The sequence below is a fragment of the Lactuca sativa genome, chromosome 2 (assembly GCF_002870075.4).
Source record: "Lactuca sativa cultivar Salinas chromosome 2, Lsat_Salinas_v11, whole genome shotgun sequence".
Lineage (NCBI taxonomy): Eukaryota > Viridiplantae > Streptophyta > Magnoliopsida > Asterales > Asteraceae > Lactuca > Lactuca sativa.
The window spans coordinates 141,349,763-141,421,851 of NC_056624.2; the positions used below are offsets into that span (position 1 = coordinate 141,349,763).

The 72,089-nt window shown below is 34.0% G+C and overlaps 1 protein-coding gene across 1 annotated transcript; it reads left to right on the forward strand.

Annotated features, from left to right (window-relative positions):
• The first annotated feature begins 1,776 nt into the window (after positions 1–1,776).
• LOC111917478 (uncharacterized) lies at positions 1,777–31,827 on the forward strand. Its single transcript, XM_052768947.1, has 6 exons — positions 1,777–2,079; positions 29,463–30,408; positions 30,488–31,012; positions 31,131–31,202; positions 31,290–31,494; positions 31,572–31,827. The coding sequence occupies exons 1-6, from the start codon at positions 1,777–1,779 to the stop codon at positions 31,825–31,827; spliced, it is 2,307 nt and encodes a 768-aa protein (XP_052624907.1).
• The last annotated feature ends 40,262 nt before the right edge of the window (positions 31,828–72,089 follow it).

A 72,089-nucleotide genomic window follows, 5' to 3' on the forward strand; every position in this document is an offset into this window, starting at 1 on the left:
TTGATGTTGTTGCTAAATGTAACTTATGAAAAATTATTACTATTAATGCAATGGTTGTTGTACTTTGATTACTATACTACATATGTTGTGATTGTTGACATGACGTCCTCCACCCCAGAACGTATTCCGCCGTTCTCGTTTTTGGGTGTGACAGATTGGTATCAGAGCGTTGTTTATAGTGAGCTCAGTATATCTAATCATAAAAGATATACAACCTATAAATACATTGGGATAAAACACTCTGACCAAGAATTATACTTTAAAATATAACCATATTTTACAAAAGTATAGGAACATCCAGAATCTAAACACCCGAATAAAGTATCACAAGAAGAACAAGAATAAAAGTCTTTGGATGTTGACCATTACCGTCAAACATGGGCAGTTATGTAATCGTAAGATGGAATAAATGTAACCTGATCAACTACATTTATTCGAGATGCGACTAATGTGTGCATGGGAGTGATGGTGATGTTGCAACAAATCTGAAACTTACCGAATAGGAATGCTAGGGCCAAACATAAAGTTTAAAATACTATGGGAGTATTTTAGGATACTAAAAGACTCATAATAAACCCAGAATCATGCTCAGAAGTTAAGAATCAAACAAGTAATTAAAATACCATAGGGGTATTTTAGGAACCATAAATAACATTGTGTGAAAAAACTAAAAAGATCCTTACTGATATACCTACGATTACAAAGTGTATACTCCCAAGGTTATATATAGTGAGGATCTCATAGGCTAAGAATGTGTGGTTTCGCTCTACTTCCTTTTCCTTGTGTGGATGTGGATATAGAGTAGTATCACATAGTCGAAGGCCTATCAGATCTAAGTTATATATGATTTGTATACACTATGGAATTGTAGCAGGACTCGATATGGATCACCTAGAGAAATGTTTTAACAATCTCTTAGGATTTTTTAGACATTTCCATTCTTGCACGAAACCCTTTAGAGAACCTTATCCACTTCAGTGATCGGCGAGAGAGTCGACTCAGACCTAGAAGAGGTTCATTGAGAAGGTTTCCAATTTGGAAATAAATGAACAGGGTTGAGACTATTGAAGCCCCCATGTGCCTATACCTTTTAGGGACATCGGTGGGGAATTCGCCTGAATTTATGAGATTCCAGTCATCCATCATGAAGTGATGATGATCAGGGTCAAAATCAGAAGTAAGGCGAAGTAGAGATTCAGTATGTCTATAAGAGAAGAGAACCCTAGGTAAGTACCCGAAGAAAACCAGCGCCTATGCAAGTCAGGGATAAGAGGTGGACAGAGGGAGCCAATGCATGGAACCCGAGAATTGTCTTTTCCTCTTTATCATCACGCTAATAAATCCATAAAATAATACAATTTAGTGAGTCAGTGATTACACTGCTCACACTATGTGCTAGGAAAATCGTCCTTCCCGTCGCAAGTAATATGAATAGATCGGATCTCAAAACCTTGATTGAGAGTGTTTAGCTATAAGTTTTCATGAGCCTTTTCTTCCGTGGTCTTCGTTCCGAACTTCTCTCAGGTCTTTTCAAAACCGGAGAGTGAACTTCTCCAGTTTAAAGATAATTTAGTAGGAACAACACCCATTTTATGGCTTTTCGATACACTCACTCCTACCTTGTTACTCAGACTACATCATAGGGATGTAGGTCGACGCTCAGATAACCATCAATCAAAGCGCAGGAAAATTATGCCTATCATAATAATGAAAGTTACGCTTAGGGTTAACTATCGTCTCTCGTCAACTTGTGTTCCTTTTCGTGTAGGAAAAACCATGCCCCCTAAGAAATGTAACCAACCTGGTACTAAAATACCAGTCCTTCAATTCGATGAAGATACGTTTCGAGCTGCAGTTTCAGCAGACGTAGCAGCTATCATGGCTCATCTGAATGCTAACAATGCCAATGTTAGCAGGAGCCCTATCAAGAATCCCGATCAAAGCAATGGACAGCAGCAATCATCACCGGTGTGCAAAGCCACCCAAGAACCCCAACCAAATCTACTAAAGAGAAAGTTTAAAAACAAGGAGGAAAGTACCTCGACTCAAGGACCTTCCGAAGAGCAACGAGCTGAAGTGGTCAATGCCCCTGTCAACCCTTCCGTCTCGACTCCAAGAAGACCATACCTAGGAAACCTCCCCCACTGCAACAAGTGTAACTACCATCATCTTGGTATCTGTCGGGAACTCTTTTGCGTTAGGCGCAACATGAAGTGGCATACCGCTCGCTTTTGTAGAGCTCCGGTAGAGTTCATTACATCAACCACCAATGTGGGGACCAGTCCAGTATGCCACCTATGTGGTGAAATTGGGCACTTCAAGAGGGACTGTCCAACGGAAAGAAATGACAAAGACGCAGGAGGAGTGTAACCCTAATGCCTAGGGAAGCATCAATGAACCCGGTAGAATTTTGGTATGTCTCTCAATCCTAAGTAACTAACCGACAACATTAAATGATTAATCCTAATTGTAATTACTCTCTCGTTAAGGCAAAAGTCGCAGCACTGTCGTAAAATTTAAAAATCCATCAGGTAAAGCTATGATGGCTTGGTATATTCGTTAAGGCCATTTATAATTAAGATTGATAGACCTCGAGTGAGTGATGCTGCCTTATCTCCTGTTCTTTGTTTGGTTGTGGATTTAGGGCGGAGTCGCTCAGTCAACAGTCCTTGTAATCTTAATTATGCATGACTAGTGTATACTAGGCGGTTATAGAGAAGCCTCGTGAGAAATCCATTCATGAAAAGTACACTATTCCAAAACATCAAGACCCTCTATAGTTCCGCGTTGATTCTATCGGTCCAAGTATCCGCGATAGAGATACCATGGACGAAACCCGAGACACTGAGAACTTGTGTGCCCTGTTCAGCACATGGTCCTATCGATCTTCATTCCATATCATGTCGACGTTGGTTAATTTCGACACTGTCGTCGATCATGGTTCGACTTGGTGCGACCATGTGAAAATTCCTAGTGCTGCGTAAAGAGGACTTTCACCATAGCCTATGCGTCAAATAGAGATTCTTCCGAACCTAATAAGAAAACCTAATGCGAACCGTCGGTCGTCACTCTTATCCAAACCTTCCGAAGTACCCAGGAGAAGGGTACCACACACTGTTAACCAACCCCTCCTTAGACAGATAGAACCTGAAGTGAAAGGCACCTCATGTATCCCAGAAGGAAGTAACCGCCCGAGGCCTACTTAGAAGATCCCCCAGAAAGACCCTTAACACCTCACAATCAGGTTCATGAATCAAGAGAAAGAACTCATGGGATTAACTTACTACTACTAAGTATATGCATTAGAGTGGTATATAATTTAGATCAATGAGATTTAAAATGTGTGCTTCCTCCCTACTCCCTGTTCCTCGTTGGGTTGTGGGTCTGGGGTGGGGCCACACAACTGAATATCCCGTCGAACTCAATTATATACAACTTATACACCGAGTATTAGTGATTAAGCCGAGTATGAGCTCTACCACGAACCGTATAATAAGACCCTTCATCCTATTCCTTAGAAAAAGGAACTGGAGCCATGAAAACCACTGTGGGTTGAGCTACTAAAATGACTACAAATTCTAAATTTGTTGTTATCCCAGTTAAGCCAACATAGTAGCTAACACCCTCGGTTAAAAAAAGTAACTCAAGTTGTAAGAGTCAAACATTGACTACGACTATCCAGTCGCGCTTCACCCCACATGTTAAGAATCTCTGCGGTAGTCCTAAAAACCTGAAAGCTATGGCAGGTGAAACTCTGAGAGAAATGAATGAGAAGAAAATCAGAGGTTCCGAGTGACGGAACCCTATGCTCTTTAGATTTAATCTAGATCAAGAAAACTCAGAAACACCGGAAGAGTAGTTGCAAAGTAATACTCGGACTACTCAGGCACTTCGTCCATCCAGTTACAGACGAGTAGTGCTTAGGACTCGCCGCATCCTCACGCGAGAGAAGTCATTGTCTCCTTATGGATGATAGGTTTCACTCTCCAAAGTTAAATACTAGAATGCCAAGAACCACATGACCACCTCCGCAACCAATAATACTTGAGTAAAGTAGAATGGTATGTTGCGTTAAGCCTTATAACCCAAATCATGAAGAGATTGTAGATTTGACACTAGTCTAGGTGTTAGTCGATGGGTTATACAAGAACATGCGCTTCCTACGACCTGGAGGGCGCCGACCCATCGGAGAATGGGACGTATCTTAGAGATTCGTTGGACTACTAGGTGTTCCAAAGAATACTATCTCAAAACGAAATGGTAGAACCACCTCCTGAAATAGTCCGCCACTTAAGAAAACCTTTAAGGGCTAAGTTAACCCTGATCAGACACTGCTATCCATGAAACAATGAAGTGAGTAAGAGCATGATTCTTTCCGTTTAGGGATCGTACTGTGAAAGCAGCTATATGATGATAATGAAAATTTAAAATTTTCTAAGCATCGTCTGGTAAAGCCCCCTATCTCACCGACCTCGAGGGTTTCCGAGTAGAGACACCTCAAGGGTTAGAAGTGCAGGTCCATTTTACACTAGGTCGAGATAGATGTCACGTAACCAATAGAGGCCAGAACATAGCCGATAGATCCGATGATCCAGAAAACCTCCGAAAGCCAACCATTAATAAGTACGAATCCGAAGACGATCCGAGCCTTCTAAGAACCAAACCGGAGAATACACCCCCCCCCAGTGTGAAGGAACTTTTGGAACTTCAAAATGGCGATCATGTCGAGTGATGATCTAACCATGTAAGTACATTATGTTCTAAGTACTGAAAAGCTCTATCTTCCTAAGAGTTTAGGACCATCCGAGATTCTTGAGAAGAATTGGTCCAACCCCCGTCGCACTTCAACTACTTTTGGAATTATGTGAAATCCATCCAAACCTATCCACGTCTTAGACTTGAAAAAGTGCTCGTCCAACGCGACTCTCGAAATCCCAATCGTCAAGATCGAAATCAATGAGAGCCCAACTTCGTGTAAGAACCCATAAAAATCACGGACCGAGAGGTCAAGCGAACGAATCAAATCCGCATTCCAATCGTGAAGGTTCGCTAGTATGCTGAGCGAAGACCTCAAATCATCTAAGAGCAAGAAGGCCTGTTGAGTCTAAAGCATCTTTATCTTTAGCTTCGCTTAATTTCATCTGTGTGTGTGCTTAAACACTAATTTCGGGACGAAATTCCCTCTAACGGGGGGATGATGTGACAACCCGAAATTTCCATTTGTTTTAACTCCGCAATCAAGCACTTCAAAAATTAGCCAAATTCATCTCAAAACATTTTTGGCCGGATCTAAGCCCGTTCGAGTATTTTATTTTTATATTCATCAAGCGCACAAAAAATAAGAAGATATACTTTAGAGTTTGCCCTATATCACGTAAGTCGCGAAACTTCAAAAGTTGGAGTTTATGGACGTAAACATGGAGTTTACGGCCGTAAACCCCCAAAGGGTATAAATATGACACTTAGTCATTTTATGCTCATTTTTCACTCCCCACCTCAAGAACACTCAAGATTTTCTCTCAACTATCATAAAATCATTTCCGTCAAATCCGCCAAAATGTAAGTGTTTTCTTCCTAGATTTGTAAGTGTTTTCTTCCTAGATTTGTTCATATAACACTTAATCTAGTGTTTTTACACGATTTCATCCATGAAATCTTGTCTTTTTCATAGATCTTCAAGTGTTCATCAAGAACACCAAGAACAAAAGAGCATACACTAGTGTTCTTGGCCAAAATCGATCATTCAAGCTCCTAGATCGTAAGTACACTCCTCCCATCAAGTTATTTGCTTAGAATACATGTTAAACCATGGGTTGAACACCAAAACCCCACAAGAATATGTGTTTACGGTTTAGGGACCTCCCAAAACCATAAATGCCCCCAAAAAGGTGTTTTGATGCCCTTAACACCTTCTATGACTTGTATAAGTGACTAGAACTTTGCATGCTTAACCTAGATATACCAAATTACAAAAGGAAGGGCCAGACATGAGTTTACGACAATAAACTCAAGTGTTTACTGCCGTAAACTACCCAAGGAGTGGTTCAAAAACCGTAAACTCCAAAGAAGGGTCATCTTGATCCCCAATCACTTCCTAAGCCCTTGATTCGAGTCTAGTGTAATTCCTTGAGTAGTTTAAGACCTTTGAGCAACCAATGACACCATTGCCATGAGTTTACGGTCGTAAACTCATGGTGGAAATGGTCCTAGAACCGTAAACACCCCTAAAGGCCACCATTTGAGGAGTAAACTCCAATGTGAGGCCATACACCTTTTATATGCAACCTTTAGTACTCCTAGCACTTGTGGTAAAGTGTTTTCATGTATTAGGATGTCTTTACTTGCATAATTAGTTATTAAATGACTAATTTCATACTTAAATGTATCATTACATGTTATATAGGATTCGCGTGTGTGGTCAAGTCCTCAGTTGACACTTCGCATCCTATACCGTCCGTTCATCCGAATCACCCATGTCAGGGGAGTTCATACCCCTGAATTAACCTTTTAAATGATTTTAACTGCTTTTACGGGGAGGGAGGAATACATGTTGAACTATAGAGTTATTTTATCAATCATATGTGATTAATAACTGTCTAGCAAAATAGATTTTTGCATGTTAAACTACTTTATCCAGCTAAAGGTTTTCAAATCTTTTTTTCAAATCTCGTTAAAGTAGGAATATCCCTTTTTAGATTATTAAAGATTTTCTAAAGGTTTTCAAAGCTTGTTTTATATACTGACATCAAGTCATAAATTCTTATTTATAAGTTTTCCTAAGGTTTTTACCAAACTTTCTTTTATGCTTTTATATTATAAAATGCATGTCTGTATATGTATAGTTATATAAGTAATGTTTAAAGGACTTAGGAAGGCTGGCTCGCCCTAACTCCTTTTCCTTGTTTGGATGTGGCTTTAAGGTATCGTTTATCCATCCGAAGGTCGTTTAAATATTAGTTATATATCATGTATACATATATAGTCATAAAAGTTCTCTCAGCCAGTTCATTTCCTTTGGGTGGCAAAGGCTTCCTTCCATTATTCATATACCTAAAACACTAGTAACTATTATAGGAATAGTTAGGAGATTTTATTTACTCTCTCTCTCTCTCTCTAGTACAAAGAATTACTTAGGAGTCAGTTCATTCGTGAGTCTATACTATTATTTTAATACTTTAAATAGAATGTGACACACTATTTCCCAATACGACGCTTCATAGCGCCATCGCCGTGTAACCAGAGTCTCCTGGAGGGAGAGCGGACATCATGTGTATGGATCTATACGGGACAAACACTCCCGCATCCTGACTGCTAGCTACAGTCCGAGCCGGTAAGGCCCATGGGTGACATAATGTCACCAACTCTACGCGTGACCTGGAGGGTCATCAGTTATTTGATCGTCAATGAGCATGGTTACATACGAGTTCACATTCAACCCTTTTATTCACCTTTAGACTGAGCCAGGCGTATTGTCCATTCGATACCCTCCTGGAGTCTATGTTTTATACACCTTTAGACTGAGTCAGGCGTATTGTCCATTCGACACCCTCCTAGAGTCTATGTTTTATTCACCTTTAGACTGAGCCAGGCGTATTGTCCATTCAATACCCTCCTGGAGTCTATGTTTTATACACCTTTAGACTGAGCCAGGCGTATTGTCCATTCGATACCCTCCTGGAGTCTATATTTTATACACCTTTAGACTGAGCCAGGCGTATTGTCCATTCGATACCCTCCTGGAGTCTATGTTTTATTCACCTTTAGACTGAGTCAGGCGTATTGTCCATTCGATACCCTCATGGAGTTTATGTTTTATACACCTTTAGTCTGAGCCAGGCGTATTGTCCATTCGATACCCTCTAGAAGTCTGTGTTTTATTTACTTTAGCCAGCAGCATTACTGCTGAGGTATAATATTATTTTCCCCTATTACTTTTACTTGTGATTTTTCCCACAATTCCTTTAAAGTAAAAACTATATTTTGATAATGATAGTACTTTTTGGGGAAATTACTCCTTAAAACACAAAACAGTCGGGTCTTGGTAGAAGACTGCTTTAATAAAGATACTCCTTGGTTTAAACATATAACAATTGGGTCTTGGTAGAAGACTGCTTTTATTTAGAATATATAGGATTCTCTGGAAAGAATTCTAACACTCTGTAGATTCTAAACCACCATCTTTTATGAGTTTATTTTGAAGAAAAACATGTACTTATACCAATGTCATTAAATACTTATGAACTCACCAGCATTAAAAATGTTGATACTCGCTTTCAAAATAACTTGTATTCTCATGTCATCGGTTGGCAGGTACACTCCGGGAGCTTTTGTGAAGATAACCTTGTACCGAGCTGCTCTATATTTTATTCTCTGTATTTTACTCTTGATGTTGTTGCTAAATGTAACTTATGAAAAATTATCACTATTAATGCAATGGTTGTTGTACTTTGATTACTATACTGCATATGTTGTGATACTTGACATGATGTCCTCCACCCCAGAACATATTCCGCCGTTCTCGGTTTTGGGATGTGACAATTTTGAGTGTTATACACCCCCGAAGGGTACGTAATAGTGTTTTATAGAATTGTTATTTCCCTCAAACTGATTAGGGTTTAGAATTTTTGAACATTTTAAACTTTCAAGTGTTACTTTGCATTAAGATTTCGAGTCATACATTGATAAACATAAAGAAGTCCTTACATATTAGCACTAGTTGAGTTGACCAGTTTGACTTGCATTGACTTTCTTTGACTTTTACATGACCAAAAGGTGACGGTTGTCATATATCCCATTTTCCAACTCCATATCCAGAGTCCAAGCTCACACGACGGTCCAAAATCAAGATAGTGTAGTTTACAAGTTACATTATCATACCTCAAACTAGGCATCTTGTGAACCACCACACATGACCGATACAAGGGGTATATAGCCTCACTTTTTCATAGTGATGATTATCTAGAAATATAGTCACTCAAAATTGTCTAAATCTCGTGTGTGTGTGTGTGTGTATATATATATATATATATATATATATATATATATATATATATATATATCTTGAGCAAAACATACAATCTCCTATCCTAAATGAATGCACATAAGGGTGCCAAAACTTTTACCAAAAAAAAAAACAAATTTCTAAATAAACAAAATCCTTTTGAAAACAAATTACATGCAATGCACAAACAATGATTAGTGTAGGTATTTAGAACATTAGGAAACTTATATATATATATATATATATATATATATATATATATATATATATATATATATATATATATATATATATATATATATATATATATATATATATAAATTCAATTATACAAACAACACATATCTATATAGGGACATGAACTCGCAATAAGCTCACGTTAATATATTTTGATGTGAATTTTTGTTGCTTCAGTCCTCAAATTACATCCTAGTCACCACCTAATGATATATTCAAAATATTACAAAATGACCAAAAGGCCCTTCAGAGGGCCCTAACTTTTTTAGTCTTGTTTTTCTTGTTATAACCCTATATTGATGTTTAGGTATAACTAGAGGTCAAAGGATAAGAGATCAACCTTAAAAGGAATTTATGAACATAAGAAATTGTTACACTGTTGTCTGAATATTTCCTTAGCAATTAGATGACTGTGTAACTTTACACATCATATCCAAATTTCAAATTTTTACTTTTAGTGAAGTGTACTTTGCTCCTCTTGCTCCCAAACTTCACCATACTTTACCAATGGATCTTAATAAATTAAATCGGTCCTAATATCAGTATTTCATCACTGTTAAATTCTACCTTATTCATGGCTTAATAATTGAGAAATTTAGACATCACAAGACCAATAAGGAATCTTATGAAGACATCACAACATCAATAATGGTCTATGTTAAATGTTTTAACTTGAGAATTAAATACTTGAAATGAGAGTTTGAGCATTTGACTATTCAATGGAGCATTATAATGGAATATTTGGAAGCACATGGAGCATCATGAATTAATGAAGCATTTAGACGCACAACAAAGCATTAAGAATCATGATTGAGCACTTGGAGTTGGGATGGAGCATCAATAGATGCGTCATTCAACAAGATGTGCTACCAGTGTTCAAGATGCGTCATTGATGTCATAAGATGCACCTTTGTTGGATAAAGTGTGCCACCTTAGGGTCATGATGCACCATCTAGGTGGTTTTGATTAGATACAAAGTGTTGATGTGATGTTTATGTGCTACTAGAAGGAAGATACGCCACCAAGGGACATGACACACCATTATTATGCATAATACGCCACCTCTGTAGATGGTGCACAATTAGCTAAGATGATGCACATCTACAGTTGTGAGGTACACTAGGGTGTTCAAGGAAGTCTCGATTACTCGAAAGTTGAAGGTGCTCAAGATGGATTCCCCCTATGGAACATGATGCGCCCTCAGAAATCATGATGTGCTCCATTGGCATGGATGGTGCTCATGTAGTATCTCTCAAGGTTAAAGATTCTAGAAGCAGTTGCATGGATGATTGTTATTGGTTGACATCTTTCACAGACTTATGAATTGTTGAGCTTTCCCCATTGGGGTTTTAGGCCTGATCCCTAGTCGATAAATAGGGATGCCTATTAAGTCATTCATGGGTATCTTTATATCTTGAAATCTATTGAGTAGACCAACCTTTGTTGAATTGTATATGTAGTCTCTGTTTGAAAACTTTTGAATTAGAATACTCCCCTGCTACCCATAGACGTAGGTCGCCTTGACCAAACCATATAAATAATATGTCTTTATGTATGTCTAACTTTTTTAGTTGTTGGCTTTATTTCTGAATAATTGGTATCATATATGTTCTTATTCTTAAAAAGTGATGTTTAATTTCATAACAAGTGATATCATAGTTGTTGTTTGTTTTTTCTATTTATTAAATATGGCATCTCATAAGTTTGATTTGGAGAAGTTTAATGGTTCTAATGATTTAACTTTGTGAAAGGTAAAGATGAGGGTACTTCTAAATCAACAACGTTTTATGGAAACATTGGAAGGAGAAGCAAAACCACCAAAAGACATTGGTGACACGATGAAGACAAATATTCTGGCAAAGGCACATAGTGCCATTTTCTTGAAGTACAACGAGAAGTTATGAGTCAAAAAAGTATTATTTTCCTTTGGGAGAAACTTTGTGACAAGTATGAGAACAATTTAATCATGAATAGGTTATATCAGAAGCAATATTTGTATACTTTTAGGATGGACGAAAGTAACCAAGTGAATGATCAGTGGATAAATTCAATAGCATAATCTTGGATTTATAAGGTGTGAATGTAAAGATTGAAGATGAAGATCAAGCACTTATCCTCTTATATTCGTTGTTGAATTCTTTTGAGAATTTTTTTGATACCATGTTGTATGGTAGGACAAAAATTACTATGAATGATGTGAAAGGTTATTTTATGTACAAAGAACTGAAACTAAAGGTGTAAGTTATTGAAGATGTTTTTTTATTCATAAGCAAACGAAGAACGTCATATAGAGGTTGAAGTAACAGAGGTAAGTCATGTTATAGATTTAAACATTCGGCTAATATTGGGTGATATAACTGAAAGCAAAATGGGCACTTCAAAAGAGATTGTCTACATATAAGGAAATGGAATCATAGAGGTGAATCAAGAAACAATAACACTACTGATGTGATTCAAGAGATTTCTAATGAAGGGGGTGATGGTGAAGTTTTGACTGCATGTAAAACTAGTTTTTATAGATACTTGGATCTTAGACTTAGGAGTGTCTCATCATAGGACTTACAATTGTGACTGGTCTAAAGAATTTAAAGAATGTAATGGCTTGGTGAATATGGTTGATAATGGTATGTATGGTATCAAGGGAAGTGGTATTGTACATATCGAAATGTATGTTGATATCGTCAGGAAATTGGATTGTTGGTTTGTCCTATATCTTTGAAAGAACTTGATTTCTTTTGGAACTTTGGAAAAGGATGTGTTGAAGTATTCTAATGAAAGAGATTGTGTATAGGTCTCTAAAGGTGCCCTAGTAGTTATGAAGGCTAAGCTGCAACATGTAATTTATTTTCTAGAGGGTTGCATAATCTGAGGAGTGGTGATTATATCCCAATCTTTGGATTGATATAACGATAAAACAAAACTGTGGCATCATGGGTTGGGACATATGAGCGAGAAGGAAATGACAATATTGAGTAACAAGGATTGTTTGGTGGAGAATTTACTGGAAAGGTTAAACCTTGTGAAGCTTGTGTTTAAGAGATGGAATGCAGGGTGAAGTTCAGTTTGGTTCAAAACACAAGCAAAGCGATCCTCGAGTATGTTCGCTCATATTTATGGGATCACTCTCTAGTGAAGTCTCATGGTGGGTGTCAATATTTTTGTTTCTTTTATCAATAACTACTCAAGGAAGGCTTGGTGTACTTTATGAGGACAAAAGATGAATATGAAGTGTTTAGATAATTAAAGGAGTGGAATATTATGGTTGAAAATAGACTGGGAACCAATTCAGTATTAGGGTTTCTATGCATCTAAACACAAGATCATGAAAGTGGAAACAAAACATAATCCAATATATTTATGCAACCTAAAGATTTAAGTTTCATGTTATTACTGCTACCCTATTAAAACATAAAGAAGGAAGAACTACATACCTTTTTGCAGCTAGTGACCTTCGTGATTGAGACCTTGTGTGTGCCATCTTATTTGGATGAAGGATCGAAACCAGAATCCCTTTCTTGGTCCACATCCAATGAACTCCAAAGAGCATATTAAGATTAACTAGGAGTATGGTCAAATTCACAAACCCTGGAAATGAGAGGAGTTCATCCACTATAGAGGGAGGAAGAGAGTTGACGAATTTATCAAACCAAGGTGCAAGGAATTATGAGATCCCTAGAGCCCTATTTATAGCCTTGGATCCATTCCTTGTATTTCTCTCCCATCCCATGTTGGATAGAAGCCAAATTTGAAAATTACCTCTTATCCCATGTGGATGAGGTGATTTTCGTCTAACCCTAAACCTTAAAGGATTTCTAGAATATTCCAAGTAACTAAGTATTTATTAAGTAGTATTCAATCCTATTAATTATTTAAAACTATTTAATTAATTCCCAAAATATTTTTATAATTAGTTTCTAATTAATTATTGAACCACAATAATTAATAAACTAATTTCTGCTCGGTGCATGTAGCTCTTTGCTTATTTACTGGAGTAATTATGGGTGGAAGCAGTCAACATTGATTGCTATCTAATACATAGATCTCCATCAACTGCAACTGATTGTAAGATTTTTGAAGAGGCATGGTCTTGGAAACCCTCTAAATTTTTTGGTATATGAATGTTTGGATGGTCTGCTTGCACTGGTGTGAATGATGGTAAACTGGATCCAATGGCAATGAAGTGCATATTTCTAAGATATGCATCTAAAGGGAAATTTCATCATTTGTGGTGTATAGAGGAAGAAAACACCCAAAATTTCATTATTATCATAGACGTTGAAGGGTTTTCTATGCATCTTTACACTAAATTTAAATAATGCAATCATTCAAAAATAATCCTAAGTGTACATGCACCCTAGATTTAGGTTTTACTATGATGACAAGCTAGTTTCGAAACCATGAATATAAACTAACAAGAAGGATATAATTACTAAGCTTTCAATTATAATTGTATATATTTGTGATTCCTTGAAGATCTTGGATTCCTTGTAATCACTTAGAAGGACTAGCACCCAAAGTAGAATGTATCTAATGATTCACATCCAAAAGTCTAAAACCTTAAAAATTTGAGGAGAGAGGATAGAAGACTATGAAAATGAAATTCTCACTCTATGAAGAGTTAGGAAAAAAATTATAAAAGCCAAATGGTCTATTTATAGCCGAGGTAACTTACAAATAAAGCCGATTTGAATCAATTAAATAATTAGAAGCCTTCTAGCACTCCCAAAACCTCCCATCCCCTTAAGGAGTTCTAGAATGTTCCTCTTGCTAAACTAGTGAACAATTAAAATTCAATCCCTGAACCTTTAATCAATTCCTGATTAATTCCTAATAATTCAAATTTGGTTTAAAATAATTTTAACAGGTTTCTAATTAATTTGGCAAGCTATGAAAAATTTATACTATTTATCTCACTCTCTTAAATTCTTTTCTAGCTATTTTACCTCTTGCGTACAACCCAAAAATGACTTTATTATTATTCCCAAAGTTATATCAATTAGTTAAGACATTGGACACATATTTCAAATCGTCACCCGCTTGGACAATTCATTAACTACTATCGGTCAAATAATCTTCAAATGACCAACAAAGTGTGCCTTCTATAGCAACTAACGAACTCTGATTTAATCAAGTATCAACCCTTCGATAAGTGATCAATTATTACTCTATTTGTATAAGATATCATTAAAAACTAAGTCATTGATTATGAATCAACCTAACAGTTCGACATATTTCTCGATTTTTTATTTTCTAATTATCAAATCTGACTTCCAATTGAATACATCAATATAGTATGTACTTGACCAGGTACACTAGATATCAGTGCGAAATCATTGAAGTGCCAAATGACATCGCTTCTCATGTTAAAGAAGGAACATATAAACTTTGGCAACAATATGTGTACATATTCTAGAATGTTTAAACATATTGTAGAATATTTACACTTGTTCTCTCTATTTTACATATTTTAACATCATTACTGGTGTTTTTGTTAATTTTTTTTCTTATTTTTAATCATTTAAAAAAAACGTATCGAAATATATAAATAAATATGTTTTTTTTTTCATTTATATATATATATATATATATATATATATATATATATATATATGGGGATAGGGAATATACATTACAGCCCCACCTAAGCTTAGGTACTAAACTTCTAAAATATGTCGTTTTAACATGCTAGATATACCAGGTTTGGTTTCACTTGGTAAATATATCATCCTCCACAACATTTCTTTCTTTCATTATCATTTTATCATCCCAGTTTTCTTTCCGCAATTATCGTTTACTACTTCACCCAAGTGAACATTACTAAACCCTAAACCCTAAATTTAAACCCTAAACCCTAAACCTAAACCCTAAATCTAAACCCTAAACCCTAAACCCTAAATCTAAACCCGAAGCCCTAAACCCTAAACCTAAACCTAAACCTAAACCCTAAACCCTAAATCTAAACCCTAAACCCTATTGTGTCGATCTTGAATTTACATCTTGAAGTATTAATTGTGAATCCATTAACCGTAATCTTTATATAGTAAAACAATGTATTTTCAAAATGTTTAGCACCTAAGCTTAGGTGGGTCTGTAATGCATATTCCCTTTTCCATATATATATATATATATATATATATATATATATATATATATATATATATATATATATATATATATATATATATATATATATATATATATATATATATATATATATATCATGACTAGAAATGTCTTCCCTTGTCTAATAAAATTTACCATGTCTTATATATATATATATATATATATATATATATATATATATATATATATATATATGTATATATATATATATATATATATATAAAAGTTTGTTAAAAAGATACGTAGTTTTTTGAGACTTTAGGACCAATTTCGTCTAGTGACATATTTTAATATTATATAGAGTTCATAAAAATAAAACATGTATAATATTCTAACATTATATATTGTAGAATATTTCAATATATAATGTGTTAACAATATTGTTTAGATTATTAGAATATTACACATATTATATTTTTATATTGTTGACAACAAGTATTGTATGGTAGAATTGATCAATGAGAATTCAGTATAAACAAATTCGGACCTATCATTAAATTGGAATTTTCATAATTATTTTAAAATTAATTAATCAGACCATAAAGCATAAACGATAACATTACAAGTCATTCAACAAATATATAAATATACAGACTTGTAAACAAAACAACTCGATGATTCATCCATCTTATGCCCTTGCGCCACTTCCTGTAATACAAATAAAACTGAGTGGGTCAAGCTTGGGAGCCTGGTGAGCATAAACAGTTTTCAACCCACAATAAATACATTATATTTAATTTCACCAACCAATCACTATCCCGATTACCCATTCCCGTTATCCTCACTTTACGTCCCTAAAACAACATCTATCTCAAGGGACCTAATCTAGGATTTTCTTCGGGACGGACATTATTGGTAAGGGGTTTCCTCAACAATAGATATCCTAAAGGCAACCATGAGGGGGATAGAGTACACCGGTGAACACATCGTTCACAACACCTACAGGTTATAAACCTGCTAGCGTTCCACTGGACTGTCTAGAAAGAGTCTGTGGTCGTTATCCATACTCCGCTGAATAACTAGATCAACAACAACAACATCGAGGCCTCTCATCTGTTTATCACACATCAACTATCTACCCATGTTCTACCCAACATATCAGTAGATAAAAATATATATTTTTATACATAGTTTAAAACCTGTATAGCATTTTCATGCAATACATATTCCACATAACAGATGAGGCACACCCACATAACACGTATTTCATAGAAAATAAATCAAATCTATGAGATAGAAGAGAGTGAATATACATTCACGCACATAACAACAAAATTATACACATAACACGTATTTCGTATAAAATACTTCATAATTATGCGTTAGAAGAAAGTAACTACACACTCACTTGATCAAAACATGATCGGACAGCACTACGACTTGCAGAAGTAGTAATCCTCAGTAGATCTGGAAGATCTACACCAAAAATCGAACTTTTCGCGGGCAGATCTTCGGCTCGGGAATTGCACTTCTCGGGATCTTCGGGAGCGTAAAACTTCCTTCTTAACTTAAATATGAGATCCGGGGTGTCGGGATGGCTTTGGGGGTTTATACGCAGAGCTTCGGCACAAAAAGGAGGAGAAATGAGCAAATAAGTCCGGAACCCTCGCATCTTATTTATAGGAGGCTGAGGTCTCGCAGTACGCTGGGCGTACAGCCGTACGCGGGGCGTACGCCTCCGAAATCGTCACTGCGTGCGTCATCCGAAGAACTCGAGTGCGAGGCGCGTCATGCTTCGCTGTACACTGGGCGTACTTTGGATAAGTCCGATGACTCCCCTTCAGATAATGTCGGATTTAGTAATTAAATTTAAATATTAATTATTTAATAAACTTTGAAAATTCATATCTTCTTCATACGAACTCCGTTTTCGACGTTCTTTATATCCACGCGTAGGTGAGACTACGCTCTACAAATTTCGTTTAGACTCCGTCAGCTAATTTTGATTTTATTTTTATTATTTATTTTTAGTAGGCCGGGACAGAAAAACTTCGTTATAAATTCATAACTTCTTCGTTTGACGTCCGTTCTCGCCTAACTTTTCATCGCTTCGATACCAACAACGAGATCTTCGATTCTCGTTTAGATTGTTTCGGCTAAAAACCGCTCGATCTCAAATCGAGTATTTCGGGCTGCATACCGCTAAGTCGAAACTTCAGTAAATCATAACTTTCTCATACGAAGTTAGATTTGGGCGTTCTATATATATATATATATATATATATATATATATATATATATATATATATATATATATATATATATATATATATATATATATATATATATATATATATATATTCGGAAACCTCGTTTCAACTACTACAACATTATCCAAAGATAACGAGTTTATTTTAAACTTAAATTTTGACGCTCATTTTATTCTTAATTAATCCAATCCCATAATTAAGCAATTAAGCAATTAAGCATAAAACACATAATACACAAATAATACACTTCTATTATTTCAAAATGGGTTACAAAGGTTAACCTAGACTATTACATTGCTAAAAATGGCAAGCCCAGAAACACAGGCGTTACATTGAAAGAATTAGACAATAAACCTAAACACATCCAAAATTTCTTTATAGATATAGTAAGAAAATTACTAATTTTTTAAATTGAACTTGGATGTGCAACCTGAATCTTCTTCTTGCTTCAAGATTCTTGGGGACATTAGCAGCTGTGACATCCCCTAATTTCTCTGCCAGAAAAGACCGATTTAATTTATGCTTTTTAAAATAAAATCAGAGAAATCTTTTTAAAAGATGTTGCGGAATTGGTCCCCAAACAACATATGATAAAAGTTTATCAAAACCCTTCATTAAGAAGGTATACATTTTCCATATATATCTAAAACCTCGGGATGTCATGTTCTGATACAGATCAAAAGCATAAACAAGACAGGTGAAGCCTTTCAACAGTTATTTACAACTACTGGCCTATAATCCAAAATCTCTCTTTGTCCTCCGACTATGCTCGGGGTCCACCACCTGTAATCATAAAAACTGAGTGGGTCAGGCTTGGGAGCCTGGTGAGCATAAAGGGTTTTCAACCCACAATAATAATACACTTATTAAGCTCACCAATCAACAATAACCCTGATTACCCATTCCCGTTGTCCTCACTTTACGTCCTTAAACACCTATCACAAGGGACCTAGCCTAAGGATTATCATCGGGATGGACACTACTGCTAAGGGGTTTCCTCGGCCATACATGTCCTTAAGGCAACCATGAGGGGGATGGAGTACGACAATGAACATTTAATTCATCAACACCTACAAGTTGCGAACCTGCTAGTGTTCCATTGGACTGTCTAGAAAGTCTGTGGTCGTCATCTATACTCCGCTAGATGACTGCAACGACAACAACAACAACAACAACAACATCGAGGCCTCTCACCATTTTAACACACATCAACTATTTCATCTACCCATGTTCTACCCAACATATTTTGTAGATAAAAAGCATATACAGTTTAAAACTTGTATAAAACATCAATTCAACAGTCACCTCAAATAAACAATTAACATATTTACACATAACACGTATTTCAAGGTAAATACTTCATATCTATGTGTAAATTGAAAGTAACTACCCACTCACATATTTTGATGAAAATCGGGCAGCAATTCGTTTCCTAAAACGATTGTTTCTAATAAAACCAGGAGTTTTATTGAGAAACCGGGCTCTGCAAAAGTCGGGCTTCGAAACCGAAAAGATAAATTTTCTGGGCTTCACGGGCACTTCGTGGAGTATTCCGGGCTTTACAATCGATATCGGGGCTTCGCGGGATATTAAGATGAAAGAAATATGGGTTTAGGGGTTAAAGATGACAATTTTCCAAAGTATACCTGGGAGGTCACGCACCCTTCTATTTATAGGGGCGAGGCTTCTGATCGGATGGTCAGGAGGAAGACACGCGTCTCAGATCCGAAGCTCGCAGAGGGGGATAGCTCGCACGATGTTGCGCATGGATCACACATGGGTCGCACCTGCGAGGGCTCGCTGGCAGCTTCTAAGTGCACCGCGGCCTACTGGTGCACATGCGAGGTTTGGAGCTAGGCTATGCGAGGCTCGGAGCTAGGCTATGCGAGGCTCGGAACACACGGCAGGCATTGCGAGGCTCGGACGGAGAGCGGGCTGCTTCGGATTGGGCCTCCTCCTCGGTCGAATCAGGATCCGACATGTGGCTTCGCATGACTCAGCAGCTTGGTGACTCAGCAGGACACATGGCACTTTTTCAGTGAGGGTGACGTGGCAACTCGTGACTATGCGAATTTTCTCGATTTTCGCGCCAAAACTTCTAAAATCCATAACTTTCGCATATGAGCTCCGTTTTTGACGTTCTTTATATGCACACGTAGCTAAAATTACGCTCTACAACTTCCGTTTAGACTTCGTCGGCTAATTTTGAATTTAAGTTTTATATTATTATTTTTAACAGACCGGGACAGGAAATCCGTTAAAAATTCATAACTTCTTCATCCAACATCCGTTTTCGTCAGACTTTTTACCGTTGTGCTCCTAATGACGAGACCTTCAATTCTCGTTTAGGTTGTGTCAGCTAAAAATCGCTCGATCTAAAATTCAAGTTTTTAGCTGTCTACTGTTAAGCTGAAACTTCGAAAAATCATAACTTCCTCATACGAAGTCAGATTTGGGTGTTCTTTTTATCGAACTTCTCGGTTTAACGAATACTACGACTTTCGTTTAGATTACTAAGGCTAAAAAGTAGTTTATCGAATACTCACTTTTTACGACATTCAGCACTGTGCCGGTTTTGTCGCGAAACTTCGACAGGTCATAACTTCTTCGTTATAACTCGGATTTTGGTATTCTTTATATCCCCGAAATCCTTGTTTCGACCACTACAACTTTATGTAAAGATATCGGGCTTATCTCACACTTTAATTTTGACGCTTATTTTTATTCTTAATTAATTAAGCCCTAATAATTAAGCATAAAACACATAATTCACATAATATTCACATAATTCCTTTTCATTTCTTCAAAATGAGTTACAAAGGTTAACCTAGACTATCAACTCAATATAAATGCCTAGGCCAGAAACACGAGTGTTATAGCAGCATAATCCTTCATTTTTAAAAGTAAGTGCAACCGCTTCACCTGCTCATTCTGTAAGAAGAGGTTAAATTATGTTGTCAATGAAATTGAACTTTTTTTATAAAACTATATAAAGGTCAAAATCAACTTACAATGTCGGGATCTCTAGGCCATCCGATATTGGCAAATAGGCGTCCTTCATTTCTTGCCTTTGCTAATATATTCCATGTATTAAGCTGCTCACTGAAAAATTAAAACCCCGCTATAATTAATCTCATATAGAAGTAAAACATTTCATGATTTAGGTTTAGGGTGTAAGGTTTACACAGCATACCTTAGATTTCGACCCACCTTTCTCATTCGATTTCAACATAGAGGCTTCAAATCTGATTGCAATCTCATGAACAGCCCCAATCGATTGCGAGATTGTGACATTCAATTCCAATCGATTCATACTTTGAAGTATGATATTCCGATTTCAATTTTGATGAACAGTTCCAATTTTTGCTTATGAATAAAATCGGTTTCGCTTTATGTGTCTTCAGGCTAGAGACGAACCTTTCTTCTTCCTGTCAAAGATAACAATCGAATGCCTCGTGGATCGGTGATGTCCCGATGCTTCTTCCCTTCGCAACTCCTCGTGATTTCCAAACTATCACAGAAGCTCCGTTGACATTCCTTGTTCCTTTGTTTCCCTTACAGTCAGTGTCTTCCCTTTACACACTATGCCGGAACCGGGAGAGATGCAGCCAAGAGCTGCTTGATTGTGAAAGTCAGCTTGATGCCGGAGACGTCGTTTCTTTACAACAATTGATTTTGTTGGGTCTACAACTAAGGATCGGGTGTTTATGGACTGGAGACAAGGTCGATTGTAGGGTTTTAAACTAAATTACTAATTAAAAGGGATGAAAATACCTAGGTAGCTAAGTCAATGGTTACCATAATTATAGACTATTATTTGTAGAAACTAATTATCAAATTACATATTTACCCTTATTTATTTATTTAATTATTTATTTTTATTTTAAATTTTGATTGGTCCACATTTATACATAAAATATCATAATTCTTACTTTAAACACCTGAACCTATCTCTCTCTCTCTCTCTCTCTATATATATATATATATATATATATATATATATATATATATATATATATATATATATATATATATATATATATATATATATATATATATATTTATTTGTGTCTTTAGAATTTAAAAATAAAAACCATGATTTATCCTTGAATGCACATGGAGGCCCTCATATCTCGTGGGGCCATATACTGTGTAGGCATGTCAGACCAAATCTTGTTGTATCATATTCTTGCATGTTCCTTCTTCACGAGATTTATGTAAATTTGCTTATTTTACGTTCATTTATTAATTAGTTTTTAGAGGGATTCAATTTCGGTCTTTCATATCTACCTAGTTTCAAATTAAAATCACACTAATTTAACAAAGAAACATGTAAACGGATTAACTTATAGTTTGTATTCTTTAGGAAAAATGAATTTAACTTTTAAACCAATATACAGTCCAAATCAGTGGCGGATTTACATATGAGGGTACCCACTTGATAATCTTTTAACAAAACTTTATATATTATATATAATATAATATATAAAAACTGAATTTGGATAATATTTGAATAATAATGAGTCAAAACTTTTGACTTATTTACCGGACAACAAAGTTTAGAAGCTTTAGAATTTATCTTCTAAAGAAAATTCAAATTAAAAAAATATATATTTATTTATGAGGTTAATTTGTTTTTTGAACAAAAAAAAATTATAATCTAAAATCTAATTCAAGTGTCATTTGTATATGTTTAACAAACTAGTTCAAGTGTCATTATAATTTAACAATCTAATTCAAAATGTAAATTTGGTCCTTGTGGTTTTCAAAAACCTTTGGATGGGATCCAAAAAGTTTCCGACTTGCATGGAAGGTCCAAAATCAAGGTTTTTCTGTATTTTTGGTCCAAAAAAACTTAAAAAGACGATTATACCCTTTTATTTTCTTTTTTGTATTTTTTATAATTATTCTAATGTTGTTCTAATTAAAAAATAAAGAAAAAAGGAAAAAAGTATTCCTACCCCACCCAGTGTTCTCTCTCTCTCTCTCTCTCTCTCTCTCTCTCTCTCTCTCTCCTTGTCGAATTCAACTGGGTAAATGAAAAAACCTTTTGAACCCAAGCACCCATAAACACCACCACCACAGCCTCCCTGTCGTTCTTGGGGTTGTGTCACCGGGAACCACCCAACTCCACCCCCTTCTTCCTTGGATTACCGGCCAACAGTCCCCGCCACCTTATTTCGGCAGTTTCCACCACCATCCTCTTCCTTCCCTCCCTCTCGTTGAGCTCATCGGAAACGAAGCAACAAAAGTAGTCGGAGCAGCCCCTGCCACCATGTCGTCGTTGCTGTGAACCACCGTCGTCTTTAGCTACTGCTTCCGTCAATCACATCTCCAACCAGCCTCGTCACCCCTTGAGACCCCTGTAAGTCCGATTCTCCACCTCGTTATTATTGTTCTCCTGTTCAATCATTCAAGAGGATCGATTGTTTAGTTAGTTCCTTACCTACGACGTCTAACAGATAAGGGAGGAAGATGATACAGGAGCCCTAATAGTCGATGTATTTTTTGGGGGGCAATAGAGGTAGTGATAGTCAAAACCCCATTTGGATTTGGAAGATAGAAGGAGAAAGGTCAGAGGGAAGGAAGCAAAATCGGGTCACCCACAAGTATCTGAATGGAGGACCATTGATGAGTCTATATGGACTTGGGGGAAATCGAAACGGGATCAAATTGCAGCAAGGTTTTTCTTCAATCTTATTTGCAGATGCATAATGACGAAGAAGAAGAATGGCAGAGTCAAAAGAGCGGGTGTGATGGAGAGTACAGGGGTGGGTGGGTGTTTTGAAGGTGTTTTAAGAGAGAGAGAGAGAGAGAGAGAGATTTTAGTTTTTTTTTGTTTTTAATTAATTAAATGCCAAAATAAATAAAGAAAATAGAAAAAGAAATGAAAAGGGTAAAATTGTCTTTTCAAATGTATCAGGGACCAAAAATCCAGAAAAACCTTGATTTTGGACCTTCCATGCAAGTCGGAAACTTTTTGGATCCCATCCAAAGATTTTTGAAAACCACAAGGACCAAATTTGCAGTTTTATCTTTTTTGTTGAATGATAGAAAAGTGATGTGGGTAGTTGGTAGTTTGAGTGTAATTTTTATTTGTGTAAAAAGTATTTATTAATATTTTTAAAATTTTAAAATATATAAAATTAAAATATAAAAGCTTCTAAAATCTAATTGAATTAACTTTTAAATTATATGCTTTTGTTTAAAATAAAATCTTCAAACTCATATTTTCCAACAAAAGCTTTTACTTAGTTCAAATTTTTTGTTCTTAAAAGATAAAATCTCTTAAAAGATCTCAAAATCTCGATACAAAATACACCATTTGAGAGATTTTAGGTTTTATATACATTTATACATGTCAAAATCTTACATTTATTTATTGTTTTACCATTTTTTACAAATAAAAAACTACAATTTTCGACTTTCTACCTTGGATTTTTTTCAACTAACATATCCTTTTTGTAGTCATTTCAATTAAAGTTTAATCTAGTTTAGATTATTAGAATATTCGATCTAAGTTGATATTTTTTATTGATATGCCACTGCAACCAATTATATAAAGTATTATATTGTTGCTCTATAACTATAACTTCTTTTAGTTTTGTCTTATAGAAATGTATGTTATCGCTTTAAGTTTTTAACTGAGTTTGTAAAATCAAACTTTATCAACCTTTCATATTCAATATGATGTATAACTTCAAAGGAGTGGGTAAAACTCAAAAGTGTTTCTCCATACCACAAATGTTAATGTAGATTATAAACCATTAAACTAATTTACAAGATATTTTTTAAGGGGAAATAACACAAATATCCTACGAACTTTTTAGAGTTGACCATTTAAGTCACGTAAACTAATTTTGTGTCTTTATAGAGGGTTAAGGTCGGAAGCAACCTGTCTTTTTAGTCACCATGACCTATTTTAGCAGGTTTTAGTGCGACAACTGCAATATTTGCCCCCTCAACCATGACATGTCATCGATTATAGGTTAAAAGGTTCATTCTTGTGGACACCGACTTCCCCTTTTTGAGCTCGTGAATTGATGCCTCTTTCGTATAAAACAAATTTGCCTCTAAAGGAATTCCATGGTTTATGAATTCCATGAGAGCCTTCTAGACATAAGGATGCATCGAGGTAGCAGGGCACAACAACACCGTCAACACTTAGGGATAACCAAGAGTTGACGCCGGGAAAACTTACCTACCATCGGTGATTGAAGCTGTATGAATTCCATGACCATCTCACGACGACTGATGCTCCACCGTTTCGTTCATTTTCCCATTTGTTGATTTGTAACCAGTAAAGAAGTATTTAGCTTTGATTAAGTTCTAGTTACAAGATGTCACCGGGAAAAACATCGAGGCAATTAAATTTGTATGAGTTCCATAACCATCCAAAACTCTCATTCTCAGGCCAAATCCCAATATCCAAAAACTCCAATAACCTGAACCGACCCAAAACTTGACTCCTTCAACAACCCTACACTATTAGACGTCTTAAGCCCTAGAAACTCCAGTGAACGCATGGTATGCAGATGATGAACTTGTTTGGGAATATATGAGAGAACCCCAAAAGTAGATTTGAGCTTGGAATTTTCTACAATAAAAAGCTTAGCTGAGAAGCCATGGAATGCTCTATTAGTGTTTATGAGTCGGGAAAATTGAAGGTTTATCATTGTTCTGAACTCAAACAATGAATGTGATTTGTCATTGGTGGTCTGTAGGAGAAACAATAAAAAATAAGATGAAAAAAGTAAAGTAACAAGTGGAAGTTAGCCATGGAAGATATTTAGATTTTCCGACCACTGTTGGTAGTGGTGAAATTAGGTTGAAATGAAAGTGGAAGATATGAAGAACGAATATTTGAAATTGTTGCAGTGGCAATACATTGTGAGCTAGAGTGAGTGGGTTTGATTATCTATGTGAACACATCACTGAAACCTGCTAAAATAGGTCATGATAACTAAAAGGACAGGTTGCTTCCGACCTTAAGTCCTTATAAAGACATGAAATTTGTTTAAGAGCTTAAAGGATCAATCCTAGAAAGTTTGTAGGACATTTATGTTATTTTTCAATTTCTTAATATTAAAATTAACCAAATAAATGGTTTTAAATTTGATTTCTATTGAAAAAGACATTGCACAGTATTATTAAGGTGTTGTTTGTTTTTTCGAAGCGAAAATTCGTGAAGTCTGCGGACCACCTCTGTAATCCTCTGTAGCAGAAGAGGTGGAACAAAAGGCTGCAACCTATAATAAGAAGCATGTTTGTTTGTTAACATTTGCAGACTGCTGCAGTAAACTGAAATTTAAATAAACTAATTTTATAAACTGAAAATAGTTTTTAACACCGAAATTTAAATAATTCTAGTTTTAAAACATTGAAATAATACTAAAAAGAACATGTAAAAAAACAAAAATATAAAACTTTAAAAAAAACTTATAAAAATATAAAAGAAGCTAACAACTTTATTCTAGAAAAAAACTAATTTTAAAAAACATAAAAAAGAAAATAATAAAAAAAAATTAAGAAATAATTGCAAACGGTGTTTACAAAGTTCGTAAAAAATTACACACGTTAAAAAAGATGAAATTGAAACTTAAAATATTATTAACAGAAATGGTAAAAAAATTAAAGTATTTTAAAAAAATCAAGTTAAAATTTTTTTTTGTGGAAACTATAAGAAGAAATTGTATCAAATCCATAAATAAAAGTTTAAAAAAATCTAAGTTTTTCAAAAAAATAAAAATTAAAAAAAAAGTTATACCAAAATTCTAAAAAAACACTTCAAAAAAAAGAAAGCTGAAGAGGTTTGAAGAGACAAGTCAAGTGCTACGCCATACAACACACGCGCAGAGGTTTTACAGTCTGAAGTCTTCCAAAAAACAAACTGCTGTGAGAAGGAAAGTGATGCGCGTATGCTGCGCCGCGCAGCATAAAGTGGTTTGAAGCAGGGGTGAGCAAAAACCGAACCGCAAACCAAAAAAACCGAAAAAACCGCATAAACCGAAACCGAAAAACCAAAAAACCGAAACCGAAAAGAAAACCGATGGTGCGGTTTTTAGTTTCGCAAAAACCGAAAACACTCGGTGCGGTGCGGTTTCTAGTCTCGCAAAAAACCGAACCGCACCGCATATATATATATATATATATATATATATATATATATATATATATATATATATATATATATATATATTAAGTGTTGATATTTGTAAGAACGAAGAACTTATGACAATTAAAAATTTTATAAATATAAATATCCATCTTATCTATTAGATAATGATTCTATATTTTTAAACATACAGTTAGTGATATTTATAATAACAAATAATGTTGATGACATTTTTTAATATTTAAATGTGAAAAGTACTAGTGATGATAGTATCATTTTTATGAATACATTAATATTATTGCATCTACATGTGAAACAAATATTATATTAAATTCGTATTATGTTCAACCATTAGAAACATGTTGGATGAATGGTTATGTAATTTGATTTCAAATCAAGAGGTGGCGGTATCGGTTCATCTCCAAAAAATGATTAGTACTCCTCATATGAGTCAAAGCAAAATGAAAACAAAAAAACTAACAAAAAACCGCAAAAAAAACCGAACCGCGAAAAACCGCAAAAACAGAACCACATAAAACCGAACGGTGCAGTTTCTAAATTTCAAAAAACCGAAGTTGCGGTTTTCGGTTCGGGTTTGGCCAAAAACCGCACTGAACCGCACCATGCTCACCCGTAGTTTGAAGAGGTTATTTTAAAAAAACAAACAATACCTAAAACCTAAAAGTGTAGTGTGTTAGGACGTGAGCTTATGATTTTCTAATGTCCATTTTCCTTAAAATTGGGTCACCCTTAGGACGTGAGCTTACAATTTCTAATGTCCATTTTCCTTAAAAATTGGGTCATCCTTATATTTTGAAAAGTATACGTAATAATATTTTCACATAACAATATTTAGCGTAAAATACTGTACTATTCAACTTTATAAAATATAAACTAAAATATTATATTATTCAACTTTATAAAATGTATAAAATAATATTATTATATAGTAAAATGTAGTTCGGCTCCTTACAGTTTAAATCTTCATTTATAAGTGCCTTAGTATTTTATTGGTTTAATTCGGGTCATTAAATTATTTAGCGTGTTTTATGCAATTGTAGGTTTATATTGTACGTTACTGTATTATAGAGTCAAATCTAAAAGAATAACAATTATATTAATATATGTATATTATAACATCCTAATCTATATCATACATACTTATAAAGCTAGCATTTTTTTTTGAATCTCATGTATTTAAAACCCCATTTTTTAACTTTCTCAAACCACATTCATTTGAAACCCCTTTTTTTTAACTAATGCAACTCAAAAGTTTTCTTAATTATGATTTAACACTCAAAAATTTTATAACTCATATTATGTTTAATTAGCATTTAGTGAAAAGTTTACTATAAAAAAGTTAATCTTTTGTGTCTTTTGTGTTATATAAAATCTTACATGTAAGAAGGATTTGAAGATATTGTGATTCAAAAGTTTTCATATAGTTGAAGCATTCACGATCCAAATATGATGATTTGAAGAAATGGGTTACGTCGCATCGATGGTAGTTGTAATATGATTTTTTTTCTTTCAACCAAAACAACTGAAGCTTTTCTATTATTTCTTTATATTCAGTTTCTCACAATGTTTTAAAACCCGGGTCGACCCGGCCGGTTGAACCGGTTGAACTGTGACCCGGGATATAAGACGGGTTAATCGAGACCGGGTTTTTGTAAAAATACCGACCGGATCGAACCGGCCGGGTTTACCATGACCCGTGGTTGAACCGGGTATTGTGAACCGGTAAAAACCGGGTTGGACCGTTTAGTAGGGCTTGCTTAATTATTTCACTATCTTGTATCGCTCCAGCCTCCAGGCCACAAAATAGACTTCCATTCTTCGTTCTTCTGTGGGAAACAAAAGCAGCACATCGCAATTCGCAAACGAAAGCAGCAAGTCGCCTCCATTCTCCGGCGACTTCATTCTCGATCGACTTCATTCTCCGGCGAATTGCATTCTTCTCCAGCCGCCTCCAGGTGAGTTTCCGATTCCTTTCTTTTCTTTTTTCTTTTTGCTGCTAAATCGACTTCCGATTTCCTTTATTTTCTTTTTTCTTTTTTTTTTGCTGCTACATCGACTTCCGCCTCCAGGTGTTTCAGAAGTGCCTTGATTAGTTGGTTGTTCCTTCTCCACCTAAACTGCAATACAGTGACTTTTTTTTTTGATTAGCTGTAGAAACTAGAAACTTCCGCTCTTTTGATTAGCTATTATGAAGTTAGTTTTCTTTTGGCTATGAAAGACTGAAATCAATTGACTGTGAAATCAGAAGTGCCTTGATTAGTTATCAGAATTCAGAAGTGCCTTGATTAGTTGGTTGTTCCTTCTCCACCTAAACTGCAATACAGTGACTTTTTTTTTGATTAGCTGTAGAAACTAGAAACTTCCGCTCTTTTGATTAGCTATTATGAAGTTAGTTTTCTTTTGGCTATGAAAGACTGAAATCAATTGACTGTGAAATCAATTGCTAGATTTGTTTTATTTTCTTCTCTAATTGACTTTGAAATCAGGTGAACTTACAGCTCATTTATTGTTAATTATCAATTACAGGTGATAGATTTTGTTAGTATATTTATTCTTAATTATCAATTACATGTGAAATCAATTACAGTTCATATATTGTTAACTATCATTGTTTCAAGATTTTGTGACAAATTTGGTTATTTACATTTCATTTATTGTTAATTGGTCATTGTTTCAAGGTTTTGATTATGTAGATTATGAAATTAGGATCCAATTGACATATGTTTATTGATTATAAAATTACTTTTCAATGCAGTTAGATATGGAATCAAGGGAAGAACAACCATCGCAAGCACAATCTCAAGCTCAATCCCATTCTTCGGTTCAATCAAATGTACGAACAAAGACGGATATAGCATGGGAACATGTTACTCAAGTCGTTGATGAGAAGGGGAAAAAGGCATGGATATGTAACTTTTGTCAAAAAGTTATAGGTGGTGGTGGAATAAACAGGGTTAAGAAACATCTTGCTGGTATTAAAGGTGAGGTAGTAGCATGCTCAAAAGTTAGTCCAGAAGTGCGGTTTACAATGCAAGGAAAGTTGAAAGAGACTGCCCAAAAAGAAAAAGAAAAACGCACCACTAGTGTTACTATCTTGGATGATGATGAAGAGATGGAGGAAATAGAAATGTCAACTGTGAAAAAGGGTAAAAGGAAATCTACTTCAAACTTGCATCCATTTTTTACAAAAGGTATAAATGATCCTTCCCAACCCACTATTAAATCTGCAATGCAAAGTAAGGCAAAAATACATGATGTGGATTTAGCTATTGCTATGTGGTTTTATGATGCATGTATACCTATGAATGCTTGCAACTCTCCTTTTTTTCAACTTATGGTAGATAAAATAGCAAGTATTGGTTATGGGTACAAAGCACCTAATTATCATGCTCTGAGGGTTAATTTATTGACAGATGCAAAAAAGTCAGTTTCATTGATAATTGATTCGTTAAGAAGTCAATGGGTTGATACAGGTTGCACAATTATGAGTGATGGGTGGAGGGATGTTTCACAACGACATTTGATTAATTTCTTGGTTTATTGTCCGAAAGGGATATCATTTCTTAAATCTGTTGATGCATCTGATATAGAGAGCAATGCTACAAATTTGTGTAATTTGTTTGCTGAGATTGTTGAAATGGTAGGAGAAAAAAATGTGGTTCAAATGGTAACTGATAATGCTGCTAATTACAAGCTTGCTGGTACTAAGTTATGTGAAAGATATCCTTCTATTACTTGGTCTCCATGTGCAGCGCATTGTCTTAATCTTGTATCTTTCAGAATTGGATAATGTGAAAAGTTTGGTCAATCTTGCATCGAGGGTTACTATTTTTGTTTATAATCATAAGTGGCCGTTGAATTGGTTAAGAAAAAGACCCGGTTGGAAAGAAATTATCCGTCCAGGTGCTACTCGGTTTGGTACCGTGTTCATATCATTGCAAAGTTTGTATGACCATAAAGAAGATTTACAAGCAATGGTCATATCTAATGAGTTTAAGAAGATGTTGAAAGTGGGAAATGCGGTTGAATGTAAACAGATTGTCTTGAATGAAATCTTTTGGAAGAATTGTTTGATTACAGTGAAAGTAATGACTCCTTTGTTAAAACTTTTGCGGTTGTGTGATTCGGATGAAAAACCTGCAATTGGTTATGTTTACGAGGGAATGCGTCGGGCAAGAAGAGGGATTAAGGAATTGTTTAAGAAGAAGAAGGAATTATATAGGCCTTACACTAACATAATTGATAGCTGTTGGGATAGGATGTTAAGAAAAAAGTATTTATTGTGCGGCTTATTGGTTGAATCCTGTTTTCCAATATGATCATGCAAATCTTTGTAAGAAGAATGAGGTGTTTCAAGGCGTTCTTGAAATGGTTGAGAAGACTTTTAAAGGTGATGACGTGTTAAATATTACCTTGAATTTAGGGAGGTTTCGTGATGCTGAAGGTACCTTTGGTAGATCTAGTGCCGTTGCTTCTCGTAATCTTACTCGTCCAGGTATGATTTAAACTTAATGTGTCATTATTATATATAAAATATTGTATTTTCTAATATATTTTTTTTTGCTGACTATATCATTTGTAGATGAGTGGTGGAAGTTATTTGGCGGAGATATTCCGGTTTTGCAAAAGTTTGCTATTAGAATATTAAGTCAAACGGCATCTTCTTCCGGTTGCGAACGTAACTGGAGTGTATTTGAAAGGATTCACACGAAACGGAGGAATAGATTGGAACATCAAAGGCTAAATGATCTTGTATTTGTTCATTACAACTTGCGTTTACAAAATAGGTATGGTAACTTGATAAGATATACTATGCTATAAAATGACCAAGTTATATTTGAGATTTTTTTGAATGTTTTTGTAGATTGAAGGTTGATATGAGGTCTTACGATCCTGTTGACTATGAAAATATTGATAAGACGGGATTTTGGGTGGTTGAAGAAGAGCGGGAAGGAGAACTTAATTATGATGATTTGGAAAATATGCTTGATGAGCAAGAGCATGAACCGGCTTCTGAATCACAAGGTGACCATGTTGATCATGAAGTTGATAGTGAATTTCAGTTACTAAGTGACCGCGAGATCGATGCTTATAATACTCCAATTTCTCAAGATCCATGATTTGGTTTGGTCGTAACGTGTTTGGATTTGTCTACAACTATGTTTTCTTTTGTTATTTATACTTTATGTTGTTGTTTGTTGTGTTAAGATTGATCTATAACATGTTATTAATACTCTATGTGGTTGTTTGTTGTGTTAAGATTGTTTTTTGTGTTTAGATTAAACTTTGTTGACATCAAATTATTGGTATTATATGTCTATGTAGTATGGAGAAAAGCAAAAATATATGAAAATAAAAAAAATGCCATAAACCGGGTTGACCCGGCGGTTGAACCGGTTGACCCGTGAACCGGTCTTCACACCGGGTCAACTAAAAACCCGGGTTTTAAAACATTGGTTTCTCATTTAATCTTTATATGTGATTTGTGTGTATTACTCAATCTTGAATGCGACTCTCCAAACATCAATGTCTTGCTTGGAATATCTTTCTGATTCTTCTTTTTCAAAAAAAAAAAATATTTTGATTGTGGGTTAGTGAAGAATTATCATCAAGTTTTGATGGTTGAATGGTGTTAAATGAAGAAAAAAGATTCATAAAATGGATATAGGTTTTTTTGTTTGAGCAAAGTTGACGAATGTTATTTTTTCTTTTGATTTAAATGTATCTTTATGTAACATCTTTACTTATATATTCAACCACTCAATGCTCTTATTTATTTTATTGTAGTTTTTCTATTTTGATTATGTTTATTTTACATTATTTTTTGTTGGGTTATCCTACACAACATATTTAAAAGACAATATTTAAAAGGTAACATAATTTCAAACATTTGATATATAATTATGATAGACTTATCATGATATGTTCTTCATATGAAAATAATTTATCTATATTGCTACGACAAGAATTATATATAACATTTACGAAATTATATATATTATATGTGGATTGTTTAACATGTATATGTACCTATGTATGTTATAAATTTATAATTAAATATATTTATGTTTAATAATTGAAGGGATTAAATTGATACATCAAAACCAATTATTTAGACGAATATAATAATAATAATAATACATTTCCAAATACCGTATTTATTTGAAACTCATTTTACAACTCAAGAGTTTTCTAATTTATGTATATTTATTAGTTACAACTAAAGAGATTTTAACTTATGATTATTAATTAGTAATTACTAATAACTTTTTATTTTCCTTTCTTTTATAAGGTTATAAAGTTTTGCTCATTAAAAACATTAATGTATTTGAAAAGATTTGTGATTTAAATATGAAGAGTTAATATAAATGTTATAATATATATTTTGGTGTTTTTATGTTATTAAAAGTTATAGTTTTTATTTTTCATATTTTTTTATTATTCGTTGTATATATACATTTTTAATACAAATGTTATAATAGATGTTTTTCTGTTTCTATGTTACTAAAATTTGCAGTTCATATTTTTGTTCATACGTTTTGCTACCCATTATATTATCATTCATTTGATATTTAATTTACACAATTTTAAACGATTTATAAAATTATCAAATAATTGTATATATCACAATGACTTAAAAATTAAATTATAATGTTTAATAAAACTAATATGTTAACCATATGCTTGATTTACTACTAACATTTTATTTCAAAGTAGAAATATTAAATAATAATTTGGTAAAAGTTATTATTATAACTATATAATTCTATTCTCGCGCAACGCGCGGGGATTCGCCTAGTATCTTATAAAGCTAGCATTTTTCCTTTCACCACATTCATTTGAAACTCTCATGCATTTTTCCTTTCACCACATTCATTTGAAACTCCTATGACTTTTCAATTTCTTCCTAATAATGGTTACAAGTTGGTTAATAAGATTAAATAAATATCAAACATAAAGTGTAATCATATACAAACTAAATTTCAATATTAAAAGAATATCTTTACTTCTACTTATAAAGTTATGTTTTTTAACTTTTAACATATTCTACTTAATTTATTAGTTATAATATATTGTTTGGTGTAAACCATTATTATTTTAAAGCTACAACTTTTGAACAATTTGTATAAAAAACTTAAATTATAAATTTAAATATAACATTACAGGATCAACTTACATATAAATTTTAGTTGAACTTAAATAAGCCAAATAATATTTTGTAAATAGTTAAAAGTGATAAATAGTAGTGTCTTTCTAATAATGATTATAAGTTGGTTAATAAGGTTAAATAAATATCAAACCTAAAGTGTAATCATAAATAAACTAAATTTCAATATTAAAATAACATATTTACTTCTACTTATAAAATTATGTCTTTAATTTTTAACAGATTATACTTAATTTATTAAATTAAGATGTTTTGTATGTAAACCATTATCAATTTAAAGCTACAACTTTTGAACAGTTTGGATAAAATACTTACATTGTTAATTTAAATATAACATTACATTGTCAACTTCAATATAAGTTTCAGTTCTACTTAAAAAAACCCAATGAATATTTTGTTAATAGTTAAAAGTGATAAATTATAGAGCTAAATGCAAAAACTGAATTAAAATCTCAATTTAACTAAAATGTTTCCTAAAAATATTTGTGTAACTGTTAAAAGTTTTCGAATAAGTAGCTTAAAATAACTTACAATAACAATAGTTAAATAAAACTCTATATAAATGATTATATTGTTACCTTCAAAATCAAAAAATAATGTTTGATGTTTTTAATAATTATAATGATAGAAATTAAAGCATTAAACAAAAAAATTTTAAAAATTAACTAACAATAACAACAACTATAAATAACATTGAACAATATATTATATTTAATATTATTCATGAGTAATTCATGGGTAGAAGTCATTCAAACGGTTGTGATTATATAGTTATAATAGATGTATATATTATCATAGAATTCAAAATAATCAATATATTATATTAATTTAGTATACAAATTATTATATCAAATTTAACAACAATGTTATTGTTATATTTAAAGAAAACATATATTTATAAGATTTCAACTATATATGTGTTTCTGCGCAACGCGCGGGCGTTCACCTAGTTTCATATATTTCTATGCAACGTTCTATTTCTAAAATTTTATTTTATTAAGAGGTAACAATTAATATATATATATATATATATATATATATATATATATATATATATATATATATATATATATATATATATATATATATATATATATGATCAAGTAGGAACTCAAAAATAACAGGAATCGTGAGAAGAACTTTTGGCCATAATATTGAAAAAATAAACGGCCATGATTTGCTTTTATTTATTGTCAAAATCTCGCAAGTTGATATGACATTTTCGTAATTAATTGCAAGATTTTGATAATTTTCGAGGAATGTTAATTGTTTAGAGGGTACAAGTGACAAAAACAAAAATATTAAAAAACAGAAAAAAAAAATCGGTAATGTGGCATCTCTAGTCGCTGACACATGCCCCCACTCTAGCATGACAAATGTCCAACTCCTATTGGCTGGTGGGTTTTTTTCCACCCGTTTAGTTTTTCGGCAATAATTTTTTTTGAAAAAACCAAAGGTCATTGATAAACTAAAATCTAAATAAATTGATTTTTTCCTTGTTTATTTTTTTAACATCATCAGACTACTAAAATAAACTAAAATCTAAATAAATTGATTTTTTTAACTTTAAAGTGATTTTTTAATATTTTATGACTTTTTTATAAATAATTAACAAATCTAGATCAACTTTTATGTATTATTGTGGAAAAAGTAAACATAAAATGTTATGAATTAACATATATATTTGATAAAAACCATCAATTTTGGTCGCAAAGTTATACATAAACATTGTAATTAGGAATCAAAGAATTTGATACATAAATTGATGAAAATAAATTTCGATTTTTCAATTAAATAAAATTAAAAACATACCATAAATATTTTCCTAAGAAATTGACGATACAATATTAAATAATGTTTTAAAAAATTTGGCACAAAAAATATAAGAATATATAATGATTTTTTTTCATATTTATATAAATAACTTCAACGATTATTATTTTAATAAATCTTTATTTATAAATTTGTTAAAAATTTCATGTTTGTGTCGTCGAACCTTTTTTTTAAGTATTGTAAATTTTTTTTTTCTTATTGTGTATCATTAATAAAGTTTGAATAAATACAAATTAAAAAAATAAAGATATGTGTGGTTTTTTAGGCTAGAAGATGTCTGCATATGTTAAAATACTTTGGTGCACATCTACGCTAAGAAGAGGGTGCACAAACATTTTTAGATCCATAGTCTTCAAAAAAAGAAACAATTTGCAAATGATAATGTCTGCAAGTGGTCTGTACGGTGCATACAGAAGAGGCCAAGAAGATGTGTAAACAAAAAACAAACAACACTTCTACTCACTATTCTAATGACTATGTAAAAAGATTTTATAAAAAATAAGTTGTTTAGATACTAAACTTTATTTTAAAATATTAAAATTTTTTGAAAAAAAAAACGTTGAACATAATAGGATCCAAATAGAGATGATTCAAAATATTTATGATTCAAAAATATAATGATTCAATATGTTTATGATCCTTAACTTGTTATGATCTAAAAATATTTTGATTAAAATATTTAATGATCCTTAATTATTATATTTTTTATGATTCAAAATTAAATGATTCAAAAAATATAATGATCCAAATGTTGTATTGAACAAAAACTTTATTTAATTCAATATATTATGATCAAAATTAATATGATCGAAAAATATATGATACATAATATCGTTATGATTCAAAATTTTATGATCCAAAAATAATATGATTTAAAAAAATATAAATGGAAAATATTATGATCATTTATATTCCTCTTATTAAAATTTTATAATTGTTAAACATTAAAAACTCAAACCGATATTTAGTTTAAGAAATAAAAAAATAAATTAAAAATAAACAAAAATCAAATCAAAAATAAAGAAAAACTACTATCTTCAAGTATGTAGTAAAGATATTATATAAAACTGTAACACCCGTCAATTTTGGTAAACAGAAGTCAACCATAATTAAGATAAACATAATATATCCCTCACAACTATTATGATATATTATAAAATCTTTTATGAAAGTACATTGTCTTTTAAAATTTCAAACCGTATGTAGGTCGGTACATTTAACACTATAATACATACATGACAAATTGGATGATCGGTGAATGACTTATCAGGTTAGAACAATACAACGTCATACAAGGTATATGAAAATACAATATACAAATGAACTTTCATGATTAAGGTCATAATAAGTATAAATAAACATTACTAACTTCCATATCACCAACCACTAATAATTATATGAAAAACTATAATAGCAACCAACTTTTATAACACTATCTCCAAGAATAAGAATTGGTGTATATTTATAAAAGTTATTATATTTATAAATACATGCATACACGTGTGTGTGTATATATATATATATATATATATATATATATATATATATATATATATATATATATATATATATATATATAAAATCGTTCTTATTTTAATATAAAGAAGTCAAACCTATTAAAATAATGTAAAAGCATTAGAAGACCAAATGATCATGTCTCTTACACCTTTATAATAAAAAAATCAATCAAACATGCCACCTCCCATACCCCTAAAATCGTCCAACCATTTCCCATGCAAGCTAGGAAACTTTAGTTACATTATAAGTACATTCACCTTCTTCACAAATTAGCATGAACCAAGTAAACATTCTCATCTTTATCTCTTCTTATCTTGGCCGAAAGCTTCGGCACCACCCCTATCACTCTCAAATTCTTCATTCCAAGCTTAATCACTTGTTCACATAACCCTCATAACTCAAGATCTTAAAAGGAAAGCTCAAGAACACCAAGATCCAAGCCAAGGACCACCATCTTCAAGTTTCGTTTAACCTTTGGACAAGAACATAACAAGTGAGTTCATACCCCCTTTTTTATACTAGTTTTACTCATTTCACTCTTTTGGGGGAGATTACATGGCATGGTAACAATTTACACTTTAGTCAATGACTTTACACAAAAATCCTAGATCTAGTATATGTTGGATAAAACCTTTAACCTTTGGATAATACTACTTCATACATGATTATGCGTTAGTTATGAAAGTGTATGTGTGTGTGTGTATATATATATATATATATATATATATATATATATATATATATATATATATATATATTCAGATTCCAAATGAAGTACACAAGTTTTATTCTTGTATATGCATGCTAGACAAGTTTCTAAGTCTAGATCTATTGTATGATAGATAATACTATTACACATTTGATAACCGCAAACTGATATTTTTACCGAAAATCTAGATTTGAAAGATAAATTTTTGTGATTACACATTGGATAAAACCAGTATCCATTGGATTATACTATTACACATTGGGTAACGAACACAACACTTTGATCATTATCGTGGACATAGACTATGTTGATTACATTTTCAACTAGAATAACATACATTCGACGGGTTATGTGAGACATTTCTTCAACCAATACATTAAGTCCTGGCCTTATAATCTATAAATCTTAAATGAGTTGAATAGTTGTGTATAGATCTGTATGGGATAGACAACCCCCACCTATGGTTTCTAGCTACAACCACGAACGACGGGTCAAGGGTGACAATTGTCTTAACGTTTTCACGATATTGAAGAAGTGTTTGTTGGATTAATGTCTAAGTCCATAACTATAATTGGTAAGACTTGACCCGATCTAGCATGGTCCATTTGGGTTGCATGGCATCATGCATTTGGATAGACTAAAATGAGAGAAATAACACTTAAGGTTGGTTAATATATTATAAGTTTTAATATATTAATAAGATTATTTAATTGGTATTGATCAAGAATTAATCTAGAATTAATTAAATGATCAAAAGAAGACTAATTAAATATATGGGTTGATTGTGTAACTCATCCATACTTGTATAGTGGACTGATGCTTCATGGATTGTCAAGTTGGGCTAAAACCCATAAGATTATCCATGGTATATTTGAACCCATGGATCCAAGGAAATGGAAAGCCATGACAATTAGGGTTCACCCTAATTGTCACTAACTATATAAGCATCTTATTGTTGACAAAATTGGCCACTATGTGTGTGAGAAAAAGGGCTAGCCGATTTTCATGAAGTGTGTATATTCTCTCAAGTCTTTCCAAGTGCATATGTTGTTGTGTGAACCATTTAGGTGTCACACTTGGGGCACTAGGCACTCAAGCTTCATGAATACATTCTACATCAAAGAGGTATGTAATTCTAACTTGATATATTTATATTAATCAATGTTATTATGCTAGTTAGGATGAATACCTTGGAAAGTTCATATTTGCATGTATAATAGAGAAAACATAGATCCAAGGTATTTAGGGTTGCATGTACACTTAGCAGTGTTAGAATGCTCAAAACCCAAGAGTGGTATCAGAGACTAGGCTTGTTTTCTTGTTATACTGCTTAAAATCGAATCTTGGTGTTGTCTGCACACCAGACTTGCCGAGTCCAAGGCAAAAAGCATCTAACTCGTCGAGTTTGTTCATGCACTCGACGAATTGGACCCCCAGACAACATATATTCGACTGTTTTGGCTGGAATTGGACTATGAACATTACCCTAGCTGTTTTTGGATTTATAAACTTATTTTTGATGTGGTAATGTTCATACAAATCCAATTTTAAAGATAATTGTCAATAGATTCATGTTTTGTATTTGTTTAAGTGTTATGCGAATTACATGAAAAAGTTTGATTCCAATTATCTTGTTCATATGAGTTGCTTAGATTAATAGAAAAAGTTGATTGATTATGTGTCTTTGATCCATTTTAATCTAAGAATTGATTCTAAAATGTGTTTGTGTAACTTGTCCTCAAGTTACATGAAAAGTCACATTAAAGTTTCTTAAAACTCATAAAAGTTGGCAATGGTTACAAAATAAAGAGTCTTGTCCTCATTAAATGGTTTTATGACTCCATAACTTATCCTCAAGTTATGGAGGTTCAAGAGTCACTTCATTAAATCATTAAAATGTGTAACCTTAATTAGTTCCATAAGTTACAAAGAAGAAGAGTTACATTCTTTAATAGTTTAAAGTCTTCCATAACTTGTCCTCAAGTTATGGAACTTGAAGAGTTTTTTAATTAAAACTACTTTAAACACATAAGTTATGTAATTAATTAGTTTTGAATATTTTCAAAACTTGCCCTCAAGTTTTGGAATTTGAAAAGTTTTCTCTTATGAATACTTTAATTCCAAGTTAAGCCATTAGAATTTTAAAAGTTAAAATTTAACCCTTATACTTTATAATATTATAAGTTAGTAATATATATATATATATATATATATATATATATATATATATATATATAGGCCTCATTTACGAAGCCAATCTATAAGGGGGGGGGGGTATAAGGTTGTTGCCTATAAAATGGCAGCTTAATGGGTGTCCACTCTCACCCACCGCTTCCTTGACTGGTGGAGGGTCGTTATCCGAACAGGTAGGACAAGGACTATAATTCTCCCTTCATTAAAAGTATTAATGATAAATACTAAGTAATTAAACTATTATAAATTCCCAATCTTAGTTACTTAGGAAAATGTGAATTTGGTGCTAACCCATGAAATTACACTTTGCATTTTGCTTAAGTCGTTAGTGGAGCGTGTGTGGTTAACCGGCACACTAACCTGGATTTAACAAGGTAGGCAAAGGGTAACTTAATGTTTATCATAGTATCGGTGGAGCGCGTGTGGTTAACCAGCACATCGATTGAGGGGTAAATATTAAGGGTACCATGTATATTTTCCTAGTTATTCACACCTTGTTTTGTGATCCTCGACATCCCAGTCACAAAACATGAAGGGAACACTCGAGATTGAAACATGCCATTGAAAATTTCAACGAATCTCAAAAGAATCTAGGAGTTTCAAAACCAATTAAAACCTAATAATACATTTCGTTTATCTTGGTGGAAATTGGTGAATTGTCATTCACCTGCCTTCAAATATTTTATAGCTTGGATTACGGCATCCCTCTTCCAAGTTATAAAAGTATTGTGTTGGGTCCTAGCCTTAATATTTCATATTGGGTGTTATATTAGGGACTTTAAATCAACTATCTTGAATATCTCCCAAAAGATGTATGGTTTAGACATTTATGATCTTCCCAAATCTCTTGAAACAAGCTTTCCTAAATGAAGATGATGTCCCATGGAAATCATACTTCTTTCACCTCCTCCAATTATTCTCCCTAACCCACAAGCTCTTGAAAAGTTTAAGGTCACTCAAGCCCTATTGGGAAGCTAAGTTATATGTGTGATCACATCTTGGAGATGTAGTCACATATTGACAAGCTGGGAGAGTTGGGTGTCAAAGTCTTGAGAAAGTTGGTGGCTCAACTACTTTCTAAGTCACATAGTGAGTTCCTTTGGGACTCCTATGAAAAAAAATATGACAAGACCCTTAATGATCTTATCTATTTGCTAAGATCAACTTCCTAAAACTTTATGGACATTGACAATGATGGAATTGTATATCCAGTAAAGCTCTCTCTTCCCAATGGAAAGGGAACGACCATAGTCAACTCGGTTGACCAAATGGTAAAGAGAGAGGCTAATTCTGAGATAGTCTCATTATCAAGGGTCCATTGCCAAAGGAAGGGACATTGGTTGCGAAGCTGCCAAATTTACCTAAGGATGTTAAAGTCAATAAGTTTGACTCTACTTCAGGTAAAGTCCATTGTCTAACTCTATTAAGTTCCTAATTGGAGATTCTTATTACATGATGTGACTGGGTCACATGTTGGTGGTTAAGAATCAAAGGAAAAGTGTAGAAACTTAAAAGAAGTAAATGCAAATTCTGATCGCGAAGATGGATTTCACTCGCAAGGTTCGGTGATCAGAATTTTTGGGCTGTTACTTAAGAGTTATGATATATATTGCTTAGGAATAGATAACAACAAGTTTTGAGATGGATTGTAAGGATAATTTTTTCCGCAAAGTTTTAAAATAAAAGGTAAATCTTTTGATTTTTTATGTATCCTTACAATGGCGTTTGTGGGAAATTGTTGCTTATAAGATTCCATTGATAGCAATATTGGAAAGTGAATTTGATTCTCTCATTTGTGGTAATGTCTAAATTTACCAAATAAGGAAAGATTCTCATCACCCAAGGTTTCAATTAGACCGAAACTTGGAATCATGTAAGTTGTATAGCATGATGGATGAGAACTTTCAAGCATTGGAAAAATTAAGACTAACTACTTGTTCACATGGATGTGCGAGTCAAGTAAAGGACTAAGGGATCGAGTATACATTTTTGTGCACTGGTTAAGTCCACCACAAAAGATCGATAATACTATTTGTCATAATTTACTATAGCTCAGTAAATATGGTTATACTTACAAGCTTAAGTGCAATTCTAAGACATTGGAAAAGGTTCCAATGTATGGCAGAGCGAATAAGACGAATCAACTTAGGCAAAAAGATAAAAGTTTCTCAAATCTGAAAAGATGGGAGAGTACTTTAGTATCATGTTCTAAGACCATCTTAATGATTTTGAGACCTTATCATAATTCATCCTCTAAGTGCATTCTGATAGTTAAGAAGAGGAGTTATGAATTGTTGAAGTGGTTAAATCAAGAAGATGATTCATACTTCGTTCCAAAAACAATTCTTATAGTTATACTCTAAGATTGTAACTTGAGTGACATGTCTTAAAGAAGGTTTAAAACACTTGCCAAATGTAAGAGTAAAAGTTTTCTACTCTTGTACATTTGAAATTGGTAAGTTGTGATGTTTTGGATAAAACAAAGACCAACTAAGGCCAATTGTGTGAAGTGTTTGTCTTGATTAGAATCCACACTATCTCTTGAATATCTGACAAGAAACTCTTATATGTCAAGAGGATAGTGGGTGTCTTAAAGGTTTTGAAAGTCTCAAGAACTAATCAAGAATAAAACCTGAAGTTCTTCACTAGCACACGACTTGAGGTATATAACCTATCATGTTGACATATCATGTGCCCATTCCAATTAAAGTTGGCTTTGCATATGAGTTCTTAGAGTTCTCAATTGGTTGCACAACTACTTGGAAGCAATGACAGTCCCTTGAGCTGCCAGATGGCAAGAAATTAAGATTGAGTTCAGTCCATATGAGTTTGGATTTGTCATTATCCTTGTCTTGTGACTATGGTTTTGACAATTCACATGGATAAGAACACATACACCATTAAATCTAAGTGTCATAAGGTTCTCTCCAATTCATGAAAATGATGGTGAGGAAACACTTTCACTAAGTAGATTTTAGCTAGATAGCAATTGTGATATTTGCATTCTCAAAGTCGTTAGTGGAGCGTGTGTGGTTAACTGGCACACTAACATGGAATTGTGAGAAGTTGCAAAGGTCTAAACAATTGAGAATATGATTACGACATCCCTTTTCATAGTTCTTAAAATTGTTTAAACACACCTGTGAGCTATCTAAGATAAGGTGTATGATATTGATAAAGTTTTATCAAAGCAATCTAGTATCAGAAATCTGAACTTGGGTAAGAAAGTCAATAAAGTATTGTTTTTCTAGAAGTTCAGCTGACTTCTGAGTACATGTCAAAGCTAGTGGGAGCATAAGTGTTATGCTAATAATCATCATGTTAGTGGGAGCATGATAATTATGATAAAAGTTGCAAGTTAGCAATGTTAATTATAGAAAACAAAAGGTTTCAATTGAGAAAAAGTTGTTTTGCTATAATTAAGGGAGAGGAAATTATACTTCATCTCAAATCTAAAGCTTAGATTGAGCTTTTAATCGTATTTATTCAAGGATATATATATATATATATATATATATATATATATATATATATATATATATATATATATATATATATATATATATATATATATATGAATTTCATGTTGGAATGGCTCAACATAAGGAAATTCTATATATGGGTCTATTATTTGCATTCTAAAATTCGATTATGATTACGGCATCCCTTTTCATAATCTGAAATTATGAGAACTTGGCAAATAGAAATATTGTAGCAAAAGGACTAGTCTAGTATCATGTCTTTATGTGAGACATCATGAATCGTGTCCCATATTCTTCGGATATAGGATCGATTGCATGTGCTATAATATTCATCCTTTCTAAAATTTTCCAAATGCCTGGGGCATTAAGAAGGGAAAAGGTCTAGAATTGGATATGACTAAAAGGATTAAGCAATTGTTGAGGATAATCTAAGGTTTACCAAAGATTGGTTGCTCGGGGATAGTGGGAAGTATAGTGTTAATTGTTGGAATGATCATATTGACATATTCTGAAAAAAGGCAATTGTTGTTCAGAAGTGATAGTCAAAAGGGGAATATGGAAATGATCCCATAGGTGGAAGTTGTTCAATAAATCTGTGTAAGATTAGGAAACTTAATGCAAGAAGGATGTTTCCAAGGAATTAATCTCCTTTGCAATGCTTTGTAATGTTTTTTGTCAAGTCTTTGTGACTTTGTGCATAATCATTACAAGAGGATCAATGCATATAAGTTTAGAATCTAACAGATTTCAGTAAATCGCATGAATTTGGAATTCCTGCATTTGCAGTAAGGAATTGGGAGTGTGAAATGAGAATCATTGAAATTATGTTCAATTGATCTATTTCAAAAAGTAAAAATCATAGACAAACTTAGTTTGCATACTTGGTGTATGGCATGACTAGTGTTTAGAAAAAAAACATAGTGTACATGCTTGGAACATGGGACAACTATTCTTTTTAATTCAAGTATAAAGTTGATAGCTGAAACAGTATGCAATGAATAATATGTTATCATATGGTGATAAATAAAAGGTGTTTTATTTATATTCATAAGTTCTGAGACCATATTGGATTCAATTATTCTTGTGTTTCATTTTGCATGTTTTGACTTCCAGAATAACTAGGTCGTTCTTTCTGAGTTATTAAGTTATTCAAACCATCCATAGTTGATAATACGTTGGAAGTAGGTATTAAGGCAAGACTGTCATGAATTGGGTTTGTAGATGTCCAAGGTATGGGACATAGCTAAGAGGTGCTACAACATTCATGAGTCCTCATAAGTTTTGAGTATTGGATTCAACCCACGCTCATTGGAATCACTTCATGGATTTTATCATGAGTGATCATGAGACGATAATATCTCATATTCTTCAAACCTAGAGATATGAGTTGTTACTATGAGTTGGTTATACATTGATTGCACAAAAACGCATTGGTAACTCGATGTTATAAAGTGTGCCTTTGTGTATGATTCAACAAGTAGTAGAACAAGCCATATGAGTCAAAGTTTATCCATTCCTTTTACCTTAGGGATAAAAGCGATATTTGTGGGCCCCTCAGTGATTTGGTGATGAAAAATGTAAGTGCTCGGCCGGGCCTGGACTGATTTGATTTATTCAATTAGTCAGTCATCATAAATCGGAAATCAGGAAACAACAAATGGACAGAGAGAATGATTATAATTCATGTCTCAGTCCATATGATATCTAGAATGGAGGAATATATGATACCTTATCTAATGAACAAGTCATTGACAAAGTTCAGATATCATCGGCAAGGTCAGAGTTCGACATAAGCTTTTGAGAGCTAAGATTGCAGTCGGTTCTTGAAGTCATACTTGCAATAATAGTGTTAGACTTATCCAAGTGGGTGACTGTTAGATTGATGTCTAAGTCCATAACTATAATTGGTAAGACTTGACCCGACCCGACATGGTCCATTTGGGTTGCATGGCATCATGCATTTGGATATACTAAAATGAGAGAAATAACACTTAAGGTTGGTTAATATATTATAAGTTCTAATATATTAATAAGATTATTTAATTAGTATTGATCAAGAATTAATCTAGAATTAATTAAATGATCAAAAGAAGAATAATTAAATATATGGGTTGATTGTGTAACTCATCCATACTTGTATAGTGGGCTAATGTTTCATGGATTGTCAAGTTGGGCTAAAACCCATAAGATGCTCCATGGTATATTTGAACCCATGAATCCAAGGAAATGGAAAGCCATGGCAATTAGGGTTCACCCTAATTGTCACTAACTATATAAGCATCTTATTGTTCACAAAATCGGCCACTATGTGTGTGAGAAAAAGGGCTAGCCGATTTTCATGAAGTGTGTATATTCTCTCAAGTCTTTCCAAGTTCATATGATGTTGTGTGAACCATTTGAGGTGTCACACATGGGGCACTAGGCACTCAAGCTTCATGAAGACATTCTACATCAAAGAGGTATGTAATTCTAACTTGATATATTCATATGAATTAATGTTATTATGCTAGTTAGGATGAATACCTTTGCATGTATAATAGAGAAAACATAGATCCAAGGACTTTAGGGTTGCATGTACACTTAGTAGTGTTAGAATGCTCAAAACTCAACAGTGTTGTGGCGGGCAACATTACAATCGATAGCTCGATTATAAGGGCTCACTATAACATCAAATAGTGATATTCTAGTACATAACACATTTATAAGTATGATTATTTACTTATACACTTGATTCTGGGTAATAAAATCACATGATATGTTATAGGAACTTCTATTTTATAAATACTTTTGGATACATACTACACACAAAAATTCTGTTTATATGCTGAAGGTGTACGAATACAACACGTTTTACAAGGTAGAGTTACGATATACATATGAGGAAAAACATCAGATTTTGCTATAAATAAAATTTTATGAACTCACTAACTGTATGTTGACATTTAAAACGACATGTAATCTCAAGAAACAATTAAGCCCAGATTAGTGGAATCAATTTTAAAGTAAGACACCAAATATCATTGCTTGAACTTTGTGATATTCGTACGGGAACTACCTTATTTGATGACATATAAAACTTGTAATGTATTTTGATATCAATTAACATTTGGATCATGTAAACTATCTAATCATATTGTATGATGGTTTTTTATGTATTTGTGTTTCAATGTATTTAGTTATTGTGATACTGTGTTCTCGTTCCACCCTTAGCCATTTCCGCCATCTGGTTTGGGGTGTGACAGATTGGTATCAAAGCAATTGTCTATAGCGAACTAAGTATATTCTTCCATGTAAGCAATACAACTATAGATACTGGTACTAATACCTCTAGCTAAAAATCATATCTTACAAATTATACTTTAGAATATAATAATAATTATATAAAAGTATACACACGCAAAACAAAGGCAATGTCACAATAAAACAAACCAAGAACATCAAATTTTGGGGTTGAACACTATAAATAAAGCTAGTATAACGTGTTGTCAAATCATGGGAAGATGTAGCCTGATCAACTACGCCTGACTAGGGTTTGACCGACATGTAACTAAGTGTGGGCATAGTAGACAGCAATATAAAACTCAAGTAATCAACATAACAATACTTAATAACCCCTCAAAGATCTATATTAACAACTTAGTAATCTACATAAAAATACTTGATAACCCCTGATCATCCATGGAGACCCCTATGATCATGCTATGGCAACTAATGGATGGATCGAGGAAGAACCAAAGGAGATTCACAAGGAAGACCCTGAGTAGGATCCTGAAGAGGATGCCGAGTAGGAGTTAGATGGGGAGATAGACATCAGGGAGATCATTGACGATCCTTATCTCATCAGGGGCAGCGATGATCCCCTTCCACCTCCCTCTTTTTAGGATTTACCTCCACGATGGGCGACACAGCTACACCCATGTGCGAGAGAGGACGGTCTACGATCCACATTTGGCATGCATCCACTGAACTATGTATCGGGCGCTAGCACCCCCGCAAACCGATCATTACCTATTATGGTACCACGAGTGTCCAGCCTGGGCACCCGAGTACATACCCTCAACAATGAGGTGATAGAGATCGGAGGCGAGGCCTGAATCACAATAGTACGAGTTTGACACATCGATGAAGAGCAAGACCGCCATTGGGAGACCATACTAGCTCTACAGGGTGAGCAGGTGGACACTATGAACCGTGTACACTCCTTAGAGGAGAGGGTGGACGCCTTGGAGTGAGAAGCCCTAGCAGCCGAGCCTAGGTTGCGGCAGCAGAACAAAGGGCAGAATAAGCTACTCGTGAGATGAAGGAGATGGTTGGACACCTTGTACCCTATTTTAGTATTTGATAGATAGGTTATCCTATTGAGGTCATCCCAATTAGACGAAGCTCAAAAGTCTGTATACATAGCCAACACCAACACCAACTCCAATACAGAAACCTATGGATGTGGCTGCAATCAAAGAAATGACTACACAAAAAGTAGCAACCGCAGTAGCCAACTACCATACCGATAGGCATGAGGGATTAGGACACGTTTACAACAATTACCACAACGACAACAGGGGAAATTCCCGAGTTTGCTTATACAAAAAATTTTCCAACTACAAAACCAAGAACTTCTATGGCGATGGAGGAGTAATCGAACTAACATGCTGGATTGAAAAAAGACTGAATTAGTATTCAAGATAAGCTCTTGTACAAACGAGTGCAAGGTAAAGTTTGTTGCAAGCACATTCATGGATTCCGCCCTGTCATGGTGGAAGGGCCATGTAAAGACTATGGGCCTCACTACTGCAAATTCCATGAGTTGGGAGGCATTAAAGGTTATGATGATGGAAGAATACTACCTGGGGAGTGAAATGCAAGGTCTGGAACAAGAACTTTGGAATATCACCATGAAAGGTTTCGAGATAGCAACTTATACCAACCGCTTCAATGATCTGGCTGTTTTGTGCTCAGGGATGGTTACTCCTGAGTACAAGAAGATAGAGAGGTACATTTGGGGCTTGGCCCCACAAATTCAAGGGATGGTCATTTCCTCCTAACGAACCAGCTTTGACAACATGAAGCGCATTGCTTATCAACTGACTGACCAGGGCATCTGTCAAGGACCATGGTTCAGAAACCCGACCCTCCTAGGGAGAGGAAAAAAATAGGAAATCTTTGAATAAAAAGAAAGAATGACCCCAACAAGGCCCCCAGAAGAAACAAGGAACGATGACATTCTTTGCCGCTACCGCCCCTGCAACCACAAACCAACCAAAGCAATATGTCGGTAATCTTCCGAGGTGAGACAAGTGCAGTTATCATCACATTGGCACATGAAAGGAGATGTATTGCTTCAACTGCAAAAAAAGGGGGCACATTTCTAATTTCTGTAAGACCCCGACACAAGGGACCAATCAAGCATCCAACTCAGGGGTAACCCGTGCTTGTTACGAATGTGGGGAAACTGGACATTACAATAGGGATCATCCAAAGGCCAAGAGTTCAAGTGGAGGAGGCCAAGGCAAAGTCTTGGCCATGGGAGCAAAGCAAGCAATGCAGGATCCTATCACTGTGATTGGTACGTTCCTTGTCGATAACTCTTATGCCTGCATACTTTTTGATAATGGTACCAAAAGAAGCTTTGTTAGTCATCAGTTCAAACAATTACTAAAACAAAACCCCCCAACAATATAAAGAAATCTATACAGTAGAAATGGCTAATGGGAGAACCAAAAACTCCAAATAAATTTACCTAAACTGCACCATAACACTAAACGACCACATTTTCCGAATCAACCTCATGCATATGACTATTGGGAGCTTCGATGTAATAGTCGGTATAGATTAGTCATGTGTCACGAGAAAGCCGTCCGACTCAAACTAACCAACAACAAAAGTCTCGTTGTGTACGGTGACAAACCAGGAAAGGGCCTCCAGATCATCTCGTGTATGAAAGAGCAAAAAGTGCATGCACAAGAAGTATTATGCATTCCTAGCCCACGTAGTAGAAAATAAGATAGAAGTGAAGGAGATCGTGGACATAATAGAAGTCCATGAATTTTCCGACGTATTTCCAGAAGACCTCCCAGGGTTACCGCCTGTTTAACAAGTCGAGTTCAAAATCGATTTATTCCTAGAAGCAGCCCCCGTAGCAAAGTCTCCATACAGATTAGCCCCGACGGAGATGCAAGAGTTGTCTAGCCAATTACACAAATTATTAGATAAAGGGTTTATCAGACCGAGATTCTCACCTTGGGAGCACCGGTCCTGTTTGTAAAGAAGAAAGATGGATCCTTTAGAATGTGTATTGACTACCAGGAACTAAACAAGCTAACCATCAAAAACCGGTACCCACTCCCCAAGATTGATGATCTGTTCCAATAGGGATCCGACTACTTCTCATAGATCAATTTGAGATCAGGGTACCACCAGCTTAGAGTTAAGGAATAATATATTCCGAAGACATCGTTCAGAACTTAATATGGCCACTATGAGTTTGTTGTAATGCCATTCGGACTAGCCAACGCTCCAACGGTATTCATGGACCTCATGAACCGCATATGAAGACCATATCTAGACAAATGTGTGATTGTATTCATCGATGATATATTGATATACTCACGAAGTGAAGAGGAGCATAGTTAGCACTTGCGATCGATACTGGAGTTGAAGGAGAAATTGCACGCACAATTTTATAAGTGTGAGTTCTTGTAAGAACTGGGAAGCACCAAGGACACCAACGGAGGTACGCCAGTTCTTGGTTCTTGTTGGCTACTATTAGAGATTCATCAATAACTTCTCCAAAATAGCTAAATCCTTCACAACGTTAACCCAAGAAGGGGTGAGTTTTGACAGGAAAGACAAACAAGAGGATGCCTTTCAGACATTGAAGCAAGCTTTGTGTAGTGCACCGATCATGTCCCTCCCGGAAGGCATGGAGGACTTCGTTGTGTATTGTGAAACTTCTAAACAAGGGTTGGGATGCGTTCTCATGCAAATAGAAAAGGTCATCGCCTATGCTTATAGGCAGCTCAAAACCCATGAGGTCAACTACACCACCTATGATCTAGAGCTTGGAGCCGTGGTATTTACATTGAAGATTTGGAGACATTATCTGTATGGTACCAAGTGTATGATATTTACTAATCAAAAGAGCCTTCAACATATCCTCAACTAGAAAGAGCTTAACATGAGGCAGCGAAGGTGGGTCGAGTTGCTAAACGATTATGAATGAGATATTCATTACCATGTGGGCAAGGCGAATGTAGTAGCTGATGCTTTGAGCTGGAAGGAACACTCAGGGTGTCGAGTAAAATAGTTAACAATGACCATACACTAAAAGACATGCTTTGTTCCTGTATGATAGACTTCGGCAAGGCATACGACACTCACATACCCTTAATTGAATTATCCTACAACAATAGCTACTACTCCAACATCAAAGTCGTTCTGTTCGAGGCTCTTTACGGATGCAAGTATAGGTCACCATTATGCTGGGATGAGGTTGGCGATATCCAACTGGCTACGGGTCAAGCGACGACTAACGCACTCACCGACCCAAAAATTATACGGGAAGCAACGAAGAAGATCGTTTAGACATGGGAATGACTTAAAGCGTCTCGAGATCGACAAAAGAGCAATGCTGATAGGAGACGCAAACCCTTGGAGTTTCAAGTTAGAGACTGAGTACTATTAGAAGTCTCGCCATTGAAAGGGATGATATGATTTGGCAAACGAGGTAAACTTAATCCACGTTATATAAGACCTTTTGAGATCCTTGCGAGGATAAGTCCTGTATCCTACAAGCTCTAATTTCCACAATAACTTAGCAATATACATCCCACCTGTCACGTGTCAAACCTCGAGAAATATCTATCCGACAAAACCCTTGTCATTCCATTAGACGAGATCGAGGTCAACGAAGGTCTGAATGTCATCGAAAAACCGGTCAAAATCATGGATAGGGAAGTTAATAAAATGAAACAAAGTCACATTCCAATAGTAAAGGACCGTTAAACGCTAAGCGAGGACCTAAGTTTACTTGGGAATACGAGGATCAAATGAAACTGAAATACCCCAAAAGTATTTCAAAGCCCCTAGGAGCCTGGTACCTAAAACTAATTTCGGGACGAAATTCTTTTCAACGAGGGGATGATGTGACACCCATCAATTTTGGTCAACAGAAGTCAACCATAATTAAGGTAAACATAATATATCCCTCACAACTATTAAGATATATTAGAAAATCTTTAAATGAAAGTACATTGCCTTTTCAAATTTCAAACCGTATATAAGTCGGTACATTTAACACAACATTACATACGTGACAAATTGGATAAATAGTGAATGATTTATCGGGTTATAACAATACAACGTCATACAAGGTATATAGAAATACAACATACAAATGACCTTTAGTGATTAAGGTTGTAACAAGTATAAATAAACTATACTAACTTCCACATCAGCAACCACTAATAATTATATGAAAAACTATTATAGCAACCAACTTTTATAACACTTTCTCCAAGAATAGAATTGTTGTATTTTTATGAAAGTTATTATATTTATAAATACACACACACACACATATATATATATATATATATATATATATATATATATATATATATATATATATATATATCCGTGTGTGTGTATTCATAAATATAATAACTTTTATAAAAATACACCAATCCTTTTCTTGGAGAAAGATACACACACAGACAGACATAACTAACCATCCTTAATTTAATATAAAGAAGTCAAGCCCATTAAATAATGCAAAAGTATTACAAGACCAAATGATCATGTCGTTTACACCTTTATAATAAAAGATCAATCAAACATGCCCCTTCCCATACCCCTAAAATCATCCACCCATTCCCCATGCAACCTAGGACACTTTTGTTACACTATAAACACATTCAACTTCTTCACAACATAGCATGAACCAAGTAAACACTCTCATCTTCATCTCTTTTTCTCTTGGCCGAAAGTTTCGCCAGCACCCCCATCACTCTCAAATTCTTCATTCGAAGCTTAATCTGTTGTACACACAACCCTCATAACTCAAGATCTTGGAAGGAAAGTTCAAGAACACCAAGATCCAAGCCAATGACCACCATCTTCAAGTTTTGTTTAACCTTTGGACAATAACATAACAAATGAGTGCATACCCCTTTTTTTCTACTAGTTTTACTCATTTCACTCTTTTAGGGGAGATTACATACCATGCTAACAAATTACACTTTGGTCAATGACTTTACACAAAAGTCCTAGATCTAATATATGTTATATAAAACCTTTAACCTTTAGGTAATGTTACTTCATACATGATTATTCCTTATTTAAGAAAGTATATATATATATATATATATATATATATATATATATATATATATATTGTGACATCCCCAAATTTACGGTCATTTTAAAAAAATTATTTATGCATATTCAAAAATCAGAGTATTCCTTTTAAAGGATAATATTGCGGAATTTGTTCCCAGAAAAACATGATAAATATATTATTAAATCATTTCCGAAGAAATATACTTTGTTTATATTAAAACTTGGGATGTCATCGGCAATACAGAAACATAAGCATAAACAGACCTTACATTCATTTACACTAGTGATTTACATCTCCTTTAATCTCTCAGCGTAATGTAGCTTCGTATCGACACCTGTGACACAAATAAACTGAGTGGGTTAGGTTGGAAAACCTGGTGAGTAAATAAGGATTTCAATCCCACAATGTTATATATATATATATATATATATATATATATATATATATATATATATATATATATATATTAGAACTCACAAAATAAACAATTTCATCTTATATAAGCAATTCTTATCCTAACCCGTCGATCCTTACAACGATTGTGCCCATTCTGTACTCTCGGACTAGGGACAATTGACTATGTCTCAATCCATGCTCCCGGATTAATGACAAATAACTATGTGCTATCCATACTCTCGGACTAAGGACGAATGACTAAGTCTAATCCATGCTCTTGGATCAATGACAAGTTTTAAAGTTCTACCCTACGTGTATATCTCACTCCTACTCATAAGGAGATACTACCCAATATTACTCTTAATTAATTTAGGTTTACTCTGTATCCTAAATCATCATATATTATCATATATGCTCTTAACTAGTATTTCAAGCAATATAAAATATTTCACACAAAAATATATATTTAATACTTTAATCAATACTTATATTAAAATCATGTTCATGAAAGGGACTATGCACTCACTTGTTAAAGTGATGATCCCCAACTTGGGCAATGCTTCACTTCTAACGATTCTATTTTCCTTCGACGAAACCTAGTATTATTACCACTATATTTTAGTCTAAAATTTATCGCGACTATTTATGAGAAACATTGTTTTATAAGTGTTAAACAATACTTTTCAACCACTACGTACAGACAGGGGCCAAACACGAAACACCGGAGGTGAGGACCAGTTTGGCATTAGAGCACTTCTGAAATCCAACAACCCTATACGACATTTCAAACCAGATTCCCGTACCGCGAGTAGTTAAAAGATATTGTAATAACACTTTATATATTATATTTTATAATATATATATATTGTTTATAAGTTCATAATAACGATAATAAATTTAAACCTAAGCTATACTTATAGTAGGGTAATCATAACTCACTTGCTAGGATATTTGGATAGGAACCAGGCTCTGCGGGGGCAGAACTTCCGAGCCGAAAGCTCTTCTTGTCGGAGCCTTCTGGCGCTCTGGGACTCTCCTCTTGCACTTGGAAGTTGCTAGGGATTAGGAGGGAGAAATTGGGAGTGTTGAAAGAGAACGAATGGGTAAGGTGTGAGTTTTAGGGTGATTTGTGCCTCTATTTATAGGTTGAGTCCAATGCGAATGTGGGGCGTTCCCTTGCTGAACGCTGGGCGTTCGTGGCTAGGTGTCATCATATGGTGTCAAGTCGTGGTGAGGAAGTAGTGGCTCAGATCGTGCCATGTGTCACTTGCTGGTTACTCCAAAAACTAATTATCTTCTAAAATCCGTTACTTTTGCACACGAACTCCATTTTTGACATTCTTTATATCCATGTGTAGGTATCGACGGGATCTACAAGTTTCATTTAGACTCCGTCGGCTAATTTTGTCTTTATTTTTAAAGTTACATTTTAACAGACTTAGACAGTTAAAATCCGTTAAAAATTCATTACTTTTTCATCTGACATCTGTTTTCGTCGGTCTTTATATTGTTGGGCTCCTATTAATGAGATCTTCAATTCTCATTCAGGCTGTGTCAGCTAAAAATCGATCGATCTAAAATCCGCTTTCCGGGTTGGGCACTGCTATGCTAAATCTTAGAAAAATCATAACCTCCTCATACGAAGTCATATTCAAACGTTTTTTTATGTACATTCTCGGTTTAACATATACTATGACTTTTGTTTAGATCTCTAAGGCTAAAAATTATTTTATTGCAAAATCACCTTTTACGATTCCTGGTGTCGTGATGGTTTTGCCGAAAAACTTCGACAAGTCATAACTTATTCGTTATAACTCGGATTTCAACGTTTTTTATATGTACGAAACCCTTGTGACATATAATATAAATTATTTAAGATTATTTATTCTAAATAATCTTCTATGAAAAAGTCACGTTATTGTCTTTAAGTTGACTAGACCGAATCTGCCGGCGTTATATATATATATATATATATATATATATATATATATATATATATATATATATATATATATATATATATATATATATATATATATATATATATATATATATTCAGATTCCAAATGAAGTACACAAGTTTTATTCCTTATATGCATTTTAGATAAGTTTCTAAGTCTAAATCTATTGTATGATGGATAAGAATATTACACATTGGATAACCGCAAATTGGCATTTTTATCAAAAATATAGATTTGAAAGATTAAAATTTGGTGATTACATATTGGATAAAACCATTATCTATTGGATAAACCATTATCCATTCGATAATACTATTACCCATTGGGTTACCAACACAACACTTTGATCATTATCCCGGACATAGAAAATTTTGATTACATTTTCAACTAGAATAACATACATTCGACGGATTATGTGAGACATTTCTTCAACCAATACATTAAGTCTCAGCCTTATAATTATTAAATATTAAACGAGTTAGATAGTTGTGTATAGATCTATATGAGAATGACAACCCTCACCTACGGTTGGTAGCTACAACCACGACCAACGGGTCAAGGGTGACAATTGTCTTAACATTTTCACGATGTGCGAAGAAGCGTTGTGGCGGGTATTATTACAATCGATAGCTCGATTATTAGGGATGTTCAGTATTCGGATAAAACCGAATTATCCAATTGGACAATTTGGATTGGACTATTTGGTTCAGATTTTCGGATTTTTGGATTGGTTTTCAACAAAACCGAATTATTATTTTGGATTTCGGATTGGTTTTGGTTTATAAAATAAAAACTGAATAGTCCAAAAAAACCGAATAAACATTTATTATTTATCTATTTATAATATATATCTATAGTTATTTATTAATTTTGTAATTTATTTTTTCAAATAGGTTCAAAACATTTCACCCGATAAAAAAAACGTTAATATGCATTTTCTCTCAAAAGTTTTCTATCTATAAAATATTTAACTATAATATATCTTCTTATTAGTTGTTTATAATTTTCAAATAGCAACTAAATAATTTGTTTTTGTCTCTTGTGTAAAGTTGGGTAATATTATACTTATATGTCGTTTTAAAATGTTTCGGTTTTTTAAAACCGAATTATAAAACCGATCCTACCGAATTATAATTGGATCGGATTTGAATTTAGTTTGGACTATTCGGATCCATGTTTTAAAAACCGAAATCAATTTGGATTCACCTGATTGGATCGGATCAAACCGATCCATCCAAACGAACAACTCTATCGATTATAAGTCTCACTATAACATCAAATAGTGAAATTCTAGTACAAAACACATTTATAAATATGATTATTTACTTATACTCTTGATTTTGAGTAATAAAATCATATGACAAGCCACATTTTTTATAAGTTTAGAGGTTATAGAAACTTCTATTTTATAAATACTTTTGGATACATATTACACACATACATTCCGCTTATACGCTGAAGGCGTAAAAATACAAAACGTTTTACAAAGTAGAGATACGATATGCATATGAGGAAAAATATCGGATTTTTCTACAAATAAACTTTTAAACTCTTATGAACTCATTAACTTTATGTTAACTTTTATAACGACATGTAATATCAGGAAACAATTAAACTCGGATCAGTGGAACCAAATTTGAAGGTAAGACACCCAATATCATTGCTTGAATTTTGTGATATTCATACGGGAACTACCGTATTTGATGACATACAAAATTTGTAATGTATTTTGATATCAATTAACATTTGGATTATGTAATTTGTCTAATCATATGTATGATAGCTGTTTATGTACTTGTGTTTAAATGCATTTAATTATTGTGATATTGTGTTCTCGTTCCACCCTCAGACGTTACCGCCATCCGGCTTGGAGGTGTGACAAAAAAAATAAAAAATAAAAACTAATTTTTTTTTCAAAAACGAAAAGAATTAGAAAAACCAAATAAATATTAAAAGTTAAAACTCAGCATATACTTATTTAAATATTTTTTTTGAATTTTTTAGTGAAAAATAAAAAAAATAAAAAAGCGAAAAAAACCAAAATAAATGAAAAAGAAAACAAAAACTAATTTAAATGATGTTAAATAGACGTTCGTCGCACATGATTATTCTATCAAGTCCGAATTACGTTTCATTCACGTGCACCGCGTGTGAACATGTAGCGGCCAAGTAAATGGGTTTGATGTTTGTGCCGTTGACGATCGGTGAAGAATAGTCTTTACGGTTCATATATATATATATATATATATATATATATATATATATATATATATATATATATATATATATATATATATATATATATATATATATATATATATATATATATATATATATATATATATATATATATATATATATATATATATATATATATATATATATATATATCAGTTGAATATTTGATTATATATTATACAATTACGTATTAGTTCTATAAAGTGAGTGGGCTGTTTCTGGGTTTTGATTTCTAATTGGTTGATTATTGTCAGACTGTCGGCTGAGCCATCAAAATCTAAGAGGGCCTCAAGCCCACTAACTTAGATAGTATGTTTTAGTACCTACAGAAGTTGCTTTTTATTTTTTATTTTTTATGTTTATAAATGATTCTAACTAATAAAATTATAATAATTGTTATCATTTTATACTTTTTTTAATTAATTTATTAAGATTATATTAGGAATATATCAAAATAAATTAAATTGAATGGTAATTTGTCATAATTTTAGTGGGTATAAATAATTATAGGCATAAAAGATAGGAGGTAATTTAATTTCTCCTATGCTAAATTCTTTTTAATTTCTCAATATATTTTTGGTCAAATATGTGTGAATCGCTACAACTGATTTGTAACGGTCATAAAGAAGGATCTGTAAAACCGGTTGTATTTTTATAACAATAAAAAGAATATAGTATATAACTTCAGTTAGTATATATTTGTATTATATTTTATTTTAGATTTTTGATTCAGTAATTATAAAAAAAAAAATAAGACATCAAATACAAAAAAAGTATTAGGAACTAAAATTTATTAAAGCAAACAATACTTTTCTATCATTTTATCCTGTTTGTTTATTTATCCTAGGTTGTTGCCGTGTGCATCGAGTTGAGTACTTGGGCTTATTAGCCCTATTGATATTTGTAACGTAAATCTTGGTCGGGAAGATCAATTTCTTCTTGAAGTTAAACATTGCTTTGTATTTCGGCCGCATATTAAGGCTTTGTTTGGGTTACTTTTTTTTTTTTTTTTTTTTTTTTTTTTAATTTTTTAATCACAAAAATGATTTTTAAGAAAATTGTTTATTAGCTTATGGCTTTTAGTAAAAACGGATTTTAAAAAGTATTTGGATAAAAAAACTGTTTTTTTAGAGTAAAATGACTAAAAAGCTAAAAAAATTAGGATCTTTCAGCTTTTTGAAAACTTATACTTTTTTCCTATCCATAAAACTGTTTTAAAAAAGGTTTTTTTAAATACACAAACACTTTTTTAGCTTATTAGCTTTTTAAAAAACTAAAAAGATAATAAATTATTTTCAAAAGCTATCCTAAGAAAATTTTATATTATAATTTAGAAAAATCCTAAAATCATATATATATATTTTTTTTGTTTGAGAGATATACAAACATATTCCCTAAACTATTTTTAAATTGTTTTTTTTTTCTCTTCAAAGAGACTTGAAATATCAACATTTGACTGAGAGACGTATTTCCACTGATAAACGATACCGACGTGCTACAAGTCATTTGATATTTTAGTTTTACTATATCTCATATTATTATTATTATTATTATTATTATTATTATTATTATTATCTTTTTTTTAATCTAGCATTCTACAACACAAGCAATTTCGGTACCTAAATAGCCTTATTAGGCTGAGGTGAGTGGTGACAGACTAAGCAAGTTCCACCTTAGCCTTCTCCATTTTGCTGAAGTCCATGCCAAACAGAGTGGGGGAGTGGAAGAAAATAGAAGATAAGAGGTTGTCGAGTGGAGAAGAAGAAATAGGGAAGAAAGGAGGAAGAAGAAGAGAACTCAACATACCTTTACAGAGTTTGGCACCAAACTCGACATGCCGCCTTTGTGGCCCAATGGTCGCCGAGGACACGTTGGCAATTGTCGAGCTTCATCAAGATCACTCCATCTAGCCTTAATTGCAGGGTTACAATGATGAGTATCTTGAAAAGAAATGACTAATGATAATGGATTCTCAAAGTGCATTACTAACAAAAGTCTACTAGGATATTTTACATGTGTGACAAATGAATGTGTTTTAACATCTTGTAATGATATAAATGGAGAAATCAATGGTCAAGGATAACTACTAACGAAAATTCTACGATCAAGAAAGTTACTTATGTAGTTATGTGGATGATTAATACACAATCTAATCAATACGACACTATAATTTAAATATGAACACAAAGTAGAGTTTGAAAAAACAGAGGCTATATTACAAAAGAAAATAAGAAAGTTTTGAATGAATTAAAGAGATATGGAAGGATGTATCATATAGATAGTGATCTTATTGTTGGAAAACCTAACATACATTTTTCTCTAAAGTTTCTCTATGTTTGAGTTGGATTTGACATATAGGGTCTCATTTAAACTTCAGTTAACCTCCAGAAGTTGGTTGGACAAATTCAGATTATTCAATCAAACGACCACTATAATTATTACACATAGACTTTTATGTACCATAAAGAGTGGAAAACCTTGGAAGAAATACACTCTAGTTATAGTTGATGACTTTACAAGATTCAGTTGGGTGTACTGTTAGGTTATCGACATACAAACAAAGCCATAAAGGCACAACATAAGTAATAAAACAAATCTCATAACTCAAAGAGGATCCAAGTTCAATCAATCTTAAGACACTTAATACAAACATATAAAGATTAGAATCCATACCCTTAAAGACTTAGAAACCTTTATGGTTCTTGATGATGAGAGAATGTAGAGAGTCCAAAATGGAACTCTATTTCGTAGTCACACCCAAGAATAAATCAACAGCTATTGACACTTCCAGATCTTAAAAACACTTTCAATACAAAACCACAATCTGACTTCGGCGTACACATGTCGTGTTTTAAGAATTGTCGTGCCGAATCGACGATGAAACTCAAGTGGATTGGAGAGAAATAGGGTTGGACGGTTTGGCATGCTCTCTAGCACTTATGCAAGTCATATGTACACCCATATATATAGGGGCGAGGGGCGAGATTTAGGTTTCCTTAAAACAGTTTCTTGGTCACTAAGAAACTATCGTTCACTTAAAACCCTTAAGGATTTACAAGTTTCTATTAATTTATTAATAACTAATAAATCAAAAAACTAAATCCTTAAGGATTTACAAGTTTCTTGGTCACTAATAGTAATATTATTAACTTGTTGTAAGTATGAGAACTAATTCCAACAATCTCCCACTTGCACAATCCACCAATAATAGTATGGTTTAATATTACCTAATATAGCAATGAGTGTACCATCCAATGAACATTTTAATACTTACAACTTTGAGTTATGAAACAACCTTTAGATAAGTGATCAAGTATTCCTTTTTTCTTTGATATGCATATGATTGTAAGACATGGAAAGATGTTAACTAAAACGTTTAATGTAACATCTGGATCCTTGGAGGCACATTTGTTTAAAGTATTTGTGTATTTGTATATTTTGGATTGTGAGCAACACCACGTCGTGGTGGAGCCTCACCACGATGTGGCAATAGCTTATGGGATGATAGGATTTAATGAACTACCATGACGTGGAAATAGGTGCCACGACGTGGTGGCCTATATTAGAGAAAACCCTAAAGTTTAAGGGTTTGAGTCTTATTTAAACAACCTTAAACTCTTGTAGTCTCCCTCCCCTATAATCGTCCTTTGCAAACCCTAGACTTCTTGTGTGAGTTTTCTTAGCCTAAAGTGTGTGTTTTGGTGCTTGTGAAGAAAGAAGGTGGTGGTAGATCATCTTGGGAGTTCAAAGCTACGTAGATCCAGATGTTTGTCTTCCTCAAACATCTCTAATAGGTATGAAGCTTTCATCTTGTCGAGTAAATCGATAGATCTCTAGATTTTATCCACACTTTTCTATGACTTGTTGTCTTGAGTGGTTTGGTCTCATAAAGCTTGTGACTTTATGGATCTCCATGCCTTTGGGAGTATTTGGTGCTTTGGATCTAGGATAGAATTGAGCTTTGAGACCATGAATGAATCTTGGCCCCTTTTGCCCTATTTTTGACCTAATAAGAGTTTAAGACATGTATGTATAAAAATGACTGATTTTTTTAATGAGAATGGTGTTAAAAACACTTCTGGAGTTTTTAGATAAGTGACCTTATAGATTAAGTGCTTATTGCCTAAGCCATGTGGTGTTTTGGACCATAAAGTTGAGATCTATGCACCTTGGAGTGTTCTAAGGGATAAAGTTGGAAACTTTATCCATCTAGACCCTAAAATGGACCAGATATGAGCTGGAGAATCCTTGGAATCAAAGGAAAACAACTTAATTCGTTAAGCTGTTGAAAAACTAGTGGCCACGACGTGGCGGCTAGGCTGGTCACGACTATTTTGTCGTATCGACACCATGACGTGGTCAAGGATGACCACGACGTGGCGGTGAGTCTGTTGACTTTTGATTTTGACTAAGGTTTGACCAATTTCCACAAAGGGTATTTTGGGTATTTTGATATTAATTTTAAGTTGGGACATGATTTGAATAATAGGTGTCGAGTAGAGCCGGTATTCATAGCAGTCATTATTCCGCTTTTGTTCAGACTGAGAGGTGAGTTTTCCTCACTGTACTTGTGGGTTAAAGGCACCAATGCTGACCCACTAGATTATGTATCCTGGTTCTAGGATAGTAATATGCGAGTATACGATTGATTAGTGGATTTGCATGATATCTGTATTTTTTGTTTTTGTGGTTATGTTTATCGATTACATATGTCGACGTATTGTGGTTGGGTTGAAGCGATCCTGCTTTGTGTTGAAGGCCAAGACACCCGGGGCGGTCTGGATAGGCTGTAGGCCCTTCCAGGCAGTCCAGTTAGGTCGCAGGCCCATAGAGCGGTCCAGATAGGTTGTAGGCCCTGCGAGGAAGTCTAGTAAGGCTGAAGGCTCATATTTTCATGCTTTGATTGTTATGTTGTGTGATGGTACTTTGGGGGAACTCACTAAGCTTTAGCTTGCAGTTTTAGTTTATGGTTTCAGGTACTTCAGAGGATCATGAGAAAGCGAAGGCCTGATCGTGCACATCTTTCTATTTTCATGATATGGATTTTTGGGACACTCTAATATGACTTACTTTTGAGACAATGGTTCTTTTTGTGTAAACAATTATGGATAATGGTTGTTTTTGAAAATTTTAAATTTTTATGATTTTTGGAGTTTTACAAGCTGGTATCAAAGCCTTGGTTTGAGAAAATTGGATGAACATTCATGTGAATCCAGACTCAAACAAAGGAACTGCAATAGTTTTTAAAATGGTTTTCAAAATTGTTTTCAAACGTAACCAAGGAAGGATGAGATGTGTGCAATCAACCGGAGAAAGTATACCCCAAGTTACCCACACTATTATTGATATTATATTTATGGTAGAATAACATGCTAGTAGTAGACTAAGGATCTTCAGGAATTATATGATAGAATTGCCTGATAGCCTAGGGTTATTTCTTGTATGGAATTGACATCATTACTATAGTTGCTAAGTGTACGAATCATAGCTGTACATAACTAAGATTTTATAGCATAAGCATATCTGGTTTACATTATTTCCTATTGTTGTATGATTAAGGGCTTAGGGTAGAATCAAGTATTCGACTGTCTATAGGATCCAATGCTATGTATGATTAGCATACACGAGTGCTACAGGGTTGGTGGAAGTTTCATGGATGAGTAGATGTGTGAGCAGCCAGCCAAATGAGGAGTGTTTAGCCACTCTCTAGAGAGTGAGTATAGGACGTATACATATCCTAGTTGTTGTATCTGTTTAGGGCGATTATGATGATCCTTGAGGCAAATACGGGTAGGTGTGGAAGGTAGTATGGTCCTGTACTATTGAAAGCACTGAAACCGTACGCGCAGTAAGGAAGTCACAAACCCAAGGGTTAGTCTCGCATTGTTTCTATAGCTATGTTCATTATGAAATTTATGATATATTTTGGTTTATTTTTAGTATGGTGTTTATGAGAGGATCTGGTTCCGGGTCTAGAGTGGGTGACCAGGATAGGCCAAGTTTGATAGATAATCAAATTCAGGAGATCATTGCCACTAAGGTGGCTGTTGTTGTCTGGAGGTCTATACCGAAGGTGTTTGGGTCAGTCAAGACCGCCATGATTGAGTTTTTCGATGATCGTTATGCTGCACTTTCCGAGGCTGTTGTTGTTGTTGCAGCTACCACGACTACTGCTGCCGCGTGGATTCAAGAGGATAGTGTTTTCTAGTATCGGGACTTCGACAATATGAAACCCCTAGTGTTTAATGGAGTTCAGGACCCAATTGTGGTGATGAGGTGGTTGTCTGACGTGGAGGGGTGTTTCTTCACCTGCTCTTGCCCTGCTAACCAGAATGTCAAGTGCACCATGAACCTTCTCTGGTCAGGGGCGAAAGATTGGTGGAGAATGGTGACTGGCTCGTACACTCCTGAGTAGAGGGTTGCGGTGACCTGGGAGTAGTTCTCTGAGATGTTTTGCACTAGGTATGTTCCTATGGTGGAGAGGGAGAGGTTGGCTCACGAGTATCTGGATTTGATACAGGTGACTAAGATGATGACTGAGATCACCAAGATGTTTATAGAGATGACTCTTTTTTTCATGAGATTTGCTGCTTCTGAGCATGCTCAAGATAGATATCCACTAGCTCGTGTCTACCCAGCAATATCGTACACTTTTGGAGCTTCAGGAGGCCGCGAGGAGGCGGAAGATTGAGATGGAGCTCTAGGTGAGGGAGCGGAGGCAGGCACCGGTGCAGACGCAACCTGCAGCGAAGCGGTTCAAGGATGCTGATTCGAGATCTAGGATACAAAGGGGTCGCACTTGTGGTAAGTGTTTCAAGACTCATGATGGTGTAACACCTCTTTTGAATCATTTTAGAATTCGGGATAGTAACCCGAAGACCGATTATCATAAGAATTAGGGCCTTTAGGAAAGAGACTTAGACCCCCTTTGAGTGTGGATAATGTAGGTTAGATGATCTGGTGGTTCGGTTTGTGTTTTGGAGTCCAAGGGTACATCGGTAAAGTGTCAGTTCGGGCCTTTTATGAATTTTGGATTTTAGTTCGGAAAGTTTTATGGGAAGGGGAGCCGATAGAAGTATAGAGCATCTCATTACCTTTCCGTGGATATAAAGATCTTCGAAAACAGAGTTTGAATGAAGAAGTTATGGCTTTAAGCTAAGCCTAGTATGTGGGGTGTACATAGGGAGTACGCAGGGCGTACTAGGTAGGGGCGATTGTGGCACCTCATGGAGTATGCCTGGTGTACTGGGAGTATGTAGAGAGTAATCCAGCCTCATGCAAACTCTAATTTAGGGTCTTGAACCCTATTTAATGATCTAAACTTAACTACAAAGCCCCTTAAATTCAGCCTCCATCCTATTTAAGCCTAGATTTGAAACCCTAGCTTCCATTTGAGTATTTTGAGGCTTGTGGTGTGATTTTGATGTGCCTTGGAGAGGAAGGAGTTCTTGTTGGAAGCATTTCTTGTCTTGGAGCTTGTGGATCCAAGCTCTAATCATCTTCATCATCTTCCAAGAGGTATAAAGTTTCGAACTTGATGAATCTGTGTTAGATCTAGTCTAGGGTATGTTTTAGGTTTATTTTGGTCCTTAGAGTCATCCTTGTGAGTATGAGCTACTCCAAGAGCTTAGAATGTTGGATCTTAGCACTTCTGAGGTAGTGGGTGCATAAAAATGTCATCTTTATGGGTTTGGTTGAGTCATGATTAAGTTGGTGTTCATATTATGGGCTTGGAAGGATAAAAATGGGGTTTGGGTCCCATTGAGGCACACAAGGGAATAAAGTTGGAAAATTTATGGTTTAACACCTTATCTAGGGATTAGATCTATGTTTGGATGACTTAACTTAACCCAATAAGTGCTTAATAAGGATTTTTGGGCCTCTGATGAGTATGTTGAGCGTACGTGGAGAGTACGCTCAACATAATGCTAGTTTATGCATCATCTGCTTGTATGTGGTGCTTCAGGGGTGAGTACGCGGAGCGTATGTTTCTAGTACGTAGCGTATACTCCCCAGATTATGGGCTTTCTTAAAAATAGGTCCATGATGGTTTTGGGCCCAATTGAGAAGATGGGCCATATTAGGCCTTGGGATGCCATTTAATGAATTGGGCTTTTGAGCAAATGGGTTGGGCCTTGGTTTTGGGCCAAGTAAGAAAAGGGTAAAATGGTCTTTTACCCTGGATATTGGACAAGTAATTTAGATTCTTGATTACAGGTTGAGATCCAATTATTAATTTGATATTATTTGATGATGTTAGCGCGGGGATTTCTCGAATCAGTAGACCAAGATTTTATTTGAGAGATTCAACGGCTTGAGGTGAGTTTTTCTCACTGTACTTACGGGTCGAAGGAACCAAGGACAACCCGTTGGATTGATATCCTGGTTTACCGTATGTTGTTATGTTGTAGTGATCTGTTTGATCTATATCCTGGTATATAGGATGTTGCTATGTTGTGGTGATCTGTTAGATCAGTATCTTGGTATATAGGATGTTGTTATGTTGTAGTGGTCTATTAGATCTGTATCCTGGTATATAGGATGTTGCTATGCTATAGAGATCTGTTAGATCTGTATCTTGGTATACTGTATGTTGCTATGTGGTAGTAATCTGTTAGATTTGTATGACCACCTGTATGTGCTAGCTATTTATTGTTATGGAATACGTTAATATGTGATGGTGTATCGGGTTGAGGCTGTCCTGATTTTTGTTGAAGGCCAAGATACCTGGGATGGTCCGGATAGGCTGTAGGCCATGCGAGGCGGTCCAGTCAGGCCAAAGGCCCAAAGAGCAATCTGGATAGGCTGTAGTCCTTACGATGCGGTCCAGTCATGCCAAAGTCTCGGAGAGCGGTCCGAATAGGCTGTAGGGCCTATGAGGTGGTCCATTCATGCCAAAGGCTCGGAGAGCAATCCGGATAGGTTGTAGGCCTAAGAGGCGGTCCAGTCATGCCGAAGGCTTAGCGAGCGGTCCAGATAGGCTATAGGGCCTGCGAGACGGTCCAGTCATGCTGAAGGCTCTATATGCATGTTGTTGTTTGTTATGTTTATGTGATGGTACTTTGGAGGAACTCACTAAGTGTTGGCTTAAAATTTTAGTTTTGTTTCATATACTTTCGAGGATCGTGGCAAGGTGAAGGCGTGACCATACACATCCCAGGTTTTATGTTGTGGATCTTGGGAAACTCTATTTTGAATAATGTTTTGAAAACAATGGTTATGTAAACACTTATTTTAAGTAAATGAGTTGTTTTTAAAAGTTTAAATTTGTTGTGATTTCTGGGATGTTACAAGTTGGTATTAGAACCTTGGTTTGAGCGAATTGGAGGAACATCCGTGTGAATCTAGTCTCAAACTAAGGAACTACAAGGGTTTTAAAAAAGTTTTTTTTTAAAAAAAAAAATTATTTTCAAAAATAATCACGAAAGGATGTGATGTGTATGATCATCCGGAGCCAGTAAGTATACCCCAAGTTACCACACTATTATCTAATGTTATGTTATGTTAGAACACCATCAAAGTTGTAAGATAGGGATATTCGTGAATTGCGTGATACGTTCCAGATACATGATGCCTTATTTCCTATAGAGTTTTCTTGCTTATTGTTGAAGGACTCTTGCAGGTGTGAATTAAGTATTAAATGGGTACGTTAAGTCACATGTTTCATGGGTTAAATAATTTTTGAGTGAAGGATTTGGTCCTATGGCTGATGTGTGCAAAAATATATCCATCTAGTTTTAAATTCATAACCCAAATACTTATCTACTAATGCACCTATAGGCAGTGTACCTAGTCAGTTTATAGTATAGTAAAGTAAGTTGGGTATCGAATATAGGGAACGGATTCAGTATGATAAAATAACTACTAAAAGTTAATCTAAAATCAAACAACAATTAAAAAGGGTTTTTTATCTGATTTTTCAAGTTCATACTAACTTAAGCACTCAACTACTATCAATTGTAATCAAGATATTTAAAACACTTTCGTTTAGTTTCGAATTCATATTTTCCTATGGTTAACTCTTATTTTTGGATTAATAAAGTTGGTTACCAATTTATATGTAATTAGCAATCTTGGTCCATTCTACTAATATTTTTACCAACTCATGTATTACTTTGTAATGGGCATACATAAGCAAACACATAATTAGTTATTAATGATAATTGGGCTATGTAAGATATATCTAGATAATTATCTATGGCCAGAAAATTAATCAAAGACAATTATGTTCACAATTATGTTCTCCAACACAGTTAAAGTTGTTACCTTTATTACTTTATCCAAGATGTGGTAACTTCTAGCTTTAGCAATTTAATGGTCAATAAACTACTAGGTAAACAAGTTCATGTAATTTAATGGTCACTAAACTACACTTAACTTGAATTTAAGCAACAAAGGTAAAAAATTTAACATGCTAGGTAATTATATTCTAATACATGCACCAAACCAACTTTATAAAATCCATAAAATGATACGTTAACTCATAGTTTTAAGGTTTCATCTAGCTAAACGAAAGTCAACTAAATTAGCTACGCATTACTAAAAGTAAACAAACAAGTTCATAACAAATTGAAATGATTAATTAATGCGATCCGAATGTAATAATTTAATCTTCAAATTCTTGATCTTCAAACAATCTCTCCTTCCAAAGGATGTTTTTTGCAGGTTTCTGACCTTCAAACTCGAGTATCTTTACAAAATATGTCTAAACCAACCCCTTAAGTCGAATTAGAAAAGGGATATATATATATATATATATATATATATATATATATATATATATATATATATATATATATATATATATATATATATATATAGTTTCCAAATATCGCGTCTCACGTTGTGAGAATTAAGTTCTCACGTTGTGATCTCAATAGAATTCGTGTTCGGCAAGGAAACTATATTCCGCGTAGCTATCTTTTTGAAGAATCAATCTCACATCGTGAGATTAAACTCCTTACATCATGAGAACTTGGAATTAGCATTTGGCACAAAAACAAAAGTCGTCTGAAATTTTGTGTAGTTTTTAGATCATTTTGAATCTCGTCAATCGGAGTTACAAGGCATGAGATATGGTCAAAATACCGACTAGGGGTCAAGCTGTCCAACAACATCATTTTTGTATCTTTTTCAGCTCCAGTCTTCCAAGTATCCAACTTTTGTTGGTTTCAATCTTTTTCTTCCAAAATGTCCACTTTTGGCTGAAAAATATAATTTAAACATTATAATTTATAAGTACCAAATATCTTTGCGATTAACCAAATTATTGCTTAAAATGTATTAAAATATTGCCTATATATATATATATATATATATATATATATATATATATATATATATGACAATATCAAAATACCCCTCACTTATCTTTTGTTTGCCCTCAAGCAAAACTAATATTTTAAGTTAAACTTTCATTACCAATATCGTGTAAGATAATCTATTTTGAACTCAACCATTGTACCAAGACCTCAATATGCGTATTTGTGTGTAGGGTTCCTAATAACTTCTCAATCCTAACTACTCATAATCCGTATGGACCTTCACCCCTTATTTTATACGTCACTCATTTTTGCAACCCTACGAATCCATCATCAGAAATCTTTCTTAACCTCAAGGATGTACGATGGAGTGGGATGGCATATTGACGTTCATAGTATATATGTTGCGGAGCCAGAGCCCAGAATCTCGGACTTGAAATTTCATTAGCCTTATTTTGATCAACAGATGTCATGATGTCTTTCTATGAAATTTCTGGTAGGTCAAGGACATTAGATCGGTCAGTGAAGATGTTGTAAACCACATACAACTAGTCCTTGCTCATCGAATTGGTGTCACAATGTTTTGCTGATAAACCTCTCAAAATTGTATGTGTCGGTATTGTCCAGATGCGAGGAACCGCCGATATTTTGAATTCCTTAGCTTTGAATTCTCCCTTGTAACCTATCTATACAAGAAAATCTTGGAAATCTTTAGCAGAGGGTTCAAAAAACTTGAATCCTACTGGGTTTGGAGAAACCCCAATTACTTGCAGAAACATTTCCGTATGAACATGAACAATGCGATCATCAATTATCTTGCATTCTATGATGCCTTGGTAGATTATCAATCATTCAAATGCTTTGAAAAGAAGACGAAGAGGGAAATTAGGGTTATAGATTTTGGTAAGTGGAACATTGATGGGATGGCGAGAGACGAATTCCAACATGATACGAAACATATTCATCTTATTCTATAGGTTTGAGTAAAAAGAGTTGTGTGGTATCTTTCAAGATTAGTTCAGTAGAGTACGAGGAAGCAAATTCTTTGGACGATTTCTTCTTGGTGGAGGTTTTGGAAACTTTGGACACCATTGTTGAATGCACGAAGAACATGGAGAACAAAGTACATAGAAAACTCTAAGGAAGAAGATAGATAAAGAGCATAAATATGGAATGGTTGGATTCAAAATCCTTTTATTGGGGAGTTATTTTGGGTCGGGTTGATGAGTACAATGATGATACCTGACTCCATAAATGGGTAGCATTAAATGCATAGGTCTAAAAAACCTTCCTATGTGATATTTAATCCGATGAGACAAGACTTGTGTTCTATTTAAAAAGGAAACCGTCGATTCATATTCAAAAAATACTCAGTGATTTAAAGGAATGCGTGCTAAAGCATGTTTATTGGGACTAAAGGATAATAACCGTTGGGTAAACATTTTGACCGTTTCGTAAAACAGAGTTAACGATAACCTTAAAATCAAATTTATTTTTTATTAAAGAAAGATCTCGAAATAATGGAATTACGAGATGAACTAACATAAGATGCTTTTGAGAATCGAAATATTAAACCCTAATATTTGATATTGATCCAAGAAGTGGCATAACTTCAAGAATGGATATCAGAAACAAAAGTTGCATGAAATATCTTAGTCAGACATTTGAAAGAGATTTGAGAGATTCTGAGTGCTAAAGGATTAAAGCTCGGAAAAGAGATGAAATGCAATCAAATTACCAGTTCGGAGTTAAGTTCTGAGATGAAATTATTATAAAGAGATCGGAAAGTGAAATTTCAGATCTCAAGATTTCTTAAAAAAGATGTTTCGTATGCAACTTTGCAAGATATTGACCATCATCCTGAGAGCTTAATACTGAAAGAAAGGTTAGACAAAAAGACATATAGAGATCCTTTATTTTCCGAGAAGAAACAGTTCCAAACTGAAAAATGTTTAGCTCGGAATTATTTGACTTTTTGATGTTTCCATCAGAGAGTACATACTTCTTGGAAAAATTAAGGATCAGGCATCATCATTCCCATTTTTTTTCTTCAGAAAACCATTAAATTTAGTTTCGTCTTATGCCTCAGTAAAGACATCAGTAATCTCATCGTCCGATGGAACAAAAATGAGATCAATGTTACTGTTTAAAACATGATATTTAATGAAATGGTACCAAATATTAATGTGCTTGGTCATGGAGTGCTGGATCGAATTATGAGAGATCATGATAGCACTTTGAGAATCACAGTAGATAGGAATCCGCTGAAATCAGAAACCATAGTCTAGCAACTAAGATTTTATCCAGAGAACTTGAGAGGTGCAGCTTGCAGGAACAATGTATGTCGCTTCGGCTATTGAAAGTACTATGCAGTTTTGATTCTTGGATGATCAACTAACTAATCTTCCACCCATAAATTGACAACCATCGGATGTGATTTTATGATCAAGTTTAACTTCACCATAATTACAATCCGAATAGACGTGAAACAAGAAGCTTTCATTTACAGGGTACCAAATTCTGAGGCTCTTTGTTCCTTTAAGATATCAGAATATTTATTTCATGGCCAAAAGATTATACATCTTCGGATTAGCCTGGAATCTAGCACAAAGTCATGTCGAGAACATGAGATATGGGCGAGTTGAGTGAGGTATAGCAGCGATCCAACCATTCCACTATAAGTTTTCTGATCAATGTCTTCACCATATGGGTCCGAGACGATCTTGTGTCCGAAACCCATTGGAACTTTTGCAAATGCGCAAGTGTTCATTGAATAATTCTTTAGAAGTTCGGAAATGTACTTCTCTTGGTGAATAAATATTCCTCAATTTTTTGTTTGACTTGCAATCCGAGAAAGAATTTTAGTTCGTGATTCATGCTCATTTGGAATCGGCTAACCATCAGCTTGGCAAAATCAATAACCATCATCGGATCGACTAATCCAAAGATGATGTCATCGACATATATTTGAGTTAACATGAGATGGTTTCCATTTCATCTTTGGAACATGGTTGGGTGAAGAACTCCTATTTGCAAACTAGATCCCTTCATAAAACAAGTAAGAGTCTCATACCAGGCGCAAGGAGCTTGCTTCAGGCCATACATAACTTTTTGGAGTTCGTAGCAGTAGTTCAGAAAGGATAAGTTCACAAAAACAAGAGGTTGTTGAAGATAAACATCATTGTCAAGTTCACCATTGAGGAAGGCACTTATGACGTCCATTTGGTAAACTTAGAAAGACTTTTGAGCATCATATGCGATAAAGATTCAGATGGCTTCAAGATAG

What these genes read in the sequence shown, in the direction of transcription:
- LOC111917478 (XM_052768947.1), top strand. Translation starts at nt 1,777, where the DNA reads ATGCCCCCTAAGAAATGTAACCAACCTGGTACTAAAATACCAGTCCTT. An exon ending in CGGCTTATTGGTTGAATCCT is followed by an intron (nt 31,013 to 31,130) that starts GTTTTCCAATAT and finishes CCTTGAATTTAG; the next exon opens with GGAGGTTTCGTGATGCTGAA. An exon ending in TCGTAATCTTACTCGTCCAG is followed by an intron (nt 31,203 to 31,289) that starts GTATGATTTAAA and finishes TATCATTTGTAG; the next exon opens with ATGAGTGGTGGAAGTTATTT.